The following is a 69,102-nucleotide window of genomic DNA, read 5'->3' as shown; positions in this document are numbered from 1 at the left end:
GACCCACCGCGAGGTGGGGAGTAGCCGGCGGGGCCAGACACACGCAGGGCTGGCTTCAGGCCAGCTTGCGGCACCTTCCTCCTTGCTTGGCCCCAAGCGGCTGATGTCCCCGGGACTCAGGGCGCAGTCGGGCTCTGAGGACAGAGCTGCCCACACCATGTGGAGTGCAAGGAACGGCCCCCATCACCACAGTGTTCCTGGCCGAGCTTCGAGCACGCGTATCCTCCCACCCGGGAAGGATATCCGTAAATAACGTGTTCCCACGGAGCAAGAGGGGGTAGGGAGAGGTCCAGCCTAGGAGGGCTGTGGAAACATTCTTCGATAGAACCATTCAAGGTGCCTGGCTGCTTAGTCAGTCAAGCGTCTGCCTTCGGCTCAGGTCATGATCTCAGGGTCCTGGGATCGAGTCCCGCATCGGGCTCCCTGCTCAGCGGGGAGCCTGCTTCCCACTCTCCGTCTGCCGCTCCCCCTTCCTCAGCTCCTGCTCTCTCTCTCTCTCAAATAAATAGAATCTTAAAAAAATATATAACAACTCAAAAACCTGGAAATACCAGCATTACACATTGGTTACATTTTTCTACATAAAAATGCATAAAATTTTACACCTAATAAGAATAATAAAAAACACCATGGGGAATGTGATCATTGTTGTGTAGATTTAAATATGTTGACATAGAAAAATATTTCATTCATAATGTTAAATGAGAAAAACAGAACAAATGTGGATGGTCTGGTCCTATTTTTGTTAAAAAAATATAATGACACACACCTCGCAGACAAAAGTCTGACTAGGCGGGCCTCCAGATAGCACACTGTCCCTGGCGCTCTTTCTGAGCAATGACATTACAGGTTATTTTGTGCGTTTATTAAGTGCATTTCCTATTTTTTCTGTAATGAGCATCCAGTGCTCGTGCTCTGTTCAGTTGTTTTCCTGCAGCGAACAAGCAGGCTGACTCCGGTCGGGCGGACCCGCGTGCCTCCACTTCCTGTGTCCCTTCGTTGGCTCCCGAAAGCCGGAGCCTGTCCTCACAGCCAGCCACTCCTCCCTGCGTCCAGGTTTTTTACCTCTGCCGTTGCGGGTCTTATCGTTTGTCCGCATCCGATTTCATGTGAGCTGGTGAGCTCCGGTGCTCGGTAGAAGGTGGACCGAGGGCGACTATCTCCTGCCCAGTGACAGACGTGCCTCCCCAGCACGTCTCGCGGGGCCACGTCCGGCCTCCCGTCAGCGATGCCCACGCCAGAGCCCTGCGTCAGGGCGGCTCTCAAGGACACACGGCGCTCGCGCGTTTCTAGGCTTAAGCATGCAGCTCGCTTCTAGGCCTGGACCTAGCCGCGCTAGATCACACATGCACACACACACACACACGCATGCACGCACAAAGACAAAATGGGGAAAGGACAGAATTTGCAGTCGGTGCTGCTTCAGGCACCCCATCCTGCAGCTCTGGGACCGAGTGCGTCAGCAGGACCCGCTTTGTGCGAGGCCCGACCGCGGCAGACGGCTGACAGCCGCAGTGACCGCTCGGGCCCTGGGAGCCGCCTTTCCGTCACCGGGGCCCACCCACGCCTTCCCTTCCCAGGGCCGAGCGCGGCGGCCGTGGCCCGCAGGCATGCCGATGTGTGCGCTGGCCCCTGCTCTGGGAAGGAGTCATTGAAATGACAGCACATCCGTGCCGGGTGCACCCCTCCGACGGAATGAGGGGAGCTGGGCGAAAAGTAGGTCACATGTGCCCGGTCCCGTGTCACGAGGTTTCCAACCTGAGGCCAATGGGATTTGTAGCCTCCTTTGGTTAGGACAAAACCCACTCTGATTTCTCTCCTCTAGCATTTCATCTTCTCTAGACAAGGAGGGTGGCCATCTGTCTGCTAGCTGCATCCAGCCGGCCCTTCCCGACCTCCCAGAGCTGCTTTGTTCTGAGGTAAGGGGGGCCGGGGGAGGCCGCTCGGCCAGGAGACGGGCCGGGTGTCGAGGAGCGGGGCGTGCGCGGATCCTCGGGAGCAGCCGGCGGGGCCTGCCGAGGCAGCCACGGTGCTTTCCCTGTGACAGGCAGAGGAAGAGCCTCACGTTCGGTTCCGTCTTAATAATGTGGCTCCTTTTTGGGGATCGAGGTCAACTGTTACCGTGCTCATGTTAAAGCGTTTATATGTAGAAAAGTGAGCGTGCAATTATACAGCTGTCCGTTGGTGACATGGGGGAGGGGTGGGGACGGGGCTCCCCTACGACACACTGGCCACCCCAAGGTCCGGTCCCTGTGCTCTCAGTGCGGCCAGCACCTTTGTGTGCGAGCGCCAGCCTCTGTGCCAGACAGGTCAGCTCCTGGCGTCCGTTCGTACAAAAGCACCGCGGAACCCCCTGGTCAGAGCCAGGTTCACACGCGCACACTGTTTGTGCACAGAGAACGCACACTGTTGCCACCTGCCCTTTCTACTGGGAAACACTGTGATTCTCTTATGTACGGGACGGCCGGCAAGTGTGACTCCTTCATGACCAAGCAGACACGGAAGGTGTATTTAAATGTGTTTGTAAAACGAACATGAGTTTTGTGGCTTATGAACAACAAACATTCATTTAGTTATTTATGTATTTCTGTGTGTACTTGGCTGTCCTGTAAATGAAATAAGATACCGTTCGCTCAGGATCCTTCTGACGGACCTGTTTCGGCAGGTCACGCGTGGGCCGTGCAGTGTTTGCCATGTCTGTGCGATGGGTGGCACGGGTGCCGTATTCAGACAAAGAGGCTCTCCTGTCTGGGTGTGCCAGGGAGATGCTCCAGAATAGTCTTCTGGAAGCGAAGTCACGATGGTATTTGATTTGAGGATGTTCTACAAAGAAAAGCATTCGCCTTTCTGAGATGAAAATATTTAAAATTTGTGTTTTAGGTAGCTTTCTGGGAAACATGGGCCCGTGGCTACATTCACAGAAGTCAGTGTGAACACATGTGGATCACCATGCTTGGTGTTTTCGATGTAGGACAGCAGTTGTACCGCAGTAGCAAAATAACTCTTCTCTTCGCGGAAGGGTGATCCACACCTCCTTGCCCGCAGCCTCGGAGCGGTATTTCTAAAAGGCTCTTACCCATTTTACAGTGTTTCCCTGTGACAGGCAGAAGAAGAGCCTCGTGTTTTTTCTGTGTTTTCATTAAGATGGGGCAGGAAATTCCAAAGTTGTTATTGTTTGTGGTTATAAACCTTCTCTTTTGCCTGCGGAAAGCCGCGTGCACTCCAGGGCCGTGCTGAACAGCTCGTTTTTCCTGTCTTACCTGGCGCGCAGCCCCAAGATGAGGGTAACGTGCACACACGGTCATCTCGGGTGCGAGCAAGACGGAGACGTGCGAGTACGACGGGCATGTGTGTTCACGTGAAATTATAAAGTCATAGCTGCCCCTCCCCCCAGCTCACTGCCGTTGAGGGGTGAGAGCTGTTGGCTCTGGAAATCGACTGGCCTTCCAGCAAGGGTTGCGGGGCGTTACTGTCCCTTGCGCACTGGAGGAGCAGGTAGTCCCCCCAGAAATAACGTAGTCAGAGCAATGCAGAGGCGACGGCTACGTCCCTTTGTACTGCTCAGAAGAGCGTCCGAACACAGAGCCAGAGGTACGGTGCTCCGACCTCGTCTGCACGGTCCCGCACTGTACGCGCCTTCTCTTTCCTGCTGACCCAAGAAGAGAACACGTGGCGGCCGGGGGGTCTCTGAACCGCACATTTAGTGCTTGTGCCTTGACTCACCTGGAAACCAACAGGGCCGCCCTGGCACCGGGCCTGGCCGGCCTGCCGTGCTCGCCCGGGCCGTGTGCCGTCTCTTTGAGGCTCCCGCTCTGCCTAGGAAGGCGGACACCCCCCACCAAGAAGCAAGGAAGCCTCGGGAAGTTTTGGGGTCCGGCACGTCCCACAGCTGGAACCTCTGAAAAGACGTCTTTGTTCTGCTGAGGTGGGGGCTTCAGAGGTGGGGGCACCGGGGGGCCGGCAGGCTGCAGGGCCGTCCTTGGGCAGAGCTGGTGTGTGTGGGGAGCCCGGTGGGGGAGCGCCGGCTTGCCTTCTCCCCGAGCACCGGCGGCATGATTTTAATGACTAGCGCTTCTCGGAGATGGTCCCAGACCGCCATCGCCATCACCTGACAATTCTCCGGGAGAGGCGGGTTCTCCGCTGCCCCCGGCCCTCTGTCAGAACCCTGGGTGAGCCCGGTCAGTGATTTGCCAAACCCTCCGGTGATGCTGACGTCCACAACGGTGTGGGAGCCCCTGGTGCCAATCACACAGGAGTGAGTGTGTGGATGGTGGTCACGCACGACCAGTGCAGTGAGTGTGTGGCCAGGGGCGCGGCCAGGTCGGAGGCCGAGCGTGTCATCGCTGAGCACGCGTTGGGCTCCAGAGCGCAGAGGTCTGATGGGCACCAGACCCACCTGTGGGGAGCCCCTTGGTGTGGTTTCATGTTTTATACGGTGTGCAGGTCAGTCCTGACCACGCTGGAGTCTTACACCCTGTCCTGCTTGTCGTGTCCGGCATCTCCAGGGGGCTGGCTGGGGGCGGGGATGAGCTCCAGGGAGACAGAGGACCGCCCGCTGCTAAGCCGGCTGTGTACACCCTCTCCCTGCTGGGGCCCCTCCCCGAGCCGGCAGCCCCCACACTAACTCTCGTGGAGGGGCAGGGCAGCATTCGAAACCCCCAGAGGAACCCAGGAGGGAAAGAAAACGCGTCTGTGTGTGGAGCGCACTACAGGGTGCAGGAAATGAGGGGTTCATGGGTGGGGACAGAGGGGCAGGGAGGTGGGCTTGGTTGGCTTTAATGAAAGTGGCATTTGAGTCCATAGGAATGGAGAGGCTAGTCTACGCGCTGCTGTGTTAATTAGCTATCTGTTTAAAAGACACCGAATTCAAGCTTCATCCACCCAACCCGAGTAACAAGCTGAAGGTAACTATAGAAGATCCGTAGAAAATGTATGTCGGGTTTTCTAGAACAGTCCTTTCCAGGCAAAGGCACCCTCAGCACAGTGCACACCCCGATTGGCGCCCATGGAGGGACCGTGCTCACACGCCTGCTCCTCGCGGCGGCCAGGGGACAGTGGCGGCTCGGGAAAGGTGACTGCCCAGGATGGGAGCCGCAGCCGCGGAGAAATGACCCTGCGGGTCTTGGGAAAGGCAGCCCGGGCCCACTGAGCGCCAGGGACGGCTGCGTCGGGGGGAGGCCCACCTGGAGGGCAGTGAGGTCTGGGCTGGCCGCACCCAGCAGGCGTCTATGCAGACAGACCCTGCGGCTTTCCCTCCTGTAGTCCGTCTCCCCGCAGATGTGTGCGTGGTGTCCCCAAGGTGCCAGCTGTCAGGACGGTCGTCTCTGTGTGGATGGGAAAGCGGGTGGATCATCCCTCACGGAGACCCATCGGTTGAGGATGGCCAGGCTCCCGGCAGGTCCCACGTTTCCACACAGATATGTGCGTGACACACTGACTTTGTTCCTCAGCCCCAAACCGGAGAAGGGCCAGTGCAGGCGCCCACGTTCACAGCGGGAGTCCCAGAGAGAACCCGACTGTTTCTCCCAGCAGCGCAGACGGCTCTCGGGAGCGTGGCTCTGAGTGCGGGAAGCTGGACACGAGAGTGTGGGGACTGTATTGGGTTGAAGAACAGTAGAAGGCACCGTGGGGACAGCGGCCAGCCATGCAGGGTGGGCCGCTGGGGCTGTAGGACAGGGCCAGAGGCGCCTCTCCCCAGGTCTGGAATGTCCCGTGTCATGATTGGCGATCAGATGGGTGAGTGCACGTGTGAAAATCAGCCCGTGCATTTTCAAATGCCCGTGAATTACACCCACATGCTAGAATCCAGTCCCAGAGCACACGTAGTGTGATATTTATGCAAAACAAAAAGGCAGTGTGTGTCCACAGATGCTAAGGAAAGGGTCGCATGAGAGCCGCTCCCCCTCGGGGGCCGGGGCCTGCAGGCGGGCCCTGTTCCCCCCTCAGCCTCAGAGCCCCTGGGGCCGGCTCTGTCAAGCCCCCTCACACCTCTGCTGGCCCAGCTCTGCGGGCATTTCCTTGCCTTCGTGTTTTGTTCTTTTTACCGGTTTTGAAAAGGAGTCCGCTGCTGTTAGAATCAAATCTTTAAACAGCCGCTGGCCCTGGTGACCGAGAGTTGTGTATCTTTGACTTTTTGAGCTCTCCCTCGGGCTAGGGTGGAGGAGGGAGGACGCAGGGCTGGGAGGCATTCCTGCTGACCTGCCCCCAGCTGTGGCCGCGGCACCTGCCTGGGAACAGCCGCCTGGTCCCTGGGCAACGCCAGCGCCCTCTCCTCCTGCCCCTCCCCGTCCTGTGACCCCCAGGTGTGCAGAGACCGAGGCAGAGCGGGAAGGAAGCCCGGGGCTGCGTGTCCTGTGAGGGGCCCGTGCGGGTCGGGTCGGCAGTGTCGGCCGGCTCAGACCCTCCCCGCCACCAAACGTCAGGCTCCCGGCAGCAGAGTCCCTGCCTAACAAAGCTCATGTGACACAAGCCCGAGACTGGACAGCCCGCTCTCGCTGCCCCAGAGGTCCACCTGTGCACGGATTTATAAACCTGCCTTTGCGTGTTGGCAAGTAGGAAGGGTCAGAGGTCGCCGGTGTCCACGTCTTTCCCTGGCACACCCTGAAATGAAAGCAAAGCGAGCCTGGGGCACGAAGTCAAAGCCGCGGGCAGCTGCAGGTTTGCAGGATTAAGGGGCCATCGGGGATTGAACCCAGGGGATCAACACTCATCAGCAGCATCAGCTCGGGGGAGGGGTGCCCATGGTCAGTGAGGTCACGGGCTCAGGGAGGTCAGTGAGGTCATGGGCTTGGGGAGGTTGTGGCCTCCCGGCCCCTGCTAAGGCTGCACCCGGCTCCTGCACCAGGCCACGACCACTCAGGTGCCCAAGGGGCATTTCGGCTCCCCCCTCCGTCCTCCAGGGTGAGTCTGGCAGAGGGAGGGGACCACCCCAGCGGTCGGGCCCTACTCAGGCTCCCTCTGGCGTAACCCTCGGTTGGCTCCCGCTGTATGGGTCACGCTTCTAGGTACATACTCCTTGGCTCCGTGGGGAGCCCGTGCGGGCAGGTCCACCCCTAGCCCCCGCTGCTGCCTGCCCTCCAGGCTCCCCAGGACGCTCAGGGGCCCTCCACCGTGGGCAGGCAGCTCACCTGGCAGGGGACACAGGCTGGGGGCTCTGGTGGCCAGACCACGGTGGGAGCGTGTGTGCCCCGCAGAGCCTGCCCCCTGCGTCCTAGGCTGCACGCCGCATGTGCCCCCCGCGGCTTCGTCAGCGATGCCCCCAGGTCAGCCGTGCTGGGTACAGGGTCCAAGTCACGCTGTCCACAGGCTTTCGGTCTGGTTTCCTGTAGGTTTTAGTCATACTTTAAACTTGAATTGTTTGTCTTTTTTGTTTTTTCTCTAAGTTGCCTTGCTTTTTCCCCAAAGCTACTCTTGTTTAATGTTTAGTTCTATGCTGTGGTCCCTTCATCCCACGGAGCTTGTCTGCTCCCAGCGCCCGGTGTCCTCGCGCTGCCGCCTTTGTGCCGGCGCGGTCCCTTCCTGTGCCCTGAGCTGGCGCGTGTTGTCTCTGGTAACAGAGAGTCGTCTTCCTCCGCCTACCGGTTTTTCTTCCCTTCATTCGGGAAGGGTCTTTGTGGTTTTAGTTGTTTTCACTTCTGTCTTTTTTCCAAAATTATTCTTTTAGCAGATGTCATTTGTCATGTTGTAATTGTGTTATTATTAAAATATTAAGACATTGATGGGGCACCCGGGTGGTTCAGTCAGTTAAGCTCAGGTCATGGTCTCAGGGACCTGGGATCCAGTCCTGAGTCGGCCTCCCTGCTCCGCGGGGAGCCTGCTTCTCCCTCTCCCTCTGCCGCTCCCACTGCTTATGCGTGCACTCTCTCCTTCTCTCTCTCTCTCTCATTAATAACTTTTTTTAAATCTTTAAAAAAATCTTAAGACATTGAAAGAAATGATGTACTCGACTAACATTAGCTTACTTTTCCACATAGTTAAGAGTGATCTATGATTTTGCCTGTGCTGTTGGGTGAATTCTCTAACAGCGTTGGTCCGTGCGTCCGGGAGGCCAGCCGGCAGGGGCCTCGGGGCTAGCGCGGGGGAGTGTGGGCCCACCCAGGCCCCACAGACTCGCTGTCTGTTGCACGGGCAGCCGCACGAGGACCGGCTGGGCCGGGGACAGCTGTCATCTGGCTGCACAATTCTGGGCCCTGAGGTGACGAGGCTGGTCCTCCGAGCCCCGGGCCCTTCTGCTGCACACCTGTGAGCGAGGGCAAGCCACTCGCTGCCTCCGGCCTCCGGGTCCCGTCTGCGCACCATACGGTTGGTGATTCTGTTTGCGGGGCTCTCCCATCGCCGAGCCCGTGAGCTCCCTAGTCCTCTTCGGAAAGAGCAGCCGGCCCTCATGATAAGGGGAACACTTCACCGGTGCACCCCACAAAGACACCTACTGAGGAAGGGGGCTCTGGATGGCTCTTGGCAGGGCGGGTGCCCCACCCTGGGCTGGGCGGTGGCCTTGCCCCCCTGCACTCAGGGCCCCTCAGCGAAGGAGATCCTCCTCTCCGTGGGGCCTGAGGGCCCAGGCTGCAGAGGGGCTCCGAGGGCCTTCTCTGGGGTTTGCTCCGGTGCCCTCTGCGGGTGCTTCCCCCGCCCTCCCTGCCAGCCATTCCCCCTCACCACTGCGCCCTGGGGCAGGGCTTCGGACTCAGCGAGGGCTGACCCTAACCAGGCTCGGAAGGAAGAGGGGCACCCCGATGGACCCTCCGAGGCTGCACGGTGACCTCTCCTCCCACTGGGATTCTGTGGGGGACGGCGAGTGCATGACCGGCTCCCGTCCGCAGAGCCTCAGACCTGGCGGAAGAGGGTGCTCCTTGGCTCCCCTTGCCTCTGTTGTGTTTGCCTAACGTCCTTCCCAGGTTCTCACAGTTTCCTCCGTCTGACTTACCACTTTATTATAATGAAAGCTGGAATTAGGAGCTCCGTGTCCTGCCTCCTCCCCAGTAAAAAAATGGTCGTGAGGACACAGACTTGAATTTTGGGGGGATAAGTGATCTTTACTGGAGGTGTTTCAGCCGGCCCTACCTCCCTTTGTCGCACCGGCTGGGGGGCTTTGTCAGTGGTCTTTCCGGAGAAGCTCCCTGTGCAGGGCTGGGCGCCCTCGGGCTCTGTCTCCCCCTCCCCAGCTGTGAGCGGCAGACTCTTCCCTGCAAGGCTGGGAGGACGGGCCTGGCCCTGGGAGAGCCCGGGTCAGCGTTAGGCATTGTTTGTTCCTGTTTGCGTGGTTGTGCGGCTCCTCCTCGGATTTTACGTCGTGAACGGGATTCCTTCTGCCAAGTACGCACACTCCAAGAATAGCCCTCCCTCAGGTATCGTGTCGTTGGTGCTCTTGTGTCGCTGCCCTGCTTGTTAATGCTTGGTCAGAATACTAGAATTTCTAGCTCATCAGAGGCACGTGGAGCCCCTCCCGGGTGGGCCAGCGGAGTTGTGGGGACAGCGGCCTCGTGCTCACCGGCTCTGGGAAGTGGGGTCTGGGTTGTGTGGGAGGGTCCGCCAGGCCCCTGTCCCATGGTGACTGCGGTCGCACTTTGCTCACCACTGATGACGCCCGTGGCCGTTGGACGCGCTTGCTAGCCATTTGGGCTGTGCCCACATTTCCGTGAGCAGCATGGACGTGACTTCCGAATGGAGCCCCGCGTGAGCACACAAGCTGCACAGATCTTCTGCCCCACGGGGGGCCACTGTCCTCTCTCCGGTGGGCTGACAAACCATGATTCCGACATCCTGTCAGCCCTTGTGTTACACGAAAGCTGTCCGTGTCCTGTAGCCCCTGTCCTCCTCCCCGCTCGTATGGGCGGTGTCTTGTGCGCTTGTCTCGTTGACGACCACAGCCCCCGAGCTCATTTGGGGCTGCGGCTCTGGTCTCGTTTCCCCTCTCCAGGACAGTGGAGTGGGCGTGTGGAGGGGGGGCACCACGCTCTGCTCCCCGAGTGTTTGTGTGCCCAGACTCTGTTGTGTCCTGACAGCCTGCTTGTCACCTCCTGTGCCCCCACCACATGGGCTTTCTCGTAATAGGACTTGTCACTTCGTTCTCTTTCTTAGGGAAAGTCTTGGCTGCTCTTGGCCTGATGAATTTTTCACATTCATTTTGACACCAGCTTGTCTATAGAATTGAATCTGGGAATCAATCTAGGGAGAGTCACTATCTTAATTATTACGTGTTTGAGTCTATCAGGTCTTCTTTAATTTCTGTTAATAACATTTTATAGACTTCTACATAGAGTTTTCACACACCTTTGTTTAGATGTATCCTGGTACTTTTATGTTCCTGTAAATGGTATCTTTTTAAAATTCATTTTCTAGCTTTCACTGGTAGCCACTGTTACACTCACCCACGCCTTCTTAGTTATTTGTAGATTATTCTGGGCCTCGTGTGCCCTTCAGGGTGTGGTGGCTTCGCCTTGCCACCCTCTCGCTGTCACTGGGCACATGCTGGAGGGGGCCTACCTACTGGGGGCTCTGAACTTTGGGACGTGCAGACCCACCGTGGGGTAACGCAGGCAGGTGTGCCGTGTGGGCGCAGGTCACAAAGCCAGTTACCTAACCCCAGTGCCTGGATCATCCCAAGGCAGCATCCTCTGCCCCCAAAGCTCCCCAGCTGGTACGGGGCGTCTCCGCCGCTGTGCTGTGCTCATGCCGGCTCCTTGCGATATCCCGGGTGGGACACCACATCACTACCATACCTCAGGAGTCGGGTCAGGTCCTGACATCGTGTTGCCATCCTGAGAGTGGATGGGGAGTGGGTGGTGTCGGGAAGCACAGCTCTGTCCCTGCTGCTGTCCAGCGGCCAAGTCCCAGGACATCAGGAAGGGGGTGCTGTTCCTTGACTGGCACCTACAAAATGTGGGTCCGCAGGCCCCTCGGGTGGGGGGTCCATATGTGTTTCTGCCATTCTCCTGGCCTCTCTGGGCCTGATGTGTCCAGGCCCGCTTCTCCCTGTGGTCTCAGACGTCTGCCAGAGACGGGCTGGGTGATGTCCCTGACCAGGCCAGGGCAGGAAGGGGGGGACGTCCCCTGCTGTCCTACTGTAGCAGAAGCACAGTGCCATTCCCCAGCCTCTGCCCCGTTCACATCTCCTGGACCCTGAGGCCATAAGAAGCTGTCCCTTCCTTCCCTCCAGAAGAGGAACTTTGGGATCTCTAAGCAATCTGGAGCATTTATCTAGAGGGTGAGGTGCGGATTAAATGTTGATTTTCAACCTTTTGGATTGACGGCTGTCCCAGTCCGCAGGCCAGCTTCTTCTCCGAACCGAGAGCTCCTCAAGGACGGTGCTCCCGTCCTGCACCCTGCGCCCAGCACCTGGGGAGAACGGAGTGTCCGGTTGCGTGTCGCTGCTGCGGTGGCCTTCCCGCTGCGGCTGCAGGGTCTATGGGAAGGTAAAACGTGCAGACAGACTGAGCACAGGCACTGGACACACAAAAGCCAGGGCTCTGTCACCCACGGCCTCGGGGAGGGTCAAGGTCGCACGCGTCTTGTCACTGCAGGGTGGGTGGGGGTGCCAGAGACAGGACCAGACACAGGTCTCCGGAGTCCCGCCCTGTCCTCACAGCAAAGAGGTTCTAAATCTTGAGGTGTGCCCTTGAAATGACCGGAGCATTTGTAAGAGCTACACCCCAAGGTCGGCTGTACTCTGGGCCCGAAGGGAGGCCTGAGAGACCTCGGCTGCCCTGGATGAAACCCACACAGCAGGCACGCGAGAGAAGCTTTGCAGCATTCAAGACGTGAGGCCAACACGCGGTGGCCTCCAGAGCAAGGGGGCAGGTGCGCAGGCGCCCCAGCCCCATCCCGTGTGTCCGCCTGGACACCTGAGCGATGAGCCCGCGGGCCGCGTGGAATGCTCACCGATTCGGGGTTGCATAAGCGCTGACTGTCTTCCGAATGCCGAACGCTGACTGTGACTGGCAAGAGCATGACATTCCCGGGGTGCCCCCACCCCTCATGGCCTCGGGGCCATCCACTGCCTGGTGAGCCTCTCGAGGAGCACGAAGCGGCTAAGAGGCTCTGTCGGTTTCTGCTGTCCTGGCCTCCCGCAGCCTAACGGGGCACTGAGCTGTTAAACACGATAAATCAAGCCTGCGCTTGTCCCTCGAGGTCCCTTCCATGGTCCCCTGCCCCCAGACAGCTGAGGCCCTGGGTGGAGCCCCAGACAGAGCACCGCTAACGGGGCCACAGCGGGGCTGGCGGCCGGCCCCGCGTCCCTGCAGCTGCGTGGGCTCAGCTGGAGGTGTGCCGGCCCGGCCCGGTGCTGCTCCCTTCCTGGGCAAGAGGCCGCGGGTCGGGAGGGCACGGGGGGAGTGCGCCGAGCGAGCCTGGCTGCCGTGGTGAGCCCCGCAGAGAGCGGCACAACTCCCGCTACTGTGTGCCCACAGCCGCTTCCTCTCCCTGAAGGGACCAGCCTCACTCGGGGCCCGCGCGTGCCGCTGCCGACTACCGCGCTCGTCCCTTCGCGCCTCAGACACCCAGCGGGGCTTCTCTGTTTGCCCAGCATGAAAACTGTCTAGTGGTCGGGCATGTGGGCTCCGGGACCAGCTCGTCCTTCACTGTCCTGTACCTGCTTTTCTCGTAAAAGAGGTGGGAACGGCCCCGCCAGCACGAGCACAGGGTGGGTCTGCAGAAGAAAAGCGCGTGGACACGGGTCCTGTCCCTGCCGCTATTACAACTGTGCGTTTCATTAGCACAATACTTGTTTTAAGACTTTATGTATTTGTTTGAAAGGGAGAGTGTGTGTGAGTGTGCACGAGTGGGGGGAGGGGCAGAGGGAGAGGGAGAAGCAGACTCCCCACTGAGCAGGGAACCCGACGCGGGACTCGATCCCAGGACCCTGAGACCGTGACCTGAGCTGAAGGCAGATGTGTAACCACTGAGCCACCCAGGCACCCCTGAGAGTATTTATTTGACTAGAATTCTATTGATTTGAATATTCTTTCAAGAAAGAGTGATTAAAAATTTACCAGAATTTCTCTAGGTGGTACTGATTATAAACAGATTTTGCCAGTTTAATCAATATGAAAGACTGAACGAAGTTTTGGTTCTGATCAAAATGGAGTAAGCGATGGGTGCTTGGGTGGCTTAGCCAGTTAAGTGTCCAATTCTTGGTTTCAGCTCAGGTCATGATCTTGGGGTCGTTCTGTGCCCCCTGCCAGCGCAGCCTGCTCGTCCCTCTCCTTCCTGCTCTGCCCATCCCCCCGCTCTTGCACATTCTCTCTCTTCCAGATAATAAATAACATCTTTTTTTAAAAAATGGAGTAAAATATGCCTACCAACTAACATTATGTTTAATGGTGAGAGACTAATGCTTCCCCCCAAATCGTTAGCAAAACAAGGGTGTCTGCTCTCGCCGCTCTGTCGAGCATGTGCTGCCAGCTTTAGCCAGCTCAGGCGGGAAACAGAAATGACAGGCAGACAGATTGGGAAGGAAGAAATAAACCTGTCTTCTGTTTGCAGATGACATGATTGCCTGCATCGAAAATGCCATTAAGCCTACAGGAAATTCCTGGAACCACTAAGCAGGTTCACCTGTTTAGGAGTGAAAGGTCGGCAGACCAAAGTCAGTTCTGTTCTGCAGACTGCTCGTGAGCCGTCAGAAACTGAATGCCAAACCCAGTACCATTTACAGGAGCTCCAAAAAGTGAGATACTTGCTCCGGGTCTGACAAAACATGCACAGGATTCTGGATGCTGAAAACTACGAAATGCCAGTGAGAGAAATCAAGGAAGATCAGGTCAGAGACGTCGTCGTCCCACATCGGGACACTCAGCATGACAAAGACGTTGATGTCTCCCAGACAGGTCTGAGGTTTATGCTGTTCCTGTCAAAGCCCCAGTGGGAGTGTTTATAGATAGGAACAAGGTGATGTTAAGATTTTTGTGAAAACAAAAAGGAACTAGTTAACCCAAGACTATTTTGAACGTGGTAATGGTATAGGAATCAAGATGTGCAGGTGGTAGGGCGCCTGGGTGGCTCAGTCGTTAAGCCTCTGCCTTCGGCTCAGGTCGTGATCCCAGGGTCCTGGGATCGAGCCCCACATCAGGCTCCCTGCTCAGCAGGGGGCCTGCTTCTCCCTCTCCCCCTATTTGCGTTCCCTCTCTCGCTGTCTCTCTCTGTCAAATTAAAAAAAAAAAATCTTAAAGCAAAAAAGATGTGGAGGTGATGGGTAGTTAGGCACATACATGGATGGAACTCACCAGGGACCAGGGTGCACCCACGTGGGTATGGGCCATGCTAATAAAGCAGTTTAGTACACAGAGGGTAGCCTTTTCAAGAAATGGCATTGAAACGATTGGATATGTGTATGTAAACACTAAAACGAACCCAAAACAAACAAAAAAACCCAAAAACCCCTCGACTTAAACATCATAGCTTATGCCACAGTTAGCTCAAAATGGCAAGTATCTGAATGCAAAACGTGAAACTACTCTTCAGGAGAAAGAGTCACGTCCGTAAAAGATAAAATTCAGCAATGGACCTTTGTCACAGTTAAAGCCATTTGCTTTGTGAATGTCTCTGTCGAGATGCGAGAAGACAAATCAGGAGCTCAGAGGAAATCTGTGTAAATCACGTTCCAGCAAAGCGTGTGATTCCCCGCTGTATGGGGAGCGCGTCAGACTCAAAGCAACAGAGCGAGCCGTCCGGACGCAAGACGACAGAGGACGCGGGCATGTTTCCGAACAGGGTGAGTGGATGGGAAGTGAGCACATGAAGCTCCGAGGGGAAGCAGACGAAACCCCAACGAGGTACCACGATTGCCTGTGAGAGCGGCTCCAGTGAAAACGCCCCCGGCCCAGGTTCAGGCGAGAGCGCAGGGCGGCTGGGCTGTCTGCCGGCGGGCAGGGGCCAACGGCGTGTCCGTTTCGTATCGGGGTCGACAGACACTATGCACCATGCAGCAGTCACGCTTCTGGACGGCCACACGGACGCGTGCGCACTGTGGTTCCAGCTGCCTGATCTGTGACCGACAAAACCCAGAAGCAGCGCAGATGTCCTTGGCGAGGGGCCTGGCTGGGCTGTCTGGGCTGATTCGTACAGAGCTCTTGGAATGACAGAATGGTAGTGGCTGCCTGGGGTTGGGGAGAGCACCAGGGGTCTCTGGTGCTCCTGCTTTGGAAGTGGTCAGAGAAACCCAGCGTGGGGGAAGGTCTCACAGGCCTGTGCACATGCGTGCCCACACACACACACACACACACACACGCACACACCTGCACGTGGTTCGTAGCATCTTCCCAGGGTGGCTGTTGTGGTGGCAAGTAGAAGTGAGGGAGGGACGCGCAGAAACTCTCGGTGCTGTTTTTGTGACCATCATGGATCCAAGATCACTTCGGAATCGCACGCACACGTCTCTACATTAGACTAACAGTTACTCAGTCTGCAAAAAGACTGTGTAAACAGAGCAAATAAAAGTGAGAGATGATCAGAATGTCCTGAAAAAGCAGTGGAATCGATGTGCAGTCGACAGACACACGAACTACGCCGGCGGTGGGTCAAAAGGGAAAGGACAGAAGTCGTGTCACATGAACACTAATCAGAAGGCAGCTGGAGAGGCTACAGTAGTGTCAGGCCAAGTGGGCTCAGGACAAGGAGTGTCACCAGGGGTAAGGAGGACATCATGTCAGTGTACAATGACCGATTCACCAAGTGGCCTATCAGTCCCAGATGTGTGTGTGCTGAGTAACAGGCCCCCGGGACTCGGAACAAAAACTGACAGAATGGAAAGGCGCAGAGGACAGAGCCGTAGTGAGACTTGGAGACTCCGAGTCTACCCCGTCGGGTACGGCGGGGTGCAGAGGGCACGTCGGCGCGGGCAGAGACAACAGGCTGGCCCAGTCAGCTGGGTCTCAGTGACCCGGACAGGATACCGCCCCCTCCAGAAGCCGGAGGCCACACATCTCCGTGTGCACACAGGACGTTTGCAAGGTGGACCCTACTCTGTGTTAAAACATAAAAGACTAACAAATTTAAAACAACTGAAATCCTATATTTTCTGAGTAGAGCAGAAATACACTAGAAATCAGTAACCAAAGGTAACTAGAATTTTTCCAAATACTTAAAAATCAAAACACACACCTCTCAATAATGTGCTGGTCGGTAAGGGAGTACCCAGGGAAGTTGCAAAATATCTTGAACCGAAAGAAATATTTGTATTTATCAGAACTCGTCGGATACGAGTAGCTGAGGACGTGCGGAGAGAGCCGGAGCCTGAACTGCCCGTGTGAGGAAGATCTCCAGACAGTAGGGTCCCACCTTCAGAAACTAGAAGAAAAGAGCAAGAATGAGAAAAGGCAAGCAGGAGGGAAGAAACTGTCAGAGACCAGAAACTAACGGAGCTGGAAATGGAGCTAAGCCTCCAGGCGGGCTGACCCTGGAGAAGGGCAGGAGCGGCCCCGAGCTCCAGGAACTCGGAAGGGGGGGGGCGCTTGTTCGTCTTGTCTCCAGGGGTGGGCTCCCCCGTGGCGCTTCTCTGCATCCTTTCATTAGCCTTAACAAGACCTGTTTGTTTCCGAGCGTCCCCTCCACCCTCCAGCGGGAGCTGCAGGCTTGCAGATCGGGCGGAGCCTGGGCTGAGGGGACAGACAGGGGACAAGTCCCCAGGCACCCCCCACGCCCCTTCACCGTCTGGCCCACAGCAGGCCCTCAGGGACCACGTGAATGAGTGAAGAGGGGAGGGCCTGCGAGGAACGGAAAGCGAATCTTGGATGTTTCGTGAGTGTCCAAGCTTGGAAATCATGGAATTCTGGTTTCAGGATGTCCCATGGGACCATGGAGACGGACCTGGGCTCAGGGCTCAGGGCTCAGTGTTCGTGTTCACCCGAACTTCGAGTAGCTGCTGAATTCACGCTGCCCTCTCGGAGGCCTGGGATGGTGCTAGGGACTGGGGGCTCAGTATTGAGCGAAGAGGGTAAAGCGTCCCCTGCCCGCAGGGTGACAGGCCCCGGGCGGTCGGGGAAGACAGAGCCCAGGAGAGACTGGGTGCAGGCAGAGGACTGGCTGGGAGCGTCCTCAGAGGAAGGCCCCGGCAGCGGGCGCACTCGGCCTGTCCCCGGGAAAGCAGGCGGCGGGGCCAGCGGTCTGGCAGCAGAGCCCTTGCGGCAGTGCTGTGGGAGGGAAGGAGCCCGGGCGGAATTACACGGGTGACGGGAAGATGCCCGCGAGTTTCAGGAAGGAGATGGCGGCCTGATTTGAGGTTCTGGAAGGTCACTGGTGATGTGTGGTGAGACATACCCTCCACATATCCCAGTAAAAGTGGCCAGCCGGTGACCACAACGTGACCGTCAGGAGGCCGTGTCCTCTGCTCACTGTGTCCAGGACCAGTGTCTTCTCCCTGCCCTGGGGGAACCGGTGCAGAGTCTCTGTGCCTCCCAGGGCACATGGGACGGGCCTGCACGGGAGGCCTTGGGCTGCACCATTATGGGGAGGGCTGGGGGTCCTTTTTCCTTTTTGTGATATCTGGGGGGACAGTCGCATCACCGCCACAGACCGGGGCAAAGAGATACAGACCATGTGGAGTTCTCAGAGTCATGGGTACATTCCCTGTGCCCCCAAACATGCCATCCACACCCAGGGTCCCTGAGCTATGTGGGATGGTGATGGCACATGACACCCCCTGGTCAGGTCCCGTCTCCCAGGACAGCCAAGGCCGAGTTGATACTAGAGGTTCTCAAGAGCTGTGTCTGCCGTATCGCCTGCTTGCCCAGGACTACCCAGGCTGGTGAGGCGGGCACCGGGGAACGACCCACATGAGTGGGAGTGTGAGAGCGGGTGTACACAAGTAAATGGGTACGTGTGTGAGGGTGAGTGAGTGTCTAGGTGAGAGTGAGGAGGTGAGCTTGTGTCCGTGAGTGGTGGGTGTGTGGGTGTGAGTGTGTGGATGGATGTGTTGTGAGAGTGAGTAGGTGTGTGGGTTAGTGTGAGGGTGAGGGTGTGAGTGGGTATGTGGGTGAGGGTGTGAGTTGGTGTGGGCAGGTGTGAGGGTGTGGGCGGGTGTGTGGGTGAGGTGAGTGGGTGTGTGGGTGTGAGCGGGTGTGTCGGTGATGGTGAGGGTGTGAGAGTGTGTGGGTGTGAGCAGGTGTGTGGGCAAGGGTGTGAGTGGGTGTGTGGGTGAGGGTGTGAGTGGGTGTGTGGATGAGGGTGTGAGCGGGTGTTAGGGTGTGAGTGGGGTGTGGGTGAGGGTATGGACAGGTGTGAGAGTGTGAGTGGGTGTGTGGGTGAGGGTGTGGGTGTGAGCGGTGTGAGGGTGTGAGCGCGAGTGAGGGTGTGAGCGGGGACGTGGTGAAGGAATGAGGGGGGTGCTCTGACTCAGCATCGAAGCCAGGGACTCGGTCGAAGTACTTCCCGTCAGGAGCCGGTGAGTTGTTGCTGTCTGACTCCTATTATGACTCCGATCTCCTCACAGTGTCAGAACAGTTCTTTTGTTGGAATTATCTGAGGAAGTTTCGGCTCGCTTTCTCTTCTGTGAATTGAGAGTTGCCTGGTACAATCTCGGGTCAAAGCAGCTGCTTTTTTTTTCTTCTAATTAAATTCTGTATTTGCGGTAACTTGATTCACGAGCAGTTGTAAGGAGTAACACAGAGGGATTCCATGCCCCCTTTCCTCAGTTTCCCCAACACCAGGATGTTGGTGCTGATGCAGAACCTCGCACCCCCCACACGCATCTCCAGGTTGTCCTCCCAAAGCCACAGGTGTCGCCCTCCTGTTCCTACTCCGTCCTTCACCCTGGAGACGGACAGTCTGTCCTCTGCTCCTGTAGTCGTCGTTTGCAGACTGTTGCGTAAGGGAATCACACAGTGTGTGATCGTTGGGGATTGGCTGACTCCCCTCAGCCCGATTCTCTGGAGGTTCATCCGGGCTGCTGAGTGCGTCGTCGTCTCTTCTGCTTTCTGGCCGAGGACTTCTTTCCCGGTCACAGCTGTACACGTCCCACGTCCTGTGACTGGCTAAGCAGTCGCTGGTTGAAGGTGCTTCTAGTTTGGGGCAGTTAAAACAAAGAAAGCTGCAGTGAAAATCACATACAGGTTTTTTGAGGGCGTAGATTTTCATTTCTCTAAATGAATGCGCGTGTTTCGTTTTTAAGACACCCCGAGACTGTTCTCCGGCGTGGCTGCACCTGCTAGGTTCCTGCCAGCTGAGTGTGTGACCCGCTTCTCTGCATCCTCGCCAGCGTGTGGGGTGGCCGCGGTTTTCCCTCATAGCCGTTCTCACGGGTGTGTGCTGGTGCCGCATGTGGCTTGAGGTGCGTCTCTCTGGGGGGTGATGGCGTCGGGCACCATCTCACCCGCTCATTTGCTGTCTACGTATATATATCTTCTTTGGTGTAATAACCATATTTGTTGCCCATTTTCTAATTGGATTGTTCAGTTTTTTACTGTTAAGTGTGATCATTCTTTATATATTTTAGAAATTAGCTCTTTGTCAGAAATGTGGTTTGTAAATACTTTCTCCCAGTCTGTGGCTTATCTTTTCATCCTCTAAACATGATTTTTTGCAAAGCAAGGTTTTTTACTCCTGAAACATTTGATTTATCAGTTTTTTCTTTTGAACAATGTGCTTTTAGTATCAATCCAAGAAATCTGCCTTGCCCTGGATCTTTAGAATTTATTTCCTTTTTTTTTCCCCAGAAATTTTATAGTTTTACATTTTATGTAAGTTGATAATCCATTTTGAGTTAATTTTTATATAAGATTGGAAGTTTAAGTCAAAGTTATATCTTTGCCCATGGACATCCAATTGCCCTAGCACCATTTGTTGAAAAAGTCATCTTTCCTGCATTGAACAGCATTCACGTCTTTGTCAAAAATCATTTGGGCATATTTGTGTGGGTCTATTTCTGGGTTCTCTGTTCTGTTCCATTGATCTGTGTGTCTCTCCCTCTGCCAGTACCACACAGTCTTGATTACAGTAGCTGTGTAGTGAGTCTTAAAATTGGGGAGGCTGATTCCTTTGACTTTTTCTTTCTTGGTCAAATTTGTTTTAGCTATTCTAGTTTCTTTGCTTTTTCATATAAATTTTGCAATAATCTTACCTGTATCCGTGAATTTATTGCTAGATTTTGATAGGAATTATGTTAAAACTATGTATCAACTTGGAGAGAGTTGACATCTTTTTACCGTGATAAATCACAGTTCATGAACATGGTATATCTCCCCATTTACTTAGATCTTTGATTTCTTTCATAAACACTTTGTGATTTTATCATGTAAGTCCTATACATGTTTTGTTAGGTTTATACCTAAGTATTTCATGTCATCTGCAAGTAGGGACAGTTTTGTTTCTTCCCTTTTCATCAGTGTACCTATTATCTCCTTTCCTGCCTTGTCATACTGGCTAGAGCTCCAACATCACATTGAATCACAGTGGTGAGAGGAGATGTCCTTGTCTTGTTCCTTATCTTCAGGGGGAACAGGGTTCAACCCTGAGTGTGATGTTAGATGTGGTGGGGGGGGGGGTGTAAAGCTCTTTATCAAGTTGAGGAAGTTCCCTTCTATTCCTACTTTTTCCTTGAGAGTTTTTGTCGCGAATGGGTGTTGAATTTGTCAAATGCTATTCTGCATGCATTGACTTGATCGTGCAACATTCTTCCTTAGTCTGTTAATGTAATTGCTTACATTAATTGATTTTCAAAGAGTAAACCAGCCTTGCATCACTAGAAGAATAGTCATAGCTTATAAATCTTGTATTTTGCTAAATTTTGCTAAATTCTATTTACTAACATTTTTAAAGGATGTTTACACCTATATTCTTAAGGGCACTTTTTTTTTTTCTTTCGTACACTTTGATTTTTGTTTTAAGGTGATACTAGCTTCATAAAATGAAATACAAAGTATTTCTTTTTCTCTTCTATTTTCTGAAGGAGAGTATGTGGAATTGGTGTTAATTCTTCTTAAAGCTGTTGGTAGAATTCTCCAGTGAAACCATCTGGGTCTGGAGATTTTTTTCTTTTTTGAGTTTTAAAATTATGAGTTTCTGTAATACTAATATAGGGCTATTCAAATTATCTATTTCATATTGGATGAGTTGGGGTAGTTTGTTTTTTGCAGAAACAGGTCAGGTTGTCTATGTCAGTTCATTTGTGTAGAGTTGTTCTTAGCATTCCTCACCCCTTTGAGCTACAAGGCTCTTTGTGATAGTGCCGTGTCATTCCTCACATTAAATTTTGTCTGACCTCTTTTCTTTGTCAGTCTTTGTATTACCTTGTCCATTTTATGGATCTTTTCAAGGAATCAGCTCTTGATCTTATTGATTTTCTCTAGTTTTTCTGTTTCTAATTCCATTTTATTTATTTATTTATCATTCATTCATTTATGTATTTTTAGAGATGGGGAGTAGGGGCAGAAGGAGAGGAGAGAATCTTCAGCAGGCTCCACACCCAGCATGGAGGCCCGTATGGGGCTCCATAACTGCCTGAGCCACCCAGGCGCCCCTCTGTTGCTAATTTCAGTGATTGTTCTTATTTCCTTCCTTCTGTTTGCTTGTATTTATTTTGTTCTTATTTTTCTAAAGTCTTAAAATTAGAACTTAGATTACTGATTGGAGACTTTCTTTTTTCTGGTGTATATATTTTGTGCTATACTTTCCCATAGGCACTGCTTCAGTTTTTGGTATGTTGTATTTTTATTTTTATTTTCACTCAGGTCAATGTATTTTTTTTTTTAAATAAGACTGGACATTTCCTCTTTTTCCCAAGGATTGTTTGGATGTGTGTTGTTTTAGTTTCCAAGTGCTTGGAAATTTTCCTGTTACCTTTCTGTTACTAATTTCTAGTTTGATTCAGTTGTGATCAGAGAACATACTGTATGATTCTGATTATTTTAAACACTGAGGTTCGTTTGATGGTGAAGGAGACGGGTGTTGGCATATATTCTCCGGGTGCTTGAAAAGAACGTGTATTCTTCTGTTGCCAGATGTAACATTAGATAACTGTCGGCTAGGTCCTATTGATTGATGGTGGTGCGAGTTCTTCCATATCCCTGCTGGTTTTATGCCTGATTCTTTCAGTTGTTGAGATACAATATTGAAATCTTCAGCATAATTGTGGATATGTGTATTTTTCCTTTCATTTCTATCAGTTTTTGCTTCGCAGATTTCACAGACCTGGTGTTTAATTCACACGCATTTAGGATTGCTATTGCTTCCTCATCGCTTGATCCTCTTACCATTATACAATGTCCCTACCTGTATCTGATAATTTTCAATGCTTTGAAGTCTATTTTTTAATTGGAGTATAATTTATATACAATATCCTATTGGATTCAGGTATACGTAATAGCTTTAATATTTAATGAGATTAATAGGTTTTAATTTTTTTAGACTTAATATTTTTGTATATTACAAGATTATCCCCATGATATCTCTGATTGCTGTCTGTCACTGTGCTGTTATTACATACTGCTGAGCACAGTCCCTATGCTGTACTCTGCATCCCCATGACTTACTCATTTTGTAACTGGAAGAAGGTACCTCTTAATCCCCTTTACCTGCTTTGGTCCCCCCACCAACCTCTCCCCTCTCTGGTAACCAACAGTTTGTTTCCTGTATGTATGAATTTATTTCTGTATTGTTTTATTCATTTTGTTTTTTAGATTCCACATATATGTGAAATCATACAACATTTGTTTTTCTCTGATTTATTTCACTTAGCATAATACTCTGAAGGTCCATCTATATTGTCACAGATGACAAGCTTTCATTCTTTCTTATTGCTGAGTAATAGCCCATGGTGTATGTATACTGCATTTTTTGGTCCATTTATCCATTGGGGGATGCTTATGCTGCTTCTACCTCTTGGTTATTGTAAACAGTGCTGCAGTGAATGGTGGGGGTGCATATATGTCTTTGGATTGGTGTTTCCATTTTCTTTGGATAAATACCTAGAAGAAGAATTATTGGATCATATGATATTTCTATTTTTAATTTTTGAGGAACCTCCATACTGTTTTCCACAGTGGCTGCCCCAGTTTACATTCCCACCAGCAGTGCACAAGGGTTCCTTTTTCTCCACATCCTCACCAATACTTCTTATTATCTGATATTAATATAACCACTCCTGATTTCTTTTGGTTAATAGTTGCATGATACATTTTTTTCCATGATTTTTTTCAATAGGTTTATATTGTCCTATTGGAAGTGAATTTCCTGTAGACAGCATACGGTTGAGTCATGTTTCTTAGTCTACTCTGCCATTGTCTGTTTTTTAATGGGTGAATTTAGACTATTTACATTTAATATAATTATTGGGATGTTAGGGCTTAAATTTGCCATTTTATTTTTTTCCTGTTTGTTCCGTTTTTTTTTGTGTTCTTCCTGCCATCCAGTGGGTTACTGAATATTTTTTTAGAATTCTATTTTGCGGGGGGCGCCTGGGTGGCTCAGTGGGTTAAAGCCTCTGCCTTCGGCTCAGGTCATGATCCTGGGTTCCTGGGATTGAGCCTCGCGTCCGGCTCTCTGCTCAGCGGGGAGCCTGCTTCCCTTCCTCTCTCTCTGCCTACTTGTGATCTCTGTCTGTCAAATAAATAAATAACATCTTTAAAAAAAATTCTATTTTGGCTTATTGATAGTGTTTTTGAGTATACCTCTCTGTGTAGCCTCTTAGATATTACTACAGATAGTATATATACAGTTTATGAATTCAGCTAGTGTTGACATTTTACCAGTGTGAGAGAAATGTAGAGACTTTAACTCCCTTTATGATTCCTTACCCTCCCCCATGCATAATGTAATTTTTGTAAATATTTCCTCAGCACACTGTTAGGATCACGTCAGGCAGTACTGTAATTTTTGCTTCAACCATTAAACATAATTTAGAAAACCCAAGAGGAGAATGAAAGCCTGTTGAACATATTAATGTTTTTGATTGCTGTGTTCTTTCTTCCTTCTTGGTATTTCGAGGTTCCTTCTGTATCATTTCATTTCCACGTGGAGAACCTCCTTTAGAACCACTCTTGTGAAGTCATCTGTGGACAACTTAGAACCGCTCTTGTGGCGTCCCTCTGGACAACTAGCGCTTCGTTTTCCTTCCTCTTACGATATCTCAGTTTCTCCTTCATTCTTGAGAGACACTTTCACAGGGCATGTGGTTCCAGGTTGACATTTCTTTCCTTCTAACCACTTAAAGCTATTGTTCCACTTCCGTCTGGACTGAGGCTTCTAAGGAAGTCCACTGTCATCTAATTGTTTTTCTCTTTTAAGTGCAGTGACGTTTCTCCACCACATCACCCCGTGGGCCACTGGTCTGCTCGTCTGCCTGTTCCTCTCAACATTTCAGCATCTTCCTGTGTTTGCTTTGAATGCGAGACCCGGAGGTCTCCGTGTCTCCCGGGGAAGGCGCCCCTGCTCCGCCTTGCCGGCACGGAAGTCCTGCTGCTCCGCTAGACGCCACAGTCCGGAGCACAGATGCTGGGGCGGGCTGGCTGGGCCCCGCTTCCCGCAGGCCCTTGGGCACCTCTTTTACCGCGTAAAGCGTCAGTCCTTCCATCTATACAGTGGGGCCACATGGTACCCACACCTCCCAGTTGAAAGGGGAAGTCAAGGCATCAACAGAGGCCAACCACCGAGGAGAGGTCCAACCAGAGGAGGGCTCTGGGGGCCATCAGGCCAGAGCTCCCCACATGGGGAGGCCATCCTGCCAGCCTTGCTCATCAGCAGTGCCCACGCAGCTGCTGGCTTCCAGCATAGTCCACGCCGACGGCAGCGGGCAGGCTACGCGGCTGCGCAGAGCTGGTCTCCAGGGGCCCGTGGCGAGCATTCGTGGGCAGCTTCCCACCGCACATACTTGCTCAGCAGCAGGATGCCCGTGTGCTGACGGGGCCTCTGGCGTCCTGTGTCACGTCACGTGTCTGCCGCCCTCCCGAGTACCGTCTCTGCTGTCTGTACGGATCCCCCATGGAAGCTGACTTCTCGAAGCCATCCTGAATTTCAAGTGAAACTCAAAAGATTGCGTCTTCTGTGTGTGCACAGAATCTGCCCGTGGTGGTTATCACGTGTGCATAGCAACTGACTCTGGCTTCCTGAATGTTCCTTCCTGGGTCTGCTGCATCTTTGAAGATGGAGAGAGAGCTGGCAGGGAAGCTCAGAGGCCCTGGAGGTGGCTGAGTGAGGGCAGAGAGGGGCCGCTTGTCCAGGGCAAGCCCGCCTGGGCTGCCCGGGGCTGCCGGACAACACCCGCACCGTCTGCATGTGTTTCCTTTGACTAGCGAGCAGTCAGTAAGTGACACAGAGCTGGGCCGTATTTAGGCCTTGTAAGGACTTTCCCCTCCTCCTCCTCCTGATGCCTCCCTGCAAAGATGTGGCCCAGATATGAATGTGGGGATCTGAGTGTCCGGCTTCCCGGAAGCTCAACTCAGAGGGCCCCTCCAGCTTCACACTGGCTTCGCGGGACCTGAGCAGCAGAAAATCTGCTTGTCAGCACGGACCTGCCCAGTAGTCCCAGCGGGGACCCCATCCGCTCACCCGGTGTCACGGCAGCCCCTCCCTCTGACCTCCCAGCAGCCCTGGACTTCTTCTCCCCCTCCCCAGCTCAGACCCTGTGTCGGTACCAAGAGAGCTGGCACTCTGCCGCTGGCCTCACAACCGAGAGCAGTCCGGGTGCCAGGCTCCCCCAGAGCGCGTGGGGCGGTGCTCTGACCACAGCTGCAGACACACGCCGTACGTGCCGCTCGGCCTTGTGAGAGGAGAGCGGGTGAGCCCCTGGAGACTTGGCCCAGACGTGGAGGATTACACCTCCCAGAGCTCACCTTTGTCCCCCAGATCCCCTCCAGCCTGGCAGTGGGGGCAAGGACCTGTGAAAAGCAGGGTGCTCTTACGAGCAAATGCACATAGGAAGGCTGCTGATGCCCTGCCTGGGAGGGAGCCCAGCTCCGTCCGGGGCGCCCGCTTGCCCTGGAAATGCTCCACGCAGAGCAGCGGGTCCCGTGCAGAGTCTGGCCACGGGACCTGGCCCCTCAGACCTCAACCCGTGACCCACACCAGGACAGCCAGAGTCCTTCCTCAGGACGTTGTGGGTGGCAACTGTCTGTCCCTGCCTGGTGGCAGGAGACTCAAGACGTATGTCAGGAACCTTTGCAGTGGCCTCGTTCTCAGGCTTCCTCTGCCCGTCAAGGCCTCCCCTTCCCGTTCTTGTTCCCGCAGCCCGGCCTCACCCTGCGCCTTCCTCTGCCCGTCAAGGCCTCCCCTTCCCGTTCTTGTTCCCGCAGCCCGGCCTCACCCTGCGCCTTCCCTCACTGCTGGTCTCCGGCTTCCCGCCGCAGCGCCGGGCCACCTGCGACTGCCCAGCAGCCGGGCCGCGCGGAGCAGCCGGCGGTGGAGCCCTGTCTCCGCGCCGGGACGCTGTGTGGCGGGGGGCGGTTCGGACCTAGGCTATCGCCTTACGGACCCAGCCGAACCGCGCAGGGCCTCGCACCCCAGCCCTGTGCCCCCACACGGGACAGAGGGAGCGGCCGGGCCAGAAGAGGGGCTCTGTCCCGCGGGCTCCTGGGAGGCCGCGCATCCACGTCCCGGGCAGCCAGGTCTGACTGAGGCCGAGGAGCGTCCGCGGTAGGAGCCGCAGAGAGAAAGTCTTGCCGGAGTCAGCAGGGGCCTGTGCTCCCCCCGCTCGCTGGGCACCTCCTGGGCCTAGACTCAGAAGTGACGACGGTGCACCTGCGGGGTGTGGACCTTGAGATCAGTATCAAAACTGTAAACTGCGTGTTCAGGAAGCGAAGGGTCAGCTTTCTTCAACGGGGACATGGAAGACATGACCAAGACCCAGACGGAGTTTCTAGAGTGGAAACGCGAGTCTTGGGTGAAAAGTGCATTGGGTGGGATTAACCAGAGCTTGGGAGTTGCAGAGCGGAAGATTTTAAACTTTAGGACGGAAACAGAACCTGTCAAATGAGAAGACAAGAGGCAGAAGGAAGTAAACGAGCCTCCGTGAGCTCGGCTCAACTTCAGGCAGCGAACAGACATGGTTTGGGGGCCCTGGGAGTGGGGGAGGAGCAGGGTAAAAAGAGTGTCTGAAAACCAATGGCCACGATTTTCCAAATTCAGTGAACACTCGAAGGCCACAAATCCAAGAAGCTCAATGAGCACCAAACGTCCTGAGGAAACTGCAACAAAGCACAGGCCGAGTAAGTTGTTCAAAGCCACGGATTAAGAGAAAATCCTTTACACGTGCTGTGGGAAAGGACACGTTACAGATAGTGAAACAGTGAGAACGCGGCAGGCTTCTCCCTGCCCACAGCGCAGGTGAGGGGTCAGGGGGCAGCAGCAGAGGCCAGGGGTCCAGGGACACGTCTCTCGGGGACCCAAAGAGACCCCTGCTGACCTGGAGTTCTGTGCCAGGTGAGACTCGTTCATCGCTGAGGTGAGCAGACCTGTCAGACCCACGGAAACAGACTCCATCACCAGCAGGCTTGTGGTGCAGACAATATTCCGGGAAGCTCTTCAGGTAGAAGAAATCGGAGAGCAGTCAGGACGCTGCCTGCACACGGCGGGGTGAGCGTCACGTGGGTAGGCAGAAAGACGTGTTTTCTTATCAGCTACATCCCTCTAGATGATGATTGACTGTTTAAGTCAGAAACAAGACTGTTGGTTCACAACTCAGGAGAACGGAAGTGCGCCACAGTGCAGAGGCCAAGAGGGGAAACAGAGGCACAGTTAGCGCCCATGTCAGGCGCTCCCCCACTGCGCTAAGTGACAGATCGCTCACACTGTACGGTGATGGGTTCAGGGTGTGTGCCGAGCAGCCCCAAGATAACAAAACGAGGGTCATAACTGATAAGTGGGCGAAGGAGGTAAAGTGAAATCCTAAAAGGTGTGCAGTTCATGCACAAGGTGGCAGAGGAGAAACCGACAGAAACGGGACCGAAGACAGACGGTAAAGAGAGAAACAAGCAGTAGAACGACAGATCCCAGCTCCACCGTGTCCGCAGTCGCTGTCAAAGGTCAGGACACCCCAGTTAAAGGGCAGAGATCGTGAGCGAGATAAAAAGGCAAGGTTCAGCCATGCGCTGCCTACAGGAAACTCACTCGAAGTATAAAGACAGGTTCAAGGTAAAAGATGGAAGGAGATGCGCCGCACCGACACCAGTCAGAAGAAAGCCGGGTCACGACCTTCACAACAGAGAAGCTTCAGAGCTGAGGCCGCAGCCAGGCGTGAGGACTGTCTCACGGTGACGAAGGAGTCCGTTGGTCCCTCGGCCGGAGGCAACAGCGCGGTGGTCGGGTGCTGACGACAGACCTTGCAGCGCAGGCCCTCCCGGCGCCCTGGGGACCCGACGGGACCGCAGAGGACCGCCGCTGGTACCATCCGGGCTGTGAGAGGCTCCACCCCAACACAGAGCACACGCTTCCTGGGACCGACCACAGTCTGGCCCGCAGGCGCGCCTCCGGACATGGGACACCCCTGAGATGTCACCAGCTACATTCTCTAACCGTCAGAGAACCAGCAGGAGAAAGAGATCCAGAAAATCTCTAAGTGTCCGAAAATTCAGTAACACGCTACACACTACATAGTATCCCATGAACCAAAAGAGAAATCAAAGAGAAATTTGATGGTGTTTTGAAATGAGTCAAAAAGAGGACAGATAATCAGTAGTAGTGGGATGCAATAAAGCCATATGTCGAGAGTTTTATAGAACAAAAGAAGAAACTAGAAAAGAACTCATTAACTCTGCATCTGTGAATTGGGGTTTGCTAACAAAGGCTCTGGGGGCCACAGAGGGGAGCCTCTGCACCCCCGGTTTGGGCCTGAAGCCAGAAGGCAGGATTGCAGAGATGGACGGATGGACAGGCGGCTGGGAGGGCTGACGGGGTCAGAAGTGCTGTGGTTGCTCATGGTTGGCCGTGGCGGCTGTGGCGGTCGGACGCAGGCTGCATTCCAGCCGAGGCACATTTGTGGACGGTGTCGGCGCAGGGCCACACGGCGGGCTGCGCCAGGCCCTGCAGGGGACCGTGCCGGTGTCTCCTCTCCCTCCCACTGGGCGAGTTACAAATATGTTCAGTTCCCAGCACTTCAGAGAACAGAAGGTGGGGTCCTTGCTGGCACGGGAGGTCTGCCTTCTGGAGCACCAAGTGTGGGGAGGAGTGAGTCCCAGAGATTTTTTCTGACCGTTTCCCATCAGCTTGGTTCTGGGCGCATGTGACCCCAAGTGCTGCTGCTGGGCTCTGCTGCGGGGGTGGCTCCAAGGCGGGGGTAAGGCCCGATACTCTTGGGGGCCGCCCCCGAGGAATACCTGTCCCAGAGCCCAGCAGGGCCGGCGGAGGACGGACCACGTGCACCTGAGATTGTGCTCCCGGGGGAGCCGATAGCCCGGTGCCCCTCGGTGGCTGGCACAGGGTAGGTTCTTCAAGGTCAAGGGCACTGAGTCGCAGGTGACCTTCACCACCATGCAGGGCCACTCCTTGTCCCCAGCAGTCTACAGAGGGCACTGTGCGGCTCACCCTCGGCCGCGTGATGAAGGCAGGCCTCCGTGGCAGCTCGCTGGCCTGTGTGACTGATGGTGGCCGACAGCCTGGACCCTGAAGCTCCCCGGCACTCGCTGACCCACTTTCTTCGCTGTGGCTGGAAACATTTACGTAACCATGGCCGCAGGGCCCTGCTGCCCCCACAGGAGGAGATGTTTCTAATTAAACAGGAGGCCTGGTATCCCAGCGTGCCCAGCGCCCAATCCGCTCCGCTGGGGCTGGTACCTCCGCCTGCTCCAGGGTGTCTGTGCGGGAGCGAGCGCGGTGAACTCCGTGCCACGCCAATCCTTGGGCTCTAATGTCTCCTCTCCGGCCCGGGCTTTCCGTCCAGAGTGCCCTCTTCCAGCCAGACCTGCCGGCATGGCCACGCGGCCTGCATCGTCCCGCAGGACAGCGCCCGGGACCAGGGCTCTCTGCTGTGCTCGTCCCCGCTCAGCCACCAGCCACATGGGGCTGCTTGTTCGAGTCTCGGTGCGGCTGGCGAGTGTCTTCTTTCCAGTATGAATAACCACGGGTGGCCAGTGGCTCCCATGCTGGCCGGTGGAGACAGACCGTGTTAATATGCAAGGGTGGTTTTTAAAACTTGCCTTTGCCAGGTCTTAGAGCTTCCTGTCAGAATCCTGGCTCTTCAGAAGCATCGTCTGATCCATAACAAGGACCACTAGTCTGAGTCGTTGATGGTCCATGGGGTACGTTGTCACGTGCGCGTGTCTGTTGGTGCAGAAATGCGTCCGCAGCTGTCATCTGTGTGTGCCCTCCACCACCAACAGAGAGTGAGAATGTGCTGTCTCTGGGCTTCATGTCTGGATTCTCCTTGAAGCATATTTGTCAGCAGGAATATTTTGATGAGGAAAAAGATATAGTTTTGCCCCCCAAAACCTAGAAGGTTAAAGCAGAATCTTGCAATTTTAACTTGTGTTCTCTCATGTGTGTGGATGGAGCCCCCATCTTTACAGGTCACATCGCAGGGCTGGTGTCCAGACCCCCAGGCAGGGGCACGGGCAGGGGCACACACAGGTTTCTCTGTTGCTGAGGGACTTAGACCAAGCGTGGGGTCGTATGTGGGCGTGCTCGCAGAGTCGGCTGGGGCTTCCTCCTTCTTTCATGGCCCAGGCACCCCACCTACCTTTCAGGTGTGCCCCTGGGCGGGTGTGTGCAGTTACAGGAGGCCTGTGGCACTCTTTGTTCCATGGGATCCACCTGGTTTCCCCCCTTGGGAACCCCTGGGTCCCAGGTCATCTGGAATCTCCCCCAGCCAGGCCTCCTTCCCTCCCTGTCCCCCCGGCAGCACCCTGCTGTCAGACCCTGTGACCACTGCCCCATGGCCTACCCACCCCCTCCAGGACTGGCCACTCCCTGCTCCCATGGGGGTCACTCATGCCCCATGTCCCATCCCTCCCCTCATTCCCCCTCCTCTCTGACCCTTGTGGACCCTGGCACCCAGGAGCTTCCCTGCACCCTGAGACATTCCCACGTGCCCGGCAGGTGGTTCTCCAGCTCCCATTTGCTGCCCTGACTGCTGGCACTCCCAGGATGGCCACCCAAACAGCCCACCCCTGACCTGTGTTGCCTGCAGAGTGAAACATGCCTTCCCAGGCCTGGAGTCAGGTCTGGTACCCCCACGGGGCCTCCCACATCGGGGCCTCCCTGAGGCTCTGGTTCCGCAGACGTCTCCATCCGGACCCCTCCCATCTGTTCTGAGCCTCTTCTGGTCCTCCCCTCTCCCCTTGCTGCACCCTGAGCCCTGGTCCCACCTGACCTCCGCTTCTAATCCTCACGGGTACCTGTCTTGGGGGCCACCCTGTACACTGTGGTGGGGGGACCTGTCCCTTGGGATCGAGCCTGGAGGAGAATTTAGACCTTCCCCAGAAGGGGCTACAGTCAGGACAGTCCAGTCACTCTTCCCATGGGTCTGGTGGGTCTACTCTCTGCCATCGTGCTTGGCCTGTAAATCATAAAGGGAAGGCTTAATTTTGTTTGGTGGGCTAAGTGCTGGACCCATTGTCCGCAGGAACTGTACAGTAAACGTAGACCAGTGGTACGGGTGTGTAAGGCATCTTCTGGAAAGACTTGATAAAGGGGGTGCTCAGGGATTCGGCAGTTGTTAGTAGGTACTAGATCCACTCTAGAAATGGGGTCACCAAGGGATCTTAACTCTAAACATGCAGACAACACCAGTGCCTATAGTGTCCTGGGTTTTAAGGGCAAAGGGAGTCGTAGCCAGAGGGTGGAAATACACAGAACTAACACGAACTAACATGATAGCAGAACAGACGCTCCAGCCACATGCCAGGACCCCACAACTCACTTGAGCCCTTTCCCTCTCCGGTTTCCCCCCGCACAGAGGCAGAAGCTGAGACCAGAGTGTTTGGACGACGTGCTTGGGCTCGCACGATTAGTTAGTCCCTGCCGGGTTTTTCCCAAACCCAGCGTCCCGCTGCCACATGCCCCAAGCCCCAGTAGGTCACACCAGGGCATGTCCCAGGGCTACGCCTTCTTGCTGACTGGGCTGCCCTCCCAGCAGCCTTTGCCTCCCTGAGCCTTGTGTCTCACCAGTAGCAGGAGTGAAGGCAGCACCCTCTTCCAGACTCCCGCACGCCTACCCACACCCCAGTAGCCGAAGGTCCTTGCCGGCCAAGACGCCCCTGCCCTGTGTCGGCGTGGACAGTGTTCTCAGCCGGCAGCATCTGTGCCTTCCCTTTCCAGGTGACACTGTCTGGGCCCCATCCGTCCTTCCTCACGGCGCCCCCGGCACCTGAAGCCACGACCCCGGCTGCACTTTGGGAGAAAGATGGAGTCAAAGGTCTCAGAAGGCCTGAATGTGACCCTGACCATCCGCCTGCTGATGCACGGGAAGGTATGCAGCCCAAGGCCGCCGCGTCAGACCGGCTGGGAAGCCAGGGAGGGCGTGCCCGCCGCCAGGCCTGCTCTGCAAACCCGCGCAGCCTCGAGCTGACAGAGCAGCCCCTCCAAACTACATTTCTCCGGGAACCCCTCGAGACCGATTGCCACCTGCTGCCCCGCCACCGCACCCCTGCGTGTGTATGTCCTACAAACAAGGGCATCACGCCCCGTCCATGTCAGAGTACCGACACCAGTATGTCCCAGCCTCTCGCCTCAGGCCCCGGTCGGGTCACCAGTCATCTTAGCCTGCCCTGCACCACAGGACACGCGTGCTGGTGGGGGGTCAGCCCTTCACGTGCCGGACGCGGCTCTGCTGGTCGTCAGCCTGGAGGGGCCCCTGCCCTTTCCTTGCATTTTACCCTGAAAGTCCCCGCCCTTCCTCGAGGCGGCTTTTCTGATGTTTCCTCCCTGTCGGTGGGAAGGTCACAGGGGCTCCCCATCAGGGGCCCAGATTTCAGGGCCTCCGTTACGGAGCCCTCGGTCCGTCGCCCAGGGCTGCTCTTCTCCTGCTGTTCGCACCGCTGGGGCCTGCGGACACTGCGGAGAACGCCTTGTCGCCAGACCTCAGCGTCCAGTCACCTGCCCACTCCCGCACGTCTCTGTGGACTCCGCTGCTGTTTTATTCCGATGACTCTCATCCCCGTAGTGCTCATTTCGATGCTCTGTCAGAGACAGGGCCTGGGAAGCGGGGTCAGACAGGCACCCAGGAGCCCCCAGACTCAGGACCGTTGCACAGGCGGCCTGACCATGCTCCCTCCTGACGGTCCTGACCCCCGTCCTTGCTGCCAACACAGATGGGTCTCCTGGTATCTGTCGCAGGCCGTCTCTCCTTCTGCTCTATGACATCATCTTTCTGTGATTCTGTTCCCACAGGAAGTTGGAAGCATCATCGGGAAGGTAACTACTGAGTGAACTCTGCCTCTGCTCGGGTCTCCGAGGAGATGACGGGGCCACCAGGCCTGCGCAGGGTGGCAGGCCACACGGTGGGGTGCACCAAGGATTCCGGTGGAACCCCGCGGCCCCGCCCCAGCAAGGCCCTTGCTGGTCACCAGGGCAGCCCCACCCCCCACTGCCCCGCGGCCCTGTGGCCTGTCCTTCTTCCCCGGTGTGAGGGCCCAGTGAGCGTGATTCCCTGGCATTCTCCAGAGCAGTGTCCCCTCTGGCCAGTGGGTGGTGGTGAGTCTCTCCTAGCTCCCTTCCAAAATAAAAGAAGCACTCCATGGGGAAATTGAGCACGGAACTGGGAGTCTCGGGGAGTCAAGAGCCCGTGGCAGAGGCTGGGACGGGGCGCCACCTACGCATGGCTGGCAGCCCACCGTCTCCAGGCCCCTGGCGTCCAGGGGGCACCTCCACACTCCATGTCCAGGTCTTTCCACGAGAACCTCGAGGTGTGCCCCTCCCTGCCCCCGGCCTGGCCCTGCTTTGCCCATGATGAAGATGAGGGATTCGAGAACCACCGCAGACAGGAGCCGAGTGGGCCAGCACCCAGCTACCTCCTCTGAAGGGCCCCTCACCAGCTGGCGCTGGGGGCCCAGGGAGCCGCAGTACGCCAGGCTCTCCTCCCCGCCCCCCCAACTTTGAGCACTGCTGCTCGCTGGCCTCGGGCACCGAGTGCGTGAGGCGGTGCTCCCAACCCCTGTGTGCCACGCCATAGCCCCTGCCTGCCTTTGGCGAAGTCCAGAGTGACGCCTCACCCTGTTGTCTGAATCTTTATTCCAGAAAGGAGAAACTGTGAAAAAGATGCGTGAAGAGGTGAGGCGGCCAGACCCAGTGGCATCCCGTTTGTAGGGAGGCGGGAGGTGGGAGGCCAGTTGTCGTGCCCTGCCCGTGATCACCTCCCAGCGGCGGCGACCCCTTCCCTCTGACCTGTACCCCCCGCGTCTGGGCCTCTGTTTCGGGGCGTTGCAGGGGGCACGGTGTGGCGGCTCTCCACACCCTGAAGGCAGGCACGGGGCAGAGGCCTCACCGTGTACTGTGGAGAACCGAGCCCAGTACTGCGGTGACTCTGACCCTGGCCCGGGGATGCTCGCCTCCTTCCAGAGTGGCGCCAGGATCAACATCTCTGAGGGAAACTGCCCAGAAAGAATCGTGACCATCACGGGCCCTACGGATGCCATCTTCAAGGCCTTTGCCATGATCGCCTACAAGTTTGAGGAGGTAAGATGCGCCCCCAGACCCTGTGTGCTGGGGGAGGGGAGGACACGGTCTCCTCTGGTCCCCCACGTCCCCTGTGTCAGGACATGGGCACAGCCCGGCCCATGGGTATCCCCACCAGGGATGCCCTGCTTGGCTGTAAAGATTTCTCTTCTCCCCGATCGCCTCTCCGCTGCCCGGGGGCTCCCCTGGCTGCCGGCCACGTGGTAACAGGCCAGCTGCTGTGCTCGCGTGTCCAGGGCCCAGTGCCGAGCTTGAGCCCCAGCCACCCCCACAGCTCCTGCCCCAGCACACAAGCTCGGCTGCAGGCTGGGCCTGGGGACTCTGCTGCCGGCACCTAGAAACACACATGCACTCACGTGTCTGGGGCACGACTCTGTGCTCTGTCAGCGACTTACATCAAAGTTTCGACATGTTTCCAATATTGTTCAAGTCGCCAGAAGTTACTTAGAGATGCGTTCAGAGCGGCCGAGTTCCCATTCGTGTCCTCCTCCAACCGCCACTGACCGTGGGCTTCTGGGGGCAGGGAGCCCTGGCCCACCGGTCTTTGGGGCACATCCAGAGAGATGCTTTCTTACTGAGCCTGGCCTTTGCACTCACTGGTATGTACATGGCAGGCCCACCCACGTGTCTCTCTCCCTCCCCAGGACATCATTAACTCTATGAGCAACAGCCCTGCCACCAGCAAGCCCCCAGTGACGCTGAGGCTGGTGGTCCCCGCCAGCCAGTGTGGGTCCCTGATCGGCAAAGGCGGCTCCAAGATCAAGGAGATCAGGGAGGTAACCTTCTCCGGCTGCTGGCGCCCCACCCCTGGGTGGGTAAGGCCCGCCCCTGGGAAGCTCAGCCTGCCCCGGGGAGGCCAGCACTGCGGGCCCTGCCAGTGTGGCGCTTACGGCAGGGGAGCCGTCTAATAGCAAAGGGAGGGCTGTGGGAGCCCCTGGAATGTGCACAGACCACTCGCGGCGTCATGCAGTGGGGCCGGGCCCCTGCACGGGAGGCAGGACCGCCTCTGACAGGGCAGGGTAGGCAGTCATGTATGCCACCCAGTCATGTGGCTCTAGGCCATGGAGGCTGTAGTCCCTGCCCCCAGGCAGGTGCCTCCGAGGACCGCCAGGCCCGAGCAGACCAGCAGGGCTGGGTGAGGGGCACACTTTATGTTCGTGTTCCTTTATTCAAAGAAAGCCTGAGTCCTTGCCCCTCCCAGAAGGAGGGCAGCCACCCCGTCATGATTCGGTCAAGGGAAGACAGCCACAGAGCTTAGGCCCCTCTAGAATCCGTCTCTGTCTGTGCCCTCAGCTCCACAGGGAGATGAAGTTCCACGTGTTGGTAAAAAAATGACTCCATTTCTGTCTCCGTCTCTGCAAAAGCCACTTGCAGGTTCAGACACCTCTTGTCCAGTGTCACTGTCCCTGTGCCAGGCCGTGCCGGGCCACGGGCTATGGCACACTGGCCCTTCCCTGGGCCCCCAGGGAAGGAACAGAGGGCCGAGGCGGCAGGCGGGCATCGTGCCCCTGGCGTGGGCATCTGTGCACTGTGCCCTCGACATGACATCCTCCTGAGCACCCGGGGCGCTGCTGCAGCGCCGGCCGCCGCCACCAGCCCCCTGCCCTGCCGTCCCCTTCCAATGTCTTGTTTCTGCAGTCCACAGGTGCCCAGGTCCAGGTGGCCGGGGACATGCTGCCCAACTCCACAGAGCGGGCAGTGACCATCTCGGGGACCCCGGACGCCATCATCCAGTGCGTCAGGCAGATCTGTGTGGTCATGCTGGAGGTACAGTCTGGGCATCTGGGGCTCACCACCAGCCTGCCCCTCGTGCCGCACCGGCCGTGGCTGCTTCGGCCGAGGCTTCTTCGTGTTGGCTGTGGCACGTGGCTGGGGCCCTGAGAACTCACACAGTCAGGGCCGTGTGGGGGCCAGGGGTCAGGAGTGTGACCCGAGACCGCAGCCAGGCTCCGAGCGACCCGAGCGAGAGCCGTGCTGGGTGCGCGGTGCCTGCAGTCTTGGGCACGTCCATCATCTCGGCCTGGGGGCCGGGGAAAGGGGTGTGTCAGGACACAGTCGGAGGGGAGTCGTTAGTCTGCAGTGGGGTGGGGGGGCACTCAGTAAAGGGTCGCCTTACCGTCGGCCCAAGGCTGCGCCGGACACGCTGCCTGCTGTGGGTGGGACCCTGCTGCCCGGGACCCACGGAGGAGGGTGGCAGGAGGCCTGCGCTCACCTGTGCTCACGGCACAGAGGAGGAAGAGCGCAGGCAAATGCCCAATTTGTAAAGACAGAGAAGAGTAAACAAAGTGGAGAAACCAAAGGAGAAGCGGAGAGGATACAGCTGAGCAAGACAAACGCCTCTCGAAGTTGTTGTGGGGGGAAAACCCGAGATTTAAATCCCGACTCTGACTAGTGGCCCAAGTGCCGCGCGACTCGCTGAAGCCTCTCCGGGGCCGTCTCTAAGCCACAGAGACGACCTGGGGCCTCCGACAAGAGCTCCAGCGGCGGCCGCCAGAGAGGCTCTGCCTCGGTCGGTGCCTGTGGGCTCGCCCCGCTTTGGTCCTTCATTTGCTCTTCAGACCCGCCTCCAGCTCTTTAAAAAACGTTTGCATAGTTTAATTTTCCCCAAGTGTATCATTTTGTGAAGTCGAAGTATTTTTCTAAATACTGGTGTCCCGATGGTCCCCAGCCAGTGGTCACGGGACAGTCGTGCCGGTCTGTGTTCCCTTCCGGCCCCTGCGGCTGGGACCCCGCAGGCGCCATTGGGCACGCGGTGAGCGGGCTGCGCGCTCGCTCGCACCGGCGGGTGCCCGAGGTGGCGAGAAGACACCCGCATCTGGAGCGGCAGCAGCCACGTCAGCGCACGGTCACGCGATGGTTCCAGGAGGGACGCAGCCTCCCGCGTCCACGAGCAAGGGTTAGAACCAGACTCTCGGTCTCCTCAGGACTCCTCCCCAGGGGCCGTGCCGGCGCCACGTCCGTGGTCCGACTCGCCCGCAGAGACAGGCCGGAGGCCGTGGGCTGCGGCGCCGGAGCCCCGGGGTGTGCGCCGGCTGGGGCTCACACGAGACTCGACTGGGCAGCGAGCGCTCGTGGCGGCTGCGAAGGGCAGACGCAGGGCCGAGGCGATGCCTCACTCGAGCCGGGGCCGCGGAGCTCTCAGGGGTCGGGGAGCGGCTGCCTCGGCGCAGAAGGCGGCGTCACTGCACCTCGAAACAGTTGGGCCCGTTTTTAAGTGAAGAGCGGCTGGACAAGTGGGGCAAAGATGAGGGGCTTCTGGACTTCGCTCTGGGGTGGCTCCACAGCCTCGAAATGGCCTCTGGGGGGCTGCCCTCGGGTGCGGGCACGTCCGTGGGGTGTGGAGAGCACAGGTGTCACCGCAGAGCCCGCCCAACAGTGCGCACCGCGCACCAGGGGCAGCAGGTCACAGTGCTCACGGGCCTCTCCCGTCAGAGGATGTCCGCGGGCGCCAGAATCCCACGCTCACGGCACTGGGGTGGCGGGCGCCACGGGCCGTGGGGCCACAGGGCAGCACCTAGCGAGGGGCCTGGCTCGGACGGGGCACGCCTGGACTGAGTTCTCTGCTGGCGCAGTGGGAATGCCGCTCCCTGGAGCTCAGTTTAGTCAGGGCTCTGCCGCCATGACCCGAGTCTCGTCTGAGGCCGCAGTGACCCCTGGCCGCACAGAGACGCCCTGGAGGCATTTGGTCGTAAGTAGCAGAAACACTGAAGACCGGCCTGCCCTGGAGCCCAGCATCACCCCAGACCGGGGCCAACTCACAGGCCCCTCAGCAGCCCTTCCTGCTTTATGACAAAGCTGCACAGTGTTCCCAGGGTCACACAGCCCGCCCAGGGTCACCACGCAGCCTGCCCAGGGTCCTACAGCACGACCACCACTCATCAGACTGCCAAGGTCACACGGCGCCCCTGAGGTCACACGGTACGGCCAAAGCCGAACAGAGTGACCAAGGTCACACAGCACACTCAAGGTCAGGCAGCATGTCAAGGTCACACCATGTGTTCGAGGGCATATAGTGTAGTCAGGGTCACACAGTGTGCCCACGATCACACGGCCTGGCTGGGACTGCGGAGTTGAAACTGCCACCCGGTGTGCTGAGCCGGCCCCACATTGCTCTGTGTCTTTCAGGTGGGGACACTATGACGTCACACCCAGTAGCCCAGGGTGTGGGCTAGGTCTGGGCGGGCTGTGGTCTCGAGAACTCCCAGCAGGGACAGGCTGCCCTGGCCCCACCCTCTGCCTCTGGCCGGTGGTGTTGCTGACCCAGACTCGGCCCCTGGCCTTTGCTCCCAGGGAAGACCGCCACCCGGCCGGACACGGGAGGACCCTGATTGCCTCTGACCAAGGAGTTCGGTCAACCCTGTCAGAATCTGGCGGACTTCTGGGACATGAGAATATCCTTCACCCCAAGATAAAAATCCTATACTTGAGAACACAGAATAAGCAAAGGAAATTACAGCAAAGCTCATCCGACTATAAAATATTGAATTTGGACTCTAAGTTTTTTTTTTTTTTAAAGTTGTTTCCTTTTGTTAATAGTGAGATCACATGTTTCTAACTGTCCTGGGACCATGCCCACCGAGCTTCAAGGCCTGGCCCTGCGAAGCCTGTGGGGCACTGGGCACGAGGCCCCCAAGGCCAAGCTACCCATAGAGCCCGGCTTTACCCTGAGCTTGGGGGAGAGGGAGGGAGATTTCCTCAGGGGCAACAGCCAGGCTGAGCCAAGTGCGGAGCGACGGGTCCGCAGGTCGCCACCTGCCATCTGCACCCGGGCGGGGTCTCGTCCTCCCTTCTCACTTGTCGGAGCTGACGGTGCCCGCTGCCACGGTGGCGCCACGTGGGGACGTATTTAGGACAGTGGCTACACAGAGGAGAGCGGCGGCCCTCCTGCTGTGGGGTGTCCCCAGCCTCCGGGGCTGCTGCAGCCTGGGGGACCGGGCGGGGCGGGTGGTGCGGGGCGAGGGCGGGCTCGGGAAGGAGGCGCCCCCATCGTCAGGTCCTGGCGCTGCAAAGCTGCTCTAATGCTCTCTCTCCCTCTCCTGTCCCTTTTCCTAGTCCCCACCGAAAGGTGCCACCATCCCCTACCGCCCAAAGCCCGCCTCCACCCCTGTCATTTTTGCAGGTGGTCAGGTAAGAGCCGACCCGCTCGCGGCCTCCACTGCCAACCTCAGCCTCTTACTGCAGCCCCCGCCGCTGCCCGTTAGTGCACTCAGGTTTTCTCCCCCGTCACGTGCACGTCTCCCACCCCACCCACGCTGGACGCAGAGCTCTCCCGGTCCGCTGCCGCCGCGGGGCAGAGGCAGGGTCGGGCACACAGACGGCCACGGCAGGCGCCCCGCGGACACTGGGCCCGGGAAGCGTCTTCTCCCGGGCCTGGCATGAAGGACCCCGGTTCTGCCCAGGCAGCGCGCCCCCAGTCTAGCTCCTGAGCATCCTTAAGGAGCCGAGTAGAGGGGCCGGGAGCTCTACGGGTGACCCGGGGCTCCACGTCGAAGCAGCTGGAGCGACACGAACAGGGTCCCTGAGCTTCCCAAGGGGAGTTTCTGGGAGCGGGGGAAGGGACAGGTGCCCAGCCAGGCAGAGCCTTCCTGGCCACAGCAATGGCCCTCGTGCTCTGCGGGCCCTGCCCCAGCTGGCGCGGGAGCACCTGCTTTGCACACCTGTTGTTGTGGCCGGAGCCCCTGACCTCCTTTGTCCCCTGCCTGCAAGGGGCCTGGGAGCCCAGGGGTTGCCGAGACATTTGTGTCTGAGGCCAGCAGTTCACTAGTCGGACCTAGAGAGGACCAAGGAGAGGAGCTGGACCCACTTTCCCCAAGGACCCGCCCCCGCCACACCCCCCGGGGTCACAACAGCATGGCCAGAGGGCCCTGGAAGACGGCCGGCCAGTGGTGCCTGGAGGAGCTCTGTGTCCAGTTGGCGGTGACGTGTGTCTTTGTTCGAGGGAGAGTGAAGACGGAGTATTCCCAGAGGTGACCCAGGTCAGGCCAGAGTGGTCATGATTTTATCATTAACAAGGCAGCAAATAAAAATTGATCCCCATGTTAAAGGAATCTTATCAGATCCTCCAGACTGGCTGCACACGCTAGATGAGGGGCTGGGGCCTGCGTTTCCAAGAGCAGGGTGTGGGCGGCTTCCCCCAGGGAGAGTCCCACGGGGCCTTCGCGGTTCCGGGCAGGCCGCTATCCACGGTGCCCGGCTTCTGCCAGCATCCGCTGCGGGCCTCCCTCCCAGCCCGCCTCAGCCCTGCAGCCTCCCAGCAGCCCTGCCCTTTGTCTGGACCCTTCGTGTCCCTGTGCCCTCCAACTGCAGCCCAAGATGTGGGCACACCCCCGTTTCACAGGTCAGAAGGCAAGGCCAGAGGCAGGCAGGGGGCCGTGTTCGGAGCCCTGTGTCCTTTCCCCTGACACATGCACAAACCCGCGGTGACACCATGTAGTGGAGCGCAGGTCTTTGTTCCAAAGGGAGGCACCGTGACACGCATGGGAGCCCGGGACGCCCCACGGGTCAAGCCCAGCAGAGCCCCGGCCCTCGGTGTCATCCCTCTCCGTAGGCACCTGCACCCATGCCCCAGGGGTGGTCTGGCCTCCCCAGTGGCTCTTCCTGCTTATGTGGGGACAGAGGAGCCACCACACACGCTCAGCAAGGGGGTGTGACAGATTTAGTGCAGCCACGGGGCCCTCGGAACCCAGACCCCCACCTGCTGCAGAGCCCAGGCCTGAGGGTCGCGGCCAGCGCCCCCTCCCTGACTGACCTCCGGAGACGCCCCTCGCTGTGGGCCCGCCAGGGAGCACCAGCCGTGCACCTCAGGCCGCTCACCGAGGGTGGAGGTCTCCTCCGGACGGAACTCTGTCCGTCCGCCTGTTAGTTCCGTCTGGCTGTTACCGCTGTCCGGAGGGCCCGGCAAACTGCCCGTGCGCTTCAGGGAGAATTAAGAATTCCCTCGGAGGAAAAGAAAAGTCCGAAATGCCTGGGGTGAGGAGCCGCACTGCCGGGTGGCGTGTGCGGTTCACTCGGGCGCGCGGGGGCGTGCAGGGAGCAGGCCCCGACCTCCATAGACCTGCCTGGCCCGGTGGGCACAGCGTGTGTCCCGGGGCCTGGTACACATGGTGACCCACTGGGCGCCGGCCCCGTGGCATCTCCACAGACCTTGAAGGCGAGGCCTGGCCGCTCCATGGACAGAAGTCCAGGGGGAGGGGCGGTCCCCTTAACCGCTTGCTGCATCTGATAAGATCCCTTTACTTCTCCTGGAACGCCGTTGGCGGACCCCGACCCAGACCGGGGCCTTGCCTCCCGTGGTCCCTGTCCAGGGCTTGGCTGACCTTCAACTCCCAGGTTGGGTTGTTTATGACCAAAACTCTTGGCAGATTCAAAAGCCGTGGTTGGGCGGAAACTCGGATGCCACCCCTCAGTGTGGAGTCCATGGGAGTGACGCTCGGACTGACCTGGGGTTTCCCTCTTTGGGTGCACACGTGCAGACACAGGTGGGCATCACGTGTCCACTCAGCGTGTGGCACGAGGACCCACGTGGCCAGGTGCCGGAAGCCACATCCCTCCGCACCTGGGCCTTCCCCGCCAGGGGCCTCAAATGCAGCTGTGCAGGGCGGGCCTGGCACGTTCCACGTCACAGCACGTGAGGCCTGACAAGTCTTTGGTCTTTGCTCTCCCTTGACACTTTGTGGTTCGTTTGTCTTTGGCCATGACGTTTCTGGGAGCGCCCTAGCTGGTGGACTGTTGAAGCAGGAGGGGTGGCGGGGGGGCACCGGCCCACACTCGTGCGTGGCTGCTCGGAATCTCTCTTGAAGCTGAAGCCTCAGGGACCCACGCCGGCCCCCAGGGAGTGGGGCCGAGCGCGTGCAGCCCCCTGTGAGGATGGCTGCCCGGCCCTCTGAGGTCACAAGACAGGTCGGTCCCTCTTGTGACTGATTTGGTGCATTTCTTACTTTATCTGCTTTCAGAAAATTGGTTTTGAGTCACCTTTTAAAGGTTGTTTGGTTTGCTTTTCTTGGGATAAATACTTTGTAAAAGTGTTTACTCTGAAAGCTGATGGAAGTTTCAAAAGCTTAACAATTTGTCTCTAACAGGATTCCATCCTTTGCTGGGGTTTTCTTTTAAGAACCCGGGGGAGTGGGGAGCCTTCTTGCCCTCCATGCTGACTGCCCAGTGTCCGCGCCTGTGCCTGTCCACGACTGGGCTGTGGCTCCCCGGCCTCCTGCGTCTGGTGGTGGCTCCAGCCACCCCTGTGGGCGCCAGTGAGGCTCGGCGCCAAGACCCCCCTCTCTGCACCTCCCGGTGCCCTAGGCTGCTGGGGGCAGGCGGGGATGCGCTCTGGGAGGAAGCTCTGACCATGGGGACTTAGGCCTGTTCCTAGGAAGTCCCAGTCCCGAGAAAGCCCTTGTCCCGGGGGGAGGGCCACCGGTGGGCACAGCGTGGCTGGCCGCTTCCCAAGCTGACGGTGTCTCTCTGTTTCTAGGCCTACACGATCCAGGGACAGTACGCCATCCCCCACCCAGATGTGAGTCTCCACTCTGCCTCCCCGATCTTCTCTTCTCGTTACCGTTACCCCCTGCATGCTGCTGTTACTTGCTACTAATATTAATATTACACAATAATATTAATACCGTCCTCTCAATGTTCCTGACCTGTGTCGTATCCATATGACCTTGAATAACCTTTAACCTCTTAGCACTAATTCTGCGCGTGTGGAGGACTTGGCCTGACGTCAAATTGCTCTCATTGCCGCTGCACTCTGGGGCTTCCCTCCGCGCACAGGGCCTCAGGCGGTGGCCACAAGGCTGCTTTGCCAGGGCACTCGCCCCAGCGGGCAGGGACCGCGGGGTGCCCTCCACCCGCCTGAGAAGTCAGGCGACATGCTCTCAGACAGGTGCTCTAAGAGATGCCGGAGAACATGAACGTCCGGTAAAGCTGCACTTTCCGGAGCCACGCGACACGCGCAGCACCCCCAGGCCTCCCCACCCGAGGTCAGACACAAACAGGAGGGACCTTGGTTTTCCCTGTAGTGTTGAGGCCGCGCGCTCCGCCATCGGGGCCTGCTCAGCCATCCCTGAGCGCGTCACCGTTTGAGTGTGGTGTCAGAGTTGAGGATGGGGACACCTGAAAATGCACTGTGCAGGGGCCCCGGGACTGAGGGGACAGTGTGCAGCAACTACAGGCAGCAGGTGCGATCCAAGGCCGTCCCTCCACAGGGATCTCGACGTGCACCGGGGGCCGGGGGCCTGCAGGAGCTGGTCTCGGAGGGAGGGAGAGTGGAGGGGAGGAGGACCCGGCCAGGGCAAGAAGGCCGAGCCAGCAGTCGCTTGGTGGTGCTTCTAGCAGCCACGGCGCACCTGCAGTCCGCCGGGAGAGGCCTGTTTTCTCCAACCGGAGACTTGCCGAGCTTCACGGCCTCTCCCGAGAAAGCGTTTCCCGCTTGTGTTCTCCGTGACCCGAGACGCACATCTGGGAGGGCCGCCAGGCTGCTGGGTGCTCGAATCTTCTGTGAACCCCTGCGCGCTGACCGGGTGGGCGCAGACGTGGGCAGTGAGATGTGCAGGCGAGCAGGCGAGGGCTTTCCAGAGCGAAGCGAGGCTGAGTGAGAGCTCGCCGCCGTCACGGGGAGCTCCTCTCAGGGCAGAGCAGGGGTACAGGCAAGCCTGCTGCTCTTGAAGAAACCCTCAAGGGCAGGGTTGGCTGAGCGGGAGGCTCTCCCTGCCCCAGGAACAACCCCGAGTCCACGTTGTCCCCGGGTTGGTCCCCGGGTTTAGGTGGGGACTACCTTAATGCTAAGTCTCTTGTCCCCATGTCTGCCTGTGGCCACCTCCACTCATGAAGCTGTCCTCCTCCTCCTGCCCAGAATGTGCTGCGAGGGCCCTAGCTCCTTGCTGGGTAGAAGCCGGGCAGGGGCACAGCTCTCTGAATTCAGCCGGTTGGTGCGGTGACACTAGTTCTGCCCACCTGCTCACACCCGTCCCCTGCCTGCCCACCCGAGCCCACAGCCACCTCGACATCCCCCTTGAGGACACGTGTCAAAGCCTGGCATCTGCTGGTGACCCCCACATCCCATTCCGTGTTACCAGGGATGCTCTTCATTCTGTGTTTCTTAGAGATCCCAGGAGTGGGGAAGGTGGCGAAGGTGTGAACCCACTCAGCCTTCTCAAAAGAACCATCAGCAGCTTGAAAAACTGTTTAAAGTCTCGTACCATAAGAAGGTTGACAGCATTGCCCAGGAGACGGAGGGAGCCGTGGAGGTTGGTCTGTGAGACCCCCCACAGCAGGCAGGGGCAGGCCCCGGAGCTCCAGGCGGGTGGTGCCCGTCCCTCGCCACCTGGGCCACCACCCACTCTGACCGAGAGGGTGCAGATGGTAGCGCCTGGGAGAAGGGGTGGCCCGTCCCAGTGCAGGAATGCCGTGCAGAGTAGAAGTGCCCACGGGGGTGGGTCGGGCGCTATGATGACAGGCTCCACGGCTCCTCACAGACGGGCCTGAGTGGGGGTGCTGGGAAATCAGAGCAGAAGCCAGGTGGGTCACAGGCCTAATCCCCGGGGTGGCACAGTCCTCGTCTAACGTGGGGCCAGATGGTCTCGTGCCGCTGGAAGTGCAGGCCCGTGCGCAAGAGCGGATTGGAAAACCTGGCTCGTTGGCTTTTTGAAAGCTCAGGAACTCAGAAAACAGGGGTCTGGCCCCTGGTAAAGGGCAGTTGACCCCAGAGAACAGCTCTGAGGTTGAGGCGGGAGCCACAGACCCACCGACGATGGCCGGGGTTTCATGCGGCCTCTGAGCTGTCAGAGAGGCGCTTCTGGCCTGAAGTTCCCGGGCTTGTGGGCGTGCTCCCCTGCTGGAGGCTGAGGAATTCGGTCTGGCTGCCTGGTTTTTATATTAATTGGCTGTTGTGTCATTCCGTGTGGTTTTCTCAGAATCTCTTAAGAGCGGGTTGTTTTGCAGGGTTTTCCTCAGGTTGGTTAAACTGACTAATAATCACTGTTGCCTAATTGCCTCATTACATTCGGTAGAGACTCGAGATACTCGACTGTCGTCAGGAAATGGCTCTCTGTGCGGGACCCTCTGCTGTGTAGACTGGCCCCCGGGGCCAGGCAGCTGCTGGGACTCAGTAGCAAGAGCCCTGAGAAGTGTGTGGTTTGCAGGCTCGAGACGTCGAGGACTGGACAATCTTACTGACGTCCCATCCCAAACAAAAATAAAGCCACTGTCTGGTGACATCGGTGATGGCGGCTGGGAAGGCAGCTTTCTTAGTATTATTCAGTAGGGATTTTGAAGGCTTTGTTCGTAGAACGCAGATAGAATGATGGTAGGAGGCCCTACTTTATCTTATAATACAACTGAATGCTGTTTAAATGCTTGAGCCGCAGTGGCTGACACACAGCACAGGACTTTCCAGCGGCCTGTGACCCGAATCACAGACTGTGAGAAAACATGTTCGTTAGCACTGAGTGTTACTTTGTACAGAACTAAACCATACGTGTTTTCTCTGTGCCTGGTGTTGACGAGCGCATTCTGGTTCACCCTCCCTGGAGACTTGCCAGCTTCCCTGCAGGGTCGCGCCTCCCACTCACCTGTTTAGCCCGAATCCTCCTGGACATGCCAGGAGAGGCACCAGGACACCAGGTGTGGGGAGGACGGACCCAGTCGTGGCCAGACCGCCAGAGCCAGGGGCTGCTGCCCCTGACCTCCACACAGCCTGCCCAGGTCTGCGTGGCTTCAGATGTGGGGGAGGCAAGAGGGACTCGGATGTGGGCACCTCCCCGTCCTGCCCACCCAGTAGCTGTGTCTCTTCACTTACTCCACATGACCACGCGGGAGGGACGCGTTAGCCTCAAACCGCCCCCATGTGTGACTCTTCTTTGCTGGTCTTCAGAGGGTCCAGATCACTCCCTCCATAGCACGCCCTCATTCAAGGGACAGCAGAAGCAAACAGAAACTAAGCCGGGTGTTAGAGGTGGCAACGAAGGGTTTGCCCCCTCTGCCTCTTCACCTGCACCTGGCGCTGACTGCGGGGTAGTGGTCAGGACGGCCCCCCAGTTACACACAAGGAAGTGGCCACTTCAGAAGCTCACTGCCCGAGCTGAAGGGCCACTGGCTTCCGGCGGCGATGCCCAGTGACCCGGAGCTCCAGGAAGCGTGTTCTTCGGAGTCCGTAGCGGGAGACGGTAACGCGGGAGTCATAACAGAAGTAGAAGACATCAGTGGGAAGAGGCACCTTAGGTCCTGCGTGGAAAGTGTTTCCTAGCTGTCCACTCCCATTTCCCTGGGGGAACAGGAACCCCCCTGATAACCGCTGGTCATCGCCTCCGGAGCCCCGTGGGGATGGCGTGGAGGCTGCTCCTGGCACCTCACAGTGGAAACGGTGGGGAGCATAGCCCGCGCCCCCAGGCCGCCCGCTGCTGGGCTTCTCCTCAACCCTGATCCTTCCTTAGGACCCTGCAGCTCGGAGACGTGTGGAGGGACCCACACACCGGACCCCGACGTCCCGGGTGGGAAAAGCAGGAGGCCGGCTCGCCTTAGATTGTCCCTGTCTCCCTGCCCCCACCCCAGGGGCACTCGGTCAGCCCCCTGTCCTGCGGAGCCACTAGCCGCCTGCCGTCCTCCTCCCAGCCTGCCCCTCCTCAGAGGCCGAGTCTGCATTCATCCCATCGAAGCCCCGGGAAGAGGTCACCACACGGATCCAGGGAAGATTGTCAGAGATAAGCACTGAGAATTTCTCAGAATTAATAAAAGAAACCAAGCCTCACATTCAGGAATCCCAAGAATTCCCAAACAAGATAAGTAAAAAGAAATCCACTTTATACATATCTAAAAGCGCATGACATCAAGACCTAAAGTAAACCTCCGAAGTAGTCAGAAAGGGAATGTGCCCAAGGGACAAGCGCGAGGGTGGGGGACACCTCAGCAGCCCCCTGGAAGCCAGAGGTGGTGGCGCGGCGGAGTCGTCGTCAGCCCGTCTTCTGTCTGACGAGCGTCTTCCAAGGACCGAAATGCAAGCATTTTCAGACTCACAGCCATGACCAACCGGCCTCGCCCTTCGTGGGGACAGTGACCGCGGAGGGAAGACTAGAGATGCGGGAAAGAGGGACTTGTTTCATTCACGTAAGAACAGGCCAAGAGGTACTGGTGGTTGTGACTGTGTCAGGACGTGAGCATTCAGGTGAACAAAAGCAGCGGTTGTCTGCAAGCCTAGCCAAGGCCGCCTCATTCGTGGGGCAACAGAACAGAGCAAATGCACAGAGATAGCCGATGTGTGCTTCGGATGGACCAGGGGGAATTCGAACTTCCTGCCGGTCACGGTGTCACCCCAGAAGAGGCAAAGGTACGGAGGTTAGACTTAAGATGAACGTGTTAAAATGTCAACCTGACCGCTGACAGAGAAGATTTGACTCACGTGACTTCCACCCAGGCGCTGAAGGGAGAAGGGTGGGGAACGGGTCTGTACAAAAGAAGAAAAAGAATGAATACCACGAAAGAAACCTTAGAAAGTCAGGACACTTAGAGGTACAAAATAAAATAAAATGGCAGAAATTAGTCCCTATGTGTGTAATTATGATCAAAGTAAAAGTAACGTTCCAGTTAAAAAATAAGACTATCAACTTTAAAAAAGAAAAAAAAATGAAAAAAAACAAAAAAAACAAACAACGAACAAAACGGAAAAAATCTAGCATTGTTTCCCCCAGAGACGCATCTAAAGAACAAAGACTCAGCAGCGCTGAAAGGAGAGGAGAGTCTCTCCTGGGAAGAGACTCTTGCGGGGACCCTCCACACCAACACGAGCATCGGCTGGGCGGGGAAGCAAGACTTTAAGGCAAATTCTACACTTAAGTCATTTACGTATCGATAAAGGCTCAGTTCACCAGAAGATACAAGTTCAAAACTCGTATGCACCTAAAACGTACCTTCAGATACATATAAAGAAAAAAATCAACAAATCAAAAAGGTTAAAATTTGACAGACAAGTAGGGAGCCTGCACCTGACAGCTGTGACGGACAGAGGTTGGACACAGTTCCACACAACGTGGAAGTCAGTCCCAGAAGCATCTACACAACAGGGTCCCACATTACACCATCAAGAGAACTCACCATCCATCAAAAATTGGAATCCTATGGGCTGTACTCTCCCGCCAAAAGCAGTTAAGTTGAAATCAATAATTAAAAGATGACTTTTCAAAGAAATTGTCTTTACTGAAAGTCAGAGAAGACCAAAAAGCAAAAAAAGGGGGGGGGGATACCAGTTTCACGGATAGGAACATGAAATATCTTTAAAATGTCAATTCTTCCTAAATCAAGGTACAAATTAATACAATTCCAGTCAAAGTCCGGGCAGGGGTTTAACACGCTGTTTAAAATTTATGTGGAAGAGCAGAGGCCGAGAATCATCAAGATATCAACGCAAAGAAGAGACGGTTGGGAGAGCCGTCCCGGCAGATGGGGGGCAGGCGTCGGGCCACACCGCTGGAGATAGAGGGGGTGGGCTCCGGGAGCGACCCTGGGCCGGTGCGCCGCTCAGAGAGCCCAGGGTCTGCCCACGCTGGCCAGGCAGCTGCCGGTGTGGATGGCAGGGGCGAGGACAGGTGGCCGTGGTCATCCACGTGGGGACATTGACCTGAACACGTCTTACATGCCAAGATTTCAACACAAGAGAGGAAAACGGGACTTTGAAGAAAATAGAGATCTTTCTGTTCTCAAGTCAGGGAAGGGTTTTGTAACCAAAACAGGAGCACAAACCGTGAAGAAAATATAAATGAATTTGACTACATTAAAATTTAAAAATTATCTTTCTAAAAAGACAGCAAAGGGGAGTGGGAAAAAGATCTTCCCGGCACGTGCAAATGAAGTAGGATTAATATCTGAAACATGAAAGGAGTTTTTGTGAGGAAGCCAAGTCAGCCCAACGGGAAAACAGCACAGACACGAGCATTTCACAGGAGAGGAGACATGCACGCGGCCTAAACACGCCCGGTGGTCTTCCCGACAGCGAGCGGCAGGGGCACGGCGCGCCCGTCGCGTGATAGCCCGGTGAGTTTTAGCCTTCGCCCGCGTTGCGGATCCGTTTTCTGTTCCAACCCAGCACCCGGTGGAGAAGGCGGGGCGGAGAGCCGTCCATCTCATGCACCTGTCCCAACCCCTCCGCCTTCCCTTTCCTCCCGCCCTGCCGCCCTGCCTCCCTCCCAGCGATTTGGAGACACTTGTGAGTACTGGCAGTCTGATTTTTTAATGGCAAAAATATCTCAAAAAGTAGGAATCCCCTTAGCACTTTTTCTGCTCCTTCCTTAAAAAATACAGAAATGGCATCCCAAGGAGGTGAAGTGCTGACTACTTCAGGACAGAACCAAGATGAGAGGGAGGCCCGTGACCTCCGCCATCCACCCGCTCCCTGGACCGGCGTTTATCCAGGCCGCGCCGTGTGCCCAGCCAGTCACCCCCAGACGTCACTTGACATTCCTGCTGCGTGGGTGGAGGGAGAGTCACCGCTGGGGAGGCCGTTTCTGCAGGAGAAGCAGCCGGAGCTCAGGCCCAGGACTGCCGAGCTCCCCGCGGGCTGTGGCTCCCCCGCACAAGGGCTCCAGCCTCCAGTGTCTTCCTCCCTGTGCGCGTGCGGCCCGCCGGACCCGCCCCCCCGCCCCCGCTTACCTGCCCGGGAGCACCTGTGGTAATGAGCTGCGGACAGGTGGGTGGGGAAGCCCCCGTGGTCCACGATGGTGGTGCTCCCCAGTGGAGGCGGACAGCACTGCGTGGCCGGCCGCTGGCTCGCCTGGTGCCCCCACCCTGCAGTCAGCACAGGGGCAGCGGAGACCAGACGAGCCTCGCTCCGCCAAGCGGCTCAGTGCTGGAGCTAACCCAGGCCGGTTCCGCCGCCAGGGCCCCACCCTCCCTTGCTGTCCCCGGCGGTCCTGACCAACACACAGCTGGGCGCTGTTGGGGACCCGAGACAGACAGGAGAGGAACCTGCCCGTGGGAGGAGTACAAGCACCTGCCCGGAGAGGTGGTGGGACAGGAGCACCGAGCAGCCGGGCCAGCAGACCTTGCGGCCCCAGGGACACCTGAAGGCTCCCCACTGGCCACAAGGCTCCCCGGGCCCGAGGGCTGGGGCCCTTGGGGGCTGGTCATGCTCCAGACCACTATCCCTGTGTGAGCGCTGCCTCTCGTGGAAATCCAAGTGACCGTCAGAGCACCCGGCGTGCCCTGCCCCCCACAGCCGGGCGTCCCTGGGCCCGACTCGCACGGCCTCTGCTCCAGGTTCCCGCACGCTGGCTCCGGAAGTGGGGTCTCCGCTCCGTCCTAGGAACTCGTACTTACCGCCTGGTCGCCTTGGCCCCATTCTCACTCCTCCCGAAGGGGGGGTTCAGAGCATGCCCCTGCCAGGTGACCTGTGGGACTTGTGCCTGCTGGATGCCGCTTCCTGGGGCCAGTGTGTGCATCCGGCCCCCCAGCAGTGCCCCCCTCTGCTCGTTCCTCGTGCCCCAGGATGCCGTTGGGTACTTGCCATCCTTCCTACTTGTCGCCTAAAGAGGAGCCTTTGCTAGGCTGCCCCAGCCGTGCGCAGGGTCTCTGACCCTCCAGGTTCCTTCCCTGCAAGGTCATCTTGCCCGGGGCACAGCAGCTGCGGGCCATGGTTACCTCTCCTCCCTGTGACTTCGGCAGGGGTCACGTCCCCATGATGGTGTTTCCTGGGTGTGCTCTCCTGACAGCCTCCTCAGGGTGCCTCGATGAGTGGCCGCTCGGGTCACGCTGTGCTCAGTGATGTTAGGTCCCGGGCAGACCTGACACGGGCCAGGTCAGCCCCCAGCCTTAGGTGCAAACCTGACCCGCACCACCGCACCAGTGACTCTCGGCTGAATCTGACCCCAGCTCATCACACCCCCAAGTGGCTCAGATGCACCCAGAGGGGCCGCCCCGAGTCAGGGTGGCTGGTGCTCCCAGCAGGCCCACTCTGAGTGCCGCAGGTCAGAGAGCACCCCGGAGGACAGGGAGAAGTCTGCGCTTGGAGGCAGTCGCTCTGTCCAGCAAGGGAGGGACAAAAGCAGACGCTGTGACAGCTGTGTCACAGGAGCTGGCCAGGAAAGACCCGGTGTGGTCAGTTCTGCAGCAGCGGCCTCTCTCACGTCCCAGGGGCTCATACGGCGAAAGCTCCACCTCGAAGGCCCGACCAGGAGGCCACAGGTGGTCGCGGCTTGGCTCCCGGCGGCAGCTGGGGTCCACACACCTCGCGCTGCAGGAACCACAGGAGCCGGACCGAGCGGCACGACCCACTGAGGGCCCCTGTGCCCAGTGCTGCACTCATGCGGGGTGACAGACGGGGCGGCCGTGGTCCTCCTCATGCCAGAAGGGGGTCTGGTGTTTGTGTGGCGCTACGTTGCTGACGGCCCTCAGCGACCCACTCCTCCCTCGCTCTGAGGGGCATCTATGAAGGCTTCTGAGTGTCGCGGGTGTGTGTCCTCAGGCAGGAGCGCCGCCTCCCTGACACACTTGTGTCTCCGTGGGGACACCAGCTGCTCCCCGAGGGCCCCACCCGCTGACCCCGGGGGGCTCTGGGGAGGCCCCATCCTCGCCTCCAGACAGGAGTCTGGGGCCGGCCCCGGAGCAGCGCCGGGACACGTTTGGGACGGGCCTGCTGTCAGGAGGAGGTTAGGGGCGGATACATTTCCCAGACTGGTGTGTAGACCCTACAGGTGAGCTAGGCCGGAGGGCGTCCCGCCGAGTGCCCAGCACTCAGCCTTCGGTTCCCAAAATCTGGCCAGGACTCACCACATTTACCTTTACCTTCTTTGGGGTTTTTGACCTAAGAACTGAGGCCCAGATGGGACGCTCTGGGGGGCTCAGTCAGTTGAGCGTCTGACTCGTGATCTCGGCTCAGGTCATGATCTCAGGGTCGTGAGTTCAAGCCCTGCATCAGGCTTGGGCTGGGTGTGGAGCCTAACTTAAAAAAGAAAGAACGAGAGAGGGAGGGAGGGAGGGAGGAGGCCCAAATAAAAACAGCTGAAGAAAGCCCAGTAGGTGGGGGGCAAAGGGACAGAGCGGCCCATTTGGAGACGTGAGACACTAACAGCCCTCGCAGCCTCTTAGAGGTGCTCACCTGCCCCCCGCAGAACCTTCTGGCACTACATTCTGTGATCCTGGAAGGCTTGGGGAGGCCCTACAGGGGAGGCTGGGTGGGCTCAGGGCGAGGTCCAGGCCTAGCCAGGGCCGGGTGGGGCCGGATTTGCAGAAGGGGGCGTTGGCACAAGGCACGTGCGTTCTGTAAGGACAGCATGACCTCGAAGCCCCTCGGGGCCGGCAGGTCCTGTTCTGTGGCTCTCAGACCCTCCCCACGGAGCCCAGGGACCCCGTGGCCTCCGCAGGCCTCCCTCGCCTGCGTGCGGTGTGGGGGTTGCTGCCGCCAGGCCTGTGTGAGCTGCCAGGGAGCCGAGGAGAGGAAAGGGACCGGGTGCCCCCCCCATGGCCCACTGGTCTCCCAGGCCAAGTCCTTGCGCTGTGCGTCTGCCATGTGTCCGCATGGCCCCTCTATTTGTGCAACGTCCTGTTACTGCCTTTTTAATTTGGTGTGACTGGTGCTCGATGACAATAATCTTCTTAGCTCTCGTGTCCCTCCCACCCCAGCAGTTGACCAAGCTCCACCAGCTGGCCATGCAGCAAACCCCCTTTCCTCCCCTCGGACAGACCAACCCCGCTTTCCCCGGTACGTACCCAGCTGCCCTCTCCGACCTCCTCTCTTCTCACCTGGGGACTCTCTTTCTGAACGGTCGTTTCTCAGGGCGGCGAGCAGAGCAGGTACGGTTGTAGCTGCAGATGCCAAGGCTGCCGTGTAGACGCGCAGCAGTGGGCACGTTGCAGGGGGCCGGGCGGGAGGTCTGTCTGTGTGTGTCCTGCAGTAGGCTCGTCACCTCGCGAGGGCCTTGTGAAGGGACATCTGTCCCCTCGAGGGTCCTTGCCTGCTCTCCGCGGCACCCAGGCATCCTGGGGGCCCTTGTGCAGAACACATCCGTTTTGCCAGCCCCGAAGCCTGCTCTCTCCAGGAGCAAGAGCTCAGACAGGCGGACGGGGGTGCCGTCCTGTGGGAGGCCAGTGTGCAGCCTTGGAGCGACGCCTGCCCAGGCCGGCACCCAGCCCCGCCCCAGGGAGAGCCGAGATGAGCCAGCCCCCAGCCCGGGGCACCGTCCCTGTCGGCACCCCACTTGGCACAAGGGTGGGGTGGGCCTTCGCTCGGCCACATCTGGCCAGCCAGACGTCCCTTCCTCCCTGGTAAGGGCGGGGTGTCGCCTCGGCCGCCGTGCAGGGGGCCGCACCCCGGGCGCACCGGTCTGCTGCGCATGCGCCAGTCAGATTTTGAGCTTCCCTAGTTGAAGTGAGCTTGCTTATCTCCTTGAGGGCAAAACATTAAATCTGTTTCTTCTTTGCTCTCCAGGAGAAAAGCTGCCTTTACACTCCTCCGAAGAAGCTCAAAATCTGATGGGCCAGTCGTCAGGTAAAACACAAGCACACTAGACGGAGAGAGGGCAGGCCCGGAAGGCGGGCATCCGACCCACTCGGGCTCCGGGTCGCCGACCTGGCGGGGGGAGGGGCCAGGAGGCCTGGTCCCCGCTGCCACAGGGACGGCAAGCGCCTCAGCGCCATCAGGGCGCACAGCCCGTGTGGCCGGCCCGTGGGTCCGCCCCGGCCGCTGCTTCTGGGAGGCAGTGGCAGGTCCCAGGCTCAGAAGGCGCTCAGAGTGCAGCTGCCTGTCAGGAGGGCCCCAGGGTGGCAGCGCAGCGTGGGGGGGCCCCGCAGTGCAGAACCGACCTGACCTGTGCTTTGTGGAAGTGTATTTTGTAGGAGACGCACACAGTCAGGGACAGAGCCCCCTCGGCCAGATTTGTCCACACCCATCTGGTTGCACTAACATCCCCTAGGCTGGCGCAGGGCAGGCTCCGGTAGGCTGATCCCATGGCCCGGTGGGGGACGGGGGGGTGGGGGTGGGGTTGGGCAGTGACCCTGCTGGAGCCTTGTGGCAGGGCAGCGTCGGTTCCCTTGGGGGGGCGTCACCTGCTCTCCCATCCCCCTTGGGGTCAGAGCTCCCAGCAGGCGCCGGCTGTCACCCCCTGCAGGTGTTGGCCCCAGAGCCTAGCGGTGCGCCCTGTGCCAAGATGCCGGCCTTGATGCTCCCGCACCCCACGTGGGTTCCGTCTCAGTGCAGCCCTCAATGCAGTGAATGCAGAATCTAATGAATGAAAATTAGAGAAAAACGTATAGGACATACTTGATTATGGAAATGGGTATCAACCCTTACAAAGTTATCTAGGTGGTGACACGCACATGCCTGTGAGCCCTCCAGAGTTTATCTGTGACTTCCCACCCAGCGATGGTCTCCTGGGGACAGCTGGGGACCTAGGGGCCTGGCTTGCCCGGGACACAGAACCCCCAGTCCCCCAGCCGCCCACCGGCCCTGCCCCAGCTCCCCCAGCACCGCCTGCAGGCCTCAAGGATGTGGGACGTGTGTGCACATGGCCTCTTTAAGGCGTCCCTGTGATGACCTCCCGCCCCGAGGCCCCGTGGGACCCACAGGGAGAGCATGCACACACACGCGTGTCCCAGCACACAGCAGCTGGGGGAGTAGGTTGCATGGTGACCAGGGGCGATGTCACCAATGCTCGCAAAGCAGGTTGGGCTGGCGGGCGAGGCTTGATCCCTGTCCCAGCGCGGGCGGCGTCAGCATCTCACGAGGGAGGCTCACTGGGCACGAGGCCCCCAGACACAGGAATGCCAGCTGTAAGCAGGTGTGTCTCCGAACCAGCAGTTTATTCCCGTGCCCTCCTGACAAGAAGTCTGACACCTTCCTCCCCTGGATCAGAGTCTACCAAGGTGAACGGACAGGACTCTGGGCTCTCTGTCCTTCCCGAAGCAGGCTGGGCGGGAGTTCCTGTCGGGCTCACCTCGGACTGAGCAAATCTCCTAGATGACATTTCACATGTCACTATTTATGGGATGTGGCTAGATGGTTGGACAATCAGATAACTGTATTGAAAATACCTCTCTGAAAAGAAGATAAAGAACAAACTCTAGATTTAGCTGCGCAGAAGGGAGTGACGGTTCCCGGTGAATTGGTTCGTTCAGCACTTGCCAGCGGACCCCCCCCCCCCCAGCACGGAGGGCCCTTGCGGTCTTTCGGGGCAGAGCCTGATGACTGCGGTGCGTCTGGTGTTGGGGACGCAAGTGCCGTGGAGGAGGAAGCAGGAAGAGGGGAGGGGCTGGGGTGGGCAGGGAGGCCGATGGCGGGAGCAGATCCCTCGGGGCGCCGGCAGAAGCAGCAGCCAACCGGTGGGTCTGGCACAGTCTTGAAGGCATCCAACTTGCGTTTCCTTAGGCTTCTCGGGGCCTGTGGTGCGTGGACCGAGGGGCAGGGGCAGAGGCAGGAGCCCGGAGGGAGGAGAAGAGAGGGCTCGGGCTCCGGGGCACTCCGACGGTGGGAGCCGGGCCGCGATGGCGGTTCTGCGGGTGCGGGCTCCGGGCGCACGCGGGGCCTGCCGGGAGGACGGGGTGTCTGCTGTGCCTGGGCTTGGTGCTCCAGATGCCTCTGGATGAGGAGACGGGAGTGCGGAGGGCAGGGAGCCCGCTGGTCCTCTCGCAGCCCCCTGCACGTTTTGTTGTCCCTGTTTCGGGAGCAAGAGCAGACCTCGTCCTGTGAGAAGCTGTCTCTGATTCGCTAGGCCCAAGCTGAGATTGTAACGATAAAGACTGGGGGCCTGGGGGTCCATTAGGCCCGTGTCTGCCCTTTCTGCACAGAAGTGCACCGTCTCTACTGGGCCCGGGGCTTCCCGGTCGGCTGTTGAGTCCGTGGGGCTGTCGGGGCAGAAGAGCTGCCTGCGGGGCTGCGGGGCTGCGGGGCTGCGGGGCAGGGCATCGGGGCTGCGGTGTGGGGCTGCGGGGCAGCGGGGCTGTGGTGAGAGGATGCGGGGCAGGGCTGCGCTGCAGGGCTGCCATGCTAAGGTGCGGGGCTGCAGAGCTGCGGGGCAGCGGGGCTGTGGTACAGGGCTGCGGGACTGCGGTGCGGGGCTGCAGGGCTGTGGGGCTGTGGCGCTGTGGTGCGGGGTGGTGGGGCTGTGGTACAGGGCTGCCGGGCTATGGTGCGGGCTGTGGTACAGGGCTACAGGGGCATGGTGCAAGGCCATGGGGTTGCCGTGTGGGACCCGTGGCTCTGCCGGCACAGACGGGGTGGAGGGGCATCTGCACTGGGGGTACGTAGGGGGCCGCAGGACACACACTTGGCCGGCATGGGGTCCCCCAGAGGTCTGTGAAGGGCGTCCCGACATCACACGCCGTGGTGCAGGAGTGAAATCAGCATGTGTCCAAGATGAAAACGTGAAACGTCGCTGTGCTGAGGCTCTTTGTCCTTGTTCTGAGAGAAGCCGGGCCTCCGGACGTGGGTTGCGTTTGGGACTGAGAGCTCACGGGGCCTGGGCCCCCAGGACGTGTGTGCCCCGCCCGTGGGGACTGTCGGGGGCCGTGGGGGTGGGCACGATGGGAGCAGCCTGCTGTCAGCCTGACCCTGTCTCCTTGGTGTGCCCAGGTCTGGACGCCAGCCCCCCGGCCAGCACTCACGAGCTCACCATTCCTAACGATGTGAGTATGCCCGAGCCCTCAGCCGGCCCCGAGCACCCGGACCGCCCCCTCCCTTCCCACGGCGGGGTACAGCGGCTACAGAAAGGCGCACGATGTCACGCTCCCAAGAGACCAGACAGGAAAGGAGCTGAGGGGACTTAGGGGCTGGCCCTCGAGGAGCACGTGGGCCAGGAGCGCTCTGAGGGTCTGCTGCAGCAGGACCCCCGTAGCCGGTGCCACGGCCCGTCCCTGCGCAGGGCTCCGCTGACAACGTGGCCTTAGAACCACCCCCCACACGCGCTCGGCCCTACCTGCCTGTCCTCTGGCCCTGATGACCCTGAGGACGTGGACTCCGATCTGAAACCAAGACACCAGGGTGGGTGTGGGCCACGCGTCCCTGAGGGGCAACGGCTCAGGTCAGGCTCACACAGGAAGGCGGCTGCTTGGGGGACGTGGCCTTCTCGGCTCATGTGTCAGTCGGCCTTTTCTGCCACCGACCTGAGGCCTTCCAGATCCTTCCCTGCTTCGCCCCGGCACCAGCCAGGCAGGAAGCCCTACGAGAAACAGAGCTGTGGCGTCAGGAGGGTGGCCCATCCTGAGTGTGGACAGGGGCGGGCAGCAGGCCAGGAGAGGAGCGAGGTGTAGGACCGGAGGAAGGGACCTCCCCCACCAAGAAACACCGCCCTCCTCGGGACCCTGGCGGCCGGCTGCAGGCGACGCGCTCCTGTGTCTCCGGGAGCGGGCGTCCACTCAAGGGAGCCCCCGACCCTGCCTTCCCACGAGACGGTCCTTGAGCAGCTTGGTCGCAGGCAGCCCCCCGAGTCTTCACCCATGTGGTAGATGCAGGGACCACGCTGCGTGCACGGGGCTTCTCCTCTGCGCCTTGACCTAGACCGCTCCGCTCACGACGGGCGTCCTCCCATCCCAGCCTCCCTTCCCGAAGGGACCTGCGCCCAGAAAGCCAGAGGAAGGGGTTGAGGCTTAGAGAGTGGGCAGCGTGCCCTCCCGGGGAGTCCCTCAGAAAGAGGCCCCCTTCTTGGGAGGAGGATTTGGTGACACCACTGCTGGGGGGCTTTCCTGCGCCCCCCTGACCCCCCGGGGAGGCGTGTGGGCCTCAGAGCCCACGTTCCGATGCACGTCGGCCGTGATGCCCATCTGTGTCGCTGGCCAGAGCTAGTCATGTCGGGGGGGTCTCCCTGCACCTGCACCACAGCAGGACCTTCCGGAGGGCGGAGGCGCGTGGTAAGCGCCACCACATGTAGGCGCCATAGCACAGGGCCCCAGGCCGGGTCACGGCCGCCAGCCGTGTGGCACCTGCTGCTGGTGGCATCTGGCCTTGGGTTCTGTGGCTGATGTCACAGTGAGGTCTTCACAGGCCCTGTGCCTGTGGTCACCCCGCACTTGGGCCCTGTCTCTGGTCCCAACCCCAGATTCACCCAGAGATCTAAGGCCTCACACAGGTGACTCTGGGATGAGAGGTAGGACAGGTGTGTCCCCACAGAGCCCTGGGGTGCAGCTCTGAACCAGCGAGGAGGAACCACGGTGCTTGAAAGTGTCTCCGTGGCTTCCCTTGGGGCTCCCTGTGGAAGCCGGCTGGGTAAGAGGAGAGAGCTGGGTGTGGGCGATGCCCATGGGGCACGAGAGCCCCTGAGGCCGAGTGTAAGGGCCTGCGTGGCCCACAGGCTGCAGAGCAGAGCTGGGAGGGCCCCGCTCCCGCCAGGTCGAGGGGCGAGCAGGAGAGCCGGGGGCTCAGCCCGGGGCTGGTGTCACCAGCACCCACACCGCCTCAGCTCTTTCTGGAAGAGGGTCATGTTCCACACACTTAAGTAAGGAGTGAGGAGCGGCGTCAGGAGCCCCAGGCCAGCTGGGGGGCAGCGCAGGGCCCCTCAGGGGTGAGGCCCCAGGGACGAAGAGAGGGCTGGGCATGAGTACGCTCTTCTCAAGGAGGTGGAAAGGGCGAGGTATTGGTGAGAACGTGGGGCCCTGTGCCGGAGAGGAGGCGGCTTCCTGGAGGAGGAAGGAAGCCGGTTCTGCAGGAGGCTCGGCAAACAGCACTTGCGCTGGAGGGGGAAGCTTCTGGAAGGGAGATTAGGCTGCTGGAGGCCAAGGAAGTGTGAGGATCCTCCCGAGCGCCGGCATCTTCGGGGGACCTTCTCCGTCAGGGGCCAGTGCTGCCGCCCCCCTGCAGCCCATGAGCCCAGCAGTGCCCTGCCTTGCCTGGCGGGGCCGGGAGGCCGCCCTCACGATGTCTCTGCTGCCCGAGAAGGACAAGTCGAGGCTCCCACCAGCCCGGGGAGAGTGGCTGCTCCCTCACAGACCTCAGGGCGAGGCGGGAGGGGTTGGGGCGGGGCCTAGGGAGACGGGGCACGAGGTGGAGGGAGCCGGGAGGTCCTGGGGTGGAGGCTTTCTGAACATCTGCAGAGACTCTGCCGGTCTAGTGAGGCAGCTGACCTCACCCAGGAAGGGAGAGCAGAGCTGAGAAGCTGGAGGTCACCTCGGGGACAAGAGCTGTTGTCACTGCGTAGGTCCAGGGGCGTCTGTGTTTGTAAATGGGCTTCCTTCCTGCCGGCCACCCTGCGCCTGGCTCCAAGCTCCCTCTAACCCTCGGACGCGTGGACAGAAGCGGGCTTCTAGCACGGCTGACACTCTCGGCCAGGCGGCTTCCCCCCCAGGCCCCGGGAAGCAGACTTGGACGCCGCTGCACTGGCCCCACCCTTGCTCGGTGACTGCTCTCAGAGCTGACCTCGGCAGCCCCGGGCTCAGGCAGGGACTCGGTTCTGCCCCCAGGGAACATGGAGAGGTGCCAGCTGCCACCTCTGTGGAGGCTTCTCTGGGGCCCGAGTTGCCCCCACACAGCAGGGTGGGCGGCCCCAGAGAGCTGGTCTAGCACTCGGGCTGCAGTCCAGCCCCGTGCGTGGCCGCTTCTGTGTCCCAGGGGGCCCTGGCTCTTACCCTTCTGGCTGCTTGACTCTTGGTGACCTGCCTATTCCTTCAGATGGCCCAGGGCGGCCAGAGGTCACACCGTGGGAAGCACAGGGAGCGTAGGTCCTCAGGGTTTCATCAAGTTCATCAGAAGACGGGTTTCAGGCAGCAGAGACCTTTAAACTGTGGCTTCAGACAAACATTCCTTCACCCCAAGGACACCGCCAAGAGGGCCCTAGTGCCGACACCTGCATGCTCCCCGTCTCCCAGGTCCCCAAAGCACAGCAGGGGAGGTGACGCGGCAGGCAGAGCCCGGGCATCCGCAGCCTCAGCCCCAGTGGGAAAGCTACCTGGTGCCCTGCCTCCTGGGGATGGGGAGGCGGTGCTCATCCTTCTGGGAGGGTGGAGTGTGTGGAGTGGGGTGGACACCAAGCCTGGGCTGTCCTCCCTCGGGGGCCTCCTCAGGGCTCTGCACACACTCAGCTCGGGGTGGGGGCTCTTCTCTAAGAAAGTCCTCTGTCCTTTTTTCTAGCTAATAGGCTGCATAATTGGACGCCAAGGGACCAAAATCAATGAAATTCGACAGATGTCTGGAGCTCAGATCAAAATTGCCAATGCCACAGAAGGGTCATCCGAGCGCCAGATCACCATCACAGGGACCCCAGCCAACATCAGCCTTGCCCAGTACCTCATCAATGCCAGGTGAGTGTTCACAGGGCCCTGTCCAACGTGTCGCTGGCCGGACACGACGCTCAGAGGGACTGGCTCACCATCGTGGGAGCCCAGACTGTGCCCGGTCCTCTCTGGTGGCTTCTCTGTCCCGGCTGGGCTTGGGGGTGGGATGTGGCAGAGACATTCTCCACACAGGCTTGGGGCCCTACCCCCATCCTGCACGTTCACACCGGACCATTCACCCTGGAGTCTTGGTGGGGGGCGAGCTGGTCACAGCCCAGAGCATATAGGGAGGCTACACGGCCTGAGATCAGCCACACGCTTGGGGTAATTATGTTACGGAGTCTCAGAGCACATCACTGCACCGTTCTCTCACACGCCCCGTGGCTGTAAAGATGCGGCCACCACCCAGCCCCCTGCCGAGCAGCGAATCTGGGCCCTGTGGGAGGGTCAGAGGGGACACCAGGGGCAGGGGAGGTCAGCTTCCCAGCCCAGTGGCATGCCGGAGAACAGAGTGACCACACCCGGGGCCAGACCCTGCTCTTTAACTCAGAACATCAGGCCGAGCTCTGGGGGGGCCAGGTGGATGGGGGAAGGTGGCCCCCGCTGCGTGCCATGGGCAGCATGATGCCGGCGCCCCTCCCAGAGCAGCTGCTGTAGAAAGGATCATGGTGGCCGAAGCTTGTCCAGGCGGTTAGTGACCCAGCCCTGACATGGTGACAGGGAAGACAGACCCTGCCAGCCTGGTCCTAGCGGGTCCTCCTCCCTCGGTTAGTGACCCAGCCCTGACATGGTGACAGGGAAGACAGACCCTGCCAGCCTGGTCCCAGCGGGTCCTCCTCCCTCCATCGTACTTCGGTCTCCAGCTCCCAGCCACAATCCTAACCCGCAAGAGGGAGGCAGGTGCGAAGGCCGCGCAGAGCGAGCCGTTCGCTTCCGGTCCCGTTTTACGAAAACATTGTGACCTGTCTCCCCTGTGCCTTGTCCTCTCCAGGCTGACATCTGAGGTCACTGGGATGGGTGCCCTCTAATCCTGCCCGACGGTCTGCTCCGTGGACCCTGACCTGCACCGGCTGCGCACTCTGTACAGACCGCCCGCCCGCCGTTCGTCGCAGATATAAATAGAGGTTTTCTTTATTAACGGAGGTTATCTATGCCGTAGACATACACACACCAACAAAGCAAATCTGTATTATATCTGTCAGCTCAGGCGCTGTCCCTGACCCTTCTCTCGCGGTTACTTTATGCTCGTGTGTTTGTGCATTGGCATGCAGTGTTCATTATTTTAAACGCTCTGGGGCGCTCTCATCTGTGATGTTTTAGAAATACTGCCCCTTAGTGTCCGTGTACCTGTTGAAGAATTAGTTTGACGTTTTGACAGCACTTCTCACAAGCCGTCTGTCCTAGACCGTCTAGAATGGTGGTGGCTTTGAGCGGGTTCGATCCCACTCAGCACACCCTCTGACTCTGCCCGCCCCCGCAAGCCTGTGCTCGCTCGGCCCCCCTGTCCACGCAGGTCTGTCGGGGGCAGGGGAGGGAGAATGGAAGACAGGGTCCTGGGCCAGGGTGCAGGCGAGGTGGGGGTGCTGGAGTCTGTCACGTGCCGGGGACGCACACGGGGACCCCCAGGCGTCTGCGGGGGGCTGGCCGGGAAACACCTCTGCACCACGCTGGAGTTCAATAAATGTTGTGCGCTGCCCTCACTGGCTCTGGCTCCTGTCTGTGCCCCCAGCACCACTGGCTCATGTGCGCACACGGGCGCACACGCACACACAGCCGGCTGACCTCACGGGTTAGGGTCTCGTCCCCTCCCCACCCTTCTTAAATGTCTGACTTGCAAGGTCATTCTAGTGTTGCTTTTGCAAAACTTCCTAAAATGACAGTAATGGAAATCCTGTTTCTGATCAGTAGAACGCACCTCTCCCCCCACCGCCGCTGTGTGCTGGAGGCCAGCCCCGCACGCTGGCCAAACCGCTGACCAGCGGGAGTGTGGCCACGGCCTGGTCCCCGCACGGCTGCCTGCCCCACTCGCTCGCGACGGGCAGCTCTGCTCACCTGTGCTTGACTGGAAGGCCTCCTGTGCCTCTTCTGGACACTGAAGCTCTTGGGGGGGGGGCGGGACACAGGCCCCCCGTGGATGGCCCCCACACTCGCTCAGGGCAAACAAGGAGCGAGGCCCTTCCTGTCTGCCGTGTGTGCCCAGGCCACCTGGCCGAGGGGCTGTGCTAGGGCCGGAGCTGGTGGGGCCGCGGTGGACCCAGGCCTACCTCTGGGCACAGGGCCGGTGGACGGGTTGAATGAGTATCTTAGGAACAAAAGGAGCCACGGAAGTAGGAGAAAGCCGCAGCGGGGAGGGCGTCAGAAGTGCCGTGGCACACAGACAAGGTGTCTCCTCCGCGTTCGGGAGGAGAAGAGCTGGCGGAGGGCGGCTGCGGCTTGTGCAGGGAAAGACAGAAGCGCGGGAGGCCCAGAGTGCGGCCCGTGGGGCCCGCTGAGGACAGGAGGCTGCAGGGACCAGCGCAAGGTGGGGCTTGGGCCAGGGATTGCCGTGTTCCAGAAGCATCTTGAAGAAGAACGAAGGATGGCCGGCAGATCAGAGAGGGTCCCGGCAGGCAGGACGGCTCTCGGTCTGAGCGCTGGAGAGGCGACTCGCCATCGTGAGCGGCAGGTCTGCGGCAGTGGCCCGGGATGAGTACTCAGCCGGGACTTGCTGGGGTGACGGGAAACAGGGGCCCCGAGGTCCGTGACGGGAGCACAGTCTGGGCCGGAGAGGCGTGGCAGCAGCGCGCAGGGGTGATGAGGGGAGCGCTTCAGGGGCTCCATGCAGGACCCCCGCCAGGAGTCAGGACGAGGCTGCCTGGGTGCCGGGCGTGTCACAACCCCAGGGGTTGCCCCCAGCACTGTGAGGAGCTGGGCCCAGGGAGTGGCCCCAGGCCACAGCGAGGAGGTGTTCGTGGGGCAGGCACATGAGCACGTGCACACGCGCGCACACGCATGTGTGCCGTGAGCATTCCCGCACTAGTCTCCGTGAGGGCACCTGCTCTCATGTCTCTCGGGTAACATAGCTGGGAGTAGAGTGACAGGTGTGTGTCTAACTTTGTAAGACATGTCTACACTGCTTCCCGGAGTGGCCCCTCGATTGTTTTCTTTCTTTTCTTTTTTTTTTTTAAATTTATTTGACACAGCAAGAGATCACAAGCAGGCAGAGAGGCAGGCAGAGAGAGAGGGGGAAGCAGGCTCCCCGCTGAGCAGAGAGCCCGGTGCGGGGCTCGATCCCAGGACCCTGGGATCATGACCTGAGCCGAAGGCAGAGGCTTAACCCACTGAGCCCCCCAGGCGCCCCAGGTCTGGATTTCTTAATACAACCTGATACCCTTTCCATTGGGATACTTGGGCAATTTACATTCAATGGGATTATTAACGTATGTAGATTTAAATCTGTCACATAGCTGCTTGTTTTCTATCAGTCCCCATATTCTTTCTTCCTTTTTCCTTCATTTTCTGACTTTTTCTGGACTCACTTAAAATTTTTATGATTCCCCTGTATCTCCTGTGTTGGCTTCTTAGCCATCACCCTTTATTTTGTTATTTTTGAACTCAGGTTTATAAACTTCCCACAGCCCACCTTCGAGGGACCCTCCACAGGGATTTCGAGAGCCTTGGGCACACACCGTCTTCTCCCCCACCCTGGACTCAATGCTGTGTCGCACACCTCACGTAGGCACAGGTCAGATACTCCACAGCACAGTGTCATCGTTTTTATGTGAAAACTCGTTCTTCTATGTCTAAAGAGATCACTTAAGAAAACATCTTTTTATTTCCCCACCCACATCACTACCATTCGTGGAGCATTTCGTTTCTGTGTCCAGACTCCGATGTCTGCCCAGCACCGTCGTCCTGCTCACAGGACGTCCTTGACCCCCCGACCGCTGCTCGGCGCGCAGGCCGCCTCCCGAGGAATTCCTGCAGACACCCGGTGTCTAGACGGACCTGCACACAGTCTGTGTCTGAGAAAACTCTTGCTGGGTTCGCAGTTGTTTGGCAGGTTCGTTTGGGTTTAGCCTGTTCGACGCTTTACAGATGTCCCTCCGCTGCCTGGTCGCTCGCCTGGTTTCCAGCAGGAAACCCGCAGCTGGCCTCGTCCTGGTCTGTGTGTGACGCGCCCTTCCCTTTACGGGCTGCGTCAGGGCAGTTTCTGTACGGCTGGGTTTGAGCGTCTTGGGACAGCGCGCCCTGGTGTGGTTTTCTTATGTGGCTTGTGCTCGGGGTCCTGCAGGGGTTCTCAGTTTCCATCATATTGGGGGAGGTTTCAGGGCACCTGGGGGGCTCCGTCGGTGAAGCGTCTGCTTTCAGCTCAGGTCATGATTCCGGGGTCCTGGGATGGGCTCCCTGCTCAGCGGGGAGTCTGTGGCTCCCTCTGTGCCTCCTCACTGCGTTGTGCGCACGTGCGCGCGCACTCTCTCCCCCAAATACATAAAATCTTAAAAAGAAAGAAAGAAAAAAAGAAATGGGGGGGTGTTCAGCCATTATTTCTTGAGATACATTTTCTGCTCCCACCCTGCGCCCTCCTCTCTCTCGGGGTCTCCACCGCACGTCTGTGAGGCGCTCGGAGCTGTCCCCAGCTCCCTGCTGGCCTTTCTATCGTTAACTCTTTTTTCTCCGAGTATTTCATTTTGACAGTTTACAGGGGTACCTTCAAGTTCATCTTTTCTACAGGGGCCACTGGGCTCCCCCCCCCCGCCAGTTCTTCCAGATGGTTCTTCCCTTTTTCTTGAGTACCGTCCCGACGCTCGTGCTGTCAGACCCGTGAATGCGGGAGTGGGGCCTGCGTGGCCCAAGGCCTCTCCCTTCAGCTCTGTCCTCTCCAGCTGTCTGTCCTGCCGACTCGAGCTGCCCTGGTCTGTCGGGCGGCTGGCGAGGTCTCGTTCTCTCCGCCCGCACCGCCACCCGGGGACTCTGCAGGCCTCCGACGGGGACAGGTGTGGGGCTCGCCCTCCTTTGCTGCCGCATCCGGTAAAAGTCATTGTTCCGCGTCTTCTGTTCTCTGTATTTGTGTTTTTCCCCCTTGTGTGAGGCAGGAGGAGAACTCCATTCCTTACCATTTCACGTTGGTGGGAAGCAAGCAAGAGCCCCTGGTTGGTTTCTTGCCGCCGCAGGTTGTGGGCATTCCCCGTTCTTCGATCAGTGCTTCGTGAACGGCGTTGATGGACTGGTCCGTGTTTGTTTCACGCGTGCGTCTCTCTGAGGGCCCCGACAAACTGAATCGCATTCAGAGATAGTTCACTAGTTTTCATCCCTCGAAAATGCCATTTTTTTATCATGCCACCCCAAAGATAAACCTCTTTACAATGTCGTCATCTCAGCAACTCGTGTTCGCCCCCAGCCACTCCTTCCGCGCCCAGGGCGTGCTCCTGCGACGTGTGTGTCCCTCGGCGAGTGGAGGCGTTCTTGATGGGCCTGCCTGGCGCGGGGGGCTTCTCGCGCCGAAAGGCCACCACACACGGAAGCGCCCCCGGACACAGCTCACACAGAAAACAGCATCAGCGGCCCTCAGTCCTCGAAGGGGCCGCTGGGATCTCAACATGGTCTGACCATTTTTAGTTTTGTTCCAATTCTCTGTTGGAGAAGCATCTCCTTTGTCCATTGTTGGAATCTCTGAAAGCATCACCGGGATCGAGGTTTTGTAAAACGCAACTGCCTTCTTTCTTTCTCTTGGACTTTTCTCGTAATTGCAGTACCGCCGACACCCAGCATCACACCGGCCCAGGCGTCGGCGCGGTGACTTGACAAGCCTCTGCGCGCGTGCCCGTCCTCTGACCCGGGCCGAGGGGCGCAGGCGGGCGCCGCCCGTCGGATCAAGCGCGACCCCACAGAGCCACGCAGCGGCGCTTCTTGTCACGCCTGCGTCGTCTTCCGGAAACGCGCGGCGCCGTCCTCCTCGTTGTGCGAACCCTCTCCGTGCTCCCGTCCGCGCCGCTCTGCTCTTTGGCCTCGGCTTGGCTCCTGTTCTCCCAGGAAAAGCTCTTTGCCGCCGTTTTCACTGTTTGGCAGCCTGCGCCGGCCTTTTCCGGGGGGGACGTGCTGGCAGCGCAGCCAGGGAGGATTCTGGAAATACCTGTGCTCACGCGTCCGTGCGTGGCCTCCTCCGAAGACAGTGCAGACCGCTCTTCAAATCGTGGCTGCACGGGCTGGGACCGCATAGTCGCGTCCGGTCCCTGATGTGTGTGTTCGGGGCTGGGGGTGTCTCATCACGAAAACGTCTGCCTCCTCACACCATCCGTCGGGACGCGTTTGCTCGTCAGGCCCCCTGAGCTCGGGGTGAGGCACCGCGGCGTGCTGAGGCCAGCCAGCGCCTCGCTGCCCTGAGCCGCCGGCCTGCTGCGGCTCTGCGCCGCTGGCATGTTCGGCCGGGACAGGGCATCTCCCCGGCCAGGGAGCAGCTCCCAGCTTCCCAGCCCTGGGGCCTGGGAGCGTTTTCCATCAGTTGGCTTTGATGCTGCACCATCCAGAGGCGTTCCTCCTGCGCTCCCCGCGCGTCCTCCTGCCACACCCCTCACTCCCGGTTCCGTTCCCTGACGGAGGGGACCTGCCCTCATCTCCACGGTGACCAGCGTGTGCGACATCGCCCACCAGGCCTCCTCCCTGTCTGCTCGTCCTGCTCTTCCCAGGTCCGTCTTTCCGGTCAGTTTGGAAATCATTCATTTCTTTGGGTCTGATCTGCTGTCAGACTGATCTAACTTCCTGCATTGTGTTTTTCAAATTATCGATGCTCATTCGATAATTTTTATGGATTTCAGCCACAGTGCATGCAGAGTTCTTGTCTGGAAACCATGGACTCTGGAACCCCAGTCTGTTTCTTGTGTCTGTCTTTCCTCCTAGTTCTTGGTACACCTCGCAGGGTCGGCCGTGTCCGGCGCTGCTGTGTGAGCGTGGTGGGCAGCAGGCCCGCGGCGGCCGGACGGTTGCATTTTCCTCCGGGAAAGGGATGGGTTGGCTGTACCTAGCGAGGACGGCTCCCGGAGTTTGTGAGACTCGTCTACCGGGCACAGCCCCAGAGGCCCCGTTGAGAGCCCGTTTACCAAGGCCGCCCCCACCCGTCCACAGGTTTCGAACCTGAATTGTCTCCCCAGCACCACCAGGCCGCGGAAGGCCCTGCCCAGGTTTGAGCGGCTTTCTGGGTGGCTGGCTGGCCTTTGCCGTGTAGGGATCCAGAGCCAGCAAGCGTCCTAAAGGGAGAGCCTAGGTGACGAGGTTCGTTCTTGGAGCCCCATCTCAGAGGGGAGGCTGCCGTGGGACATCGGCCTCTCGTCTCCCCAGGCGGCGGCTGCTTCACTTTGGGCCACTTCAGGACTTGTCTAACCGCTTTGATAGTAGCTGTTTCTGAATCCAGTGATTCTCTTTGCTCTCAGTGGGGTTTGCCTCCGTGAGCGGCTATGTCCCCGCTCGGGACCTTCGTGGTTGATGCACAAACCTCAGGAGGCAGGATTTTTAGACTAAAAAAACCTAAGGCAATGGAGGTAGTAGTATTTGTGGCATAAACCTTGTTCGGAGCCTGAGAACGTCTTACTCCAGACGGACATCGTCCAGCTCCAGCGCCTGCCCCCTGTATGGGAGGCTGGGCAGGAGGCTGGAGGCCCTCGGGACGAACGTGCAGGTCACCACGCACTGCCGGGGCCGTGGTCTCACCTTCCCGGATGGTGGGAGGGAGGGCAAGAGGGTCGGCAGGGAGAGGAGGACGGCAGGTGCGGGCCAGCCCCCGTTCCTGGGGGACCCGCAGGTGACAGGGTGGCTAGACGTTTGCTGCGCATGTTGGTTCACGTGTTTAGGTGTTTCCATGGACAGGCCCGACAGAAGTGGGTGGGGGGACACACGCTACTCCTGCCGGCTCGACAGGAGGCAGCTCGGTTTCAGCTTGTGTTTGCTGTGTGTGCAGGTCCCCGATATGACCCTGGGATGTGTCCCTAGATGTGAACCGTCCACAGAGGCATGTGGCTCCAGTGGGAGGCGGGCTGAGGGTGTCACCCTGGGCAGGAGGCCGAGAAACAGGTCTCTGCCCGGGCGATCCCTAATTCACTCCAACTTGGGGTGAGTTCACCTTGACCTAAAATGAGGGGCAGGGAAGAGTCGCCCTTCCAAGGGGAGGAGGCACAGCCACGGCGGTAGGAGCCACGGCGTTGGGCTGGACTTGGGTCAGGCCACAGACCAGGGCCGCACCTCCCCCAGGTACTCCAGCCTCGTCTGAGAGGCAGGCGATGCTCGCCGGCCACACTGCGGAGCGCGGTGCCCCCAGCAGCCACGGCTGCGGCTTCGATCCGGGAATGCCCGGCACGGCCATATACGCAGCGTAAACTCGGGCAAAACTTACGCTGGCGGGAGCAAGAGGTCTCCCGCTGGAGGGATTGAGAGGACGCT

The 69,102-nt window shown here is 58.5% G+C and overlaps 1 protein-coding gene across 8 annotated transcripts; it reads left to right on the top strand.

The window, feature by feature from the left end:
* The first annotated feature begins 32,239 nt into the window (after positions 1–32,239).
* On the top strand, positions 32,240–62,390 carry PCBP3 (poly(rC) binding protein 3). 8 transcript variants are annotated; one of them, XM_080813694.1, is made up of 13 exons: positions 32,240–32,320; positions 33,241–33,264; positions 34,087–34,119; positions 34,408–34,524; positions 35,169–35,300; positions 36,163–36,291; positions 39,577–39,651; positions 42,992–43,033; positions 53,122–53,200; positions 53,927–53,986; positions 57,065–57,117; positions 60,551–60,720; positions 61,685–62,390. In XM_080813694.1, the coding sequence occupies exons 1-13, from the start codon at positions 32,255–32,257 to the stop codon at positions 61,719–61,721; spliced, it is 1,017 nt and encodes a 338-aa protein (XP_080669820.1). In that variant the 5' UTR covers positions 32,240–32,254; the 3' UTR covers positions 61,722–62,390. The 8 variants fall into 8 exon arrangements, with proteins under 8 accessions (XP_080669820.1, XP_080669818.1, XP_080669822.1 ...); XM_080813692.1 differs by having other exon boundaries at positions 39,577–39,720; XM_080813696.1 differs by having other exon boundaries at positions 32,243–32,320; positions 53,125–53,200.
* Positions 62,391–69,102: the final 6,712 nt, after the last annotated feature.

This window comes from Martes martes, assembly GCF_963455335.1.
Source record: "Martes martes genome assembly, chromosome: 1".
Lineage (NCBI taxonomy): Eukaryota > Metazoa > Chordata > Mammalia > Carnivora > Mustelidae > Martes > Martes martes.
This window is presented reverse-complemented; position numbering and strand designations above follow the sequence as displayed.

Bases quoted from the DNA above. Each gene is read 5' to 3' on its own strand.
- PCBP3 (XM_080813692.1), top strand. From the start codon at position 32,255: ATGGAGTCAAAGGTCTCAGAAGGCCTGAATGTGACCCTGACCATCCGC. The intron at 33,265-34,086 runs GTAACTACTGAG...TCTTTATTCCAG, and splicing joins TTGGAAGCATCATCGGGAAG to AAAGGAGAAACTGTGAAAAA. The intron at 43,034-53,121 runs GTGAGTCTCCAC...CTCCCACCCCAG, and splicing joins ACGCCATCCCCCACCCAGAT to CAGTTGACCAAGCTCCACCA.